Source organism: Argopecten irradians, chromosome 3 (genome assembly GCF_041381155.1).
Source record: "Argopecten irradians isolate NY chromosome 3, Ai_NY, whole genome shotgun sequence".
Taxonomy (NCBI): domain Eukaryota; kingdom Metazoa; phylum Mollusca; class Bivalvia; order Pectinida; family Pectinidae; genus Argopecten; species Argopecten irradians.
Window position 1 is genome coordinate 14734263 of NC_091136.1, and position 72089 is coordinate 14806351.

The 72089-nt window shown below is 33.1% G+C and overlaps 7 protein-coding genes across 8 annotated transcripts; 4 read left to right on the forward strand and 3 right to left on the reverse strand.

Moving 5' to 3' along the window:
* Positions 1-4045: 4045 nt before the first annotated feature.
* Positions 4046-6910, reverse strand: LOC138319931 (protein suppressor 2 of zeste-like). Its single transcript, XM_069263043.1, has 3 exons — positions 6751-6910; positions 4771-5628; positions 4046-4372 (listed from the first exon to the last, which is right to left on the reverse strand). Exons 1-3 carry the CDS (start codon positions 6803-6805, stop codon positions 4344-4346), a joined length of 942 nt encoding a protein of 313 aa, XP_069119144.1. The 5' UTR covers positions 6806-6910; the 3' UTR covers positions 4046-4343.
* A 2497-nt stretch (positions 6911-9407) lies between these two features.
* Positions 9408-14790, forward strand: LOC138319486 (serine-rich adhesin for platelets-like). The gene is made up of 2 exons (XM_069262641.1): positions 9408-11667; positions 12939-14790. Exons 1-2 carry the CDS (start codon positions 9408-9410, stop codon positions 12989-12991), a joined length of 2313 nt encoding a protein of 770 aa, XP_069118742.1. The 3' UTR covers positions 12992-14790.
* Positions 14791-15931: 1141 nt separating this feature from the next.
* LOC138317633 (uncharacterized) lies at positions 15932-20136 on the reverse strand. Its single transcript, XM_069259433.1, has 3 exons — positions 20011-20136; positions 17962-18360; positions 15932-16321 (listed from the first exon to the last, which is right to left on the reverse strand). Exons 1-3 carry the CDS (start codon positions 20057-20059, stop codon positions 16314-16316), a joined length of 456 nt encoding a protein of 151 aa, XP_069115534.1. The 5' UTR covers positions 20060-20136; the 3' UTR covers positions 15932-16313.
* Positions 20137-30393: 10257 nt separating this feature from the next.
* On the reverse strand, positions 30394-42622 carry LOC138317634 (uncharacterized). Of its 2 annotated transcripts, none has more exons than XM_069259435.1 (10): positions 42325-42622; positions 39372-39761; positions 38504-38695; positions 37764-37925; positions 37408-37479; positions 36593-36988; positions 36072-36263; positions 32845-33000; positions 31875-31916; positions 30394-31035 (listed from the first exon to the last, which is right to left on the reverse strand). In XM_069259435.1, exons 2-10 carry the CDS (start codon positions 39628-39630, stop codon positions 30941-30943), a joined length of 1566 nt encoding a protein of 521 aa, XP_069115536.1. In that variant the 5' UTR covers positions 39631-39761; positions 42325-42622; the 3' UTR covers positions 30394-30940. The 2 variants fall into 2 exon arrangements, with proteins under 2 accessions (XP_069115536.1, XP_069115535.1); XM_069259434.1 differs by lacking the exon at positions 42325-42622 and adding an exon at positions 40683-41955.
* Positions 42623-44044: 1422 nt separating this feature from the next.
* LOC138317635 (R-spondin-1-like) lies at positions 44045-48756 on the forward strand. Its single transcript, XM_069259436.1, has 5 exons — positions 44045-44179; positions 46891-47005; positions 47283-47385; positions 47748-47818; positions 48393-48756. Exons 1-5 carry the CDS (start codon positions 44177-44179, stop codon positions 48677-48679), a joined length of 579 nt encoding a protein of 192 aa, XP_069115537.1. The 5' UTR covers positions 44045-44176; the 3' UTR covers positions 48680-48756.
* Positions 48757-49140: 384 nt separating this feature from the next.
* Positions 49141-52353, forward strand: LOC138319932 (BTB/POZ domain-containing protein KCTD21-like). The gene is made up of 2 exons (XM_069263044.1): positions 49141-49358; positions 51694-52353. The coding sequence occupies exons 1-2, from the start codon at positions 49180-49182 to the stop codon at positions 51947-51949; spliced, it is 435 nt and encodes a 144-aa protein (XP_069119145.1). The 5' UTR covers positions 49141-49179; the 3' UTR covers positions 51950-52353.
* An 8616-nt stretch (positions 52354-60969) lies between these two features.
* Positions 60970-62183, forward strand: LOC138319487 (fucolectin-1-like). Its single transcript, XM_069262642.1, has 3 exons — positions 60970-60976; positions 61184-61432; positions 61957-62183. The coding sequence occupies exons 1-3, from the start codon at positions 60970-60972 to the stop codon at positions 62181-62183; spliced, it is 483 nt and encodes a 160-aa protein (XP_069118743.1).
* Positions 62184-72089: the final 9906 nt, after the last annotated feature.

A 72089-nucleotide genomic window follows, 5' to 3' on the forward strand; every position in this document is an offset into this window, starting at 1 on the left:
TTAGAAATATTATCACACTTGCATCATCACATGGACGTTGCAATACATCAATAGGTATAACGTCACTTTTTCGTTGTAAACGTGAATACATACAGTAGAAGAAGGACGAGTTAGGATGGTTAATGGATAAGTCCATTTCACTCTATATTTTGATTAATTGATATTTGCTTCATTTCGTCAAGGACGACTTTAACACAATGAGAAGTACAAAACATTAAGGCATTACATTTTTGTACATCTCGCAGTGTGTGCATGTATATTGAGAAACTCGGCGTTGACACCTATTCATAGCCTACATCTATCACTAAGCCATATTCACATATTAATATAAATCAAATCAGGATATATACAGTAATTAGAAAATATGATAATCGATCTACTTGATGTATTTATGCTAATCACTGACGTCATTAATAAATCAACAGCTTATTTCCGGGAAGTAGAGATCGCAATTTCCATAAATGAACCCCTTAGATTTATATAGTAGTTAATGAATGACGAAATGATTTCATGCTTACATTATCTTAGTTCTATGTTTACCTCAATCTTTCGAAACAAAGATATCAATACATAAACGCATACTATATTATAGAAATAGGCAGGATCATCTTTAATTGCCTTTAGCAAGCAATACTACGGGACATATGATTCAAAGATTGTCTTACTGCAAGTCATTTCCTGTCGCGTTTTCTTTTTTCATGCATTGATGCCATTTCATTTCATGATTAACTGTTTGCTTTATTACAAGTTGAAAAGGAGACACATTGTTAGATTCAATGCAAAATCATGATATTATCCAGTTGATGTGAATAAGAATTGTTAAAGGTAATAGGATGCTCTTTTTTTGTTTCTGAAATAGAACTAAACAAGATACTATATAAGAATTATATATTTACGTGATATAAAAATAACAAAGTCAATAATCAAGCATTACTGTTCACGTGCTCTAATGGGCCGTGAAAATGATCGCCATGTTGCAGTATCTGATAACTCTTAATCCAGACAGATTTTAGATAGTGATTCTGACGGTTGCCATATAATTTTTCAGAATGTGCTCATAATAGAATAATAGATCTATCTTATGAGTTAAATTTCAGATAACTGTTATTGTTTAAAAGTTAATATCAAATAAACATTTATATTTGTATCACCATCTGAAAAGTATTTTCAACATTCGTATTTCGTCACATTTCGATATTCCAGATGCAATGCTTAATTGATGTTTGCGCAGTGAGGATGCAAGCATTTTTTTAGCTCGGTCCAAGCAAAAATATTAAAATCATTTAACCTAAGACAAAAAATTGTTTCTATGTATCGCTTCCCCAAATTATCTTGTAATCTTGCAATTAACAAACAATGAATACGAATGCTTTGTCACATAGTGACAGCGGCAGCTTCTACCCTTTTGGGGTTATGCAAAAAAACATCGGATACAGGCATCATATCATAAACTGCTATGTCAGTTTCACATCACGAAATTAATCGGTAATATATGATGAGTTTACATACTTATTAGTTCTTCAAGCCGATGTTCAATCAGTGTTTTACTTTGTATCGTTCTAATATCAAATCTGGTTTACAGCTTTAACGACGGGATTGTGGTTTTTGTTACAGAGACATCTAAAAAACGGAATGTGATTTAAACAAGACGAAATGCAGTATCTGTTTTTTTATCTATGGTTAGTTAATAACAATCAGGATTATTTAAGGACACATCAGGTTGATTTGATGGAAGGAAGTCGAAGTACCCGAAAAAAACCGCTAGCCCGTGGTCGTCAGTTCCTATCATCCCCTCAACATGGGATTCGAACTCGCGACCCATAATCTGAATAATACTTAGATTTTATTACATGTGGTTTGGTACTTTGAAGATATTTCCGTTAGCCATCGATATTTCATTATACGTGGAACAATATTCAATGTAAATATCGAAATTTTAATAATAATAACGGAATTTCTTTTATTTTGTTATGACATTCAATTAGTTCTCTATTAGTGTATTGGCCACAGGCTCTTTTAATTAACCTTTTATATATCAAAAGTATAAGATATCTTAAGTGAATGTTAACGTTTGCATGTAATTGGTTTCCATAATTTTACCTATTAAAAAAACCAAATTCAATGTCCCCTCTTGAGAATGTGCTTGTTGAATTCGTTTATGAGATACATGATAAAAATAAATAATTTACCTACAGCGGACTGTTGCTATTAAGTATCGCTAATAAAGAAAAATCAAGTACCTTTATCATAAAACAGCATTCAAGCCTGTTACAGTGGATATTAGTTAACCATATAATCATCGCAATTGAAACATAATATATCAACCATGTAATTACTTTAAAACGTTGTACTTTGAAATACCAACGTTGAAATAAAACTATTCCATTATTAGTGTTTTAAAATCATTTTGCAGAAGTGATACTCATTGGAATGCCCGAATCAATCACGTTTGGTGTGTTACAAAATAAAAATAAATTTGTTGCGTACCATATAAGGTGTCTATCCAGTTCCATATCTTTGAATTTTTAATAACTGAAAACCGTCCAATGTATTGCTTACGTGTTTATTTTACATCAATCAATTTCAAAAGCAAATATTATCTTCAAAAGGTTACCTGTCAGGTGATAAGCACACTTTAAATATTTCTAATATTTTGTTCTAAACCAGCGTACCATTTAAAGTGGTATTTATCATTGATTATATATTTTAATAAATGTAAGTTTGAACACTTTAATTCATTTCGTTAATAGGTTTATGTCTGATACAGACAAGTTTATATACGATGATAAATACATCTTAATACATACAAATACTGCGTCAAAAGGTGGCATGTTTTCTGTTTGGCGTTTATATTCTCGGTTTATTAATTTTCGCCATGACTTATACCCGGTAGGTACATTGCTAGCATTATTGTTTTCATTTTTTCGACATGGTTGATTGGAATGCACTTTATAGAAACTTAATCCAGGTGTTATATAATAGGTAATATTCTTGTTCTGGCTATTTAGTCATTATACTTGAGCTCTTGTAACTATATATCTTTCGATAGAAGTAATAACGTGTAAAATTATCTCGATTTCCCTGTATTACCTCACAAGCTAATTTTTTTTAGAACTTTTTCGGTATTTACATCTCAATGAATAATTGGATATATTTTAGTGTTATTTAAGATTATGTTTCCTAAAATGCTAAGCTAATGGTTTAACAATTTAACATTTGTCATCGAGGCGTGATAAAATTGCCTATAAATTGACCTTTCATGACCTTCCTTTAACTGATAAACAGATGTATCAATATCATAGCAATAGCATATATCATATTGTATCCATCACTTATAATGGATTTTATAATAAATACGGTCCCCTCAGCGTTTTAAACGTTTTTAATGTCCTTTGAAAATCTACAGTTGCAACATGTTTCCAGACATGAGCTGCCATTTCTTGTACAGATGTGTGTTCCTTTGTCCTCCCTACATATCGTAATAACATAATGCATAACATTATATTGATATTTATTTATGTAACGATTCTAGGTCCTCTTTCTTTCTAGCTCATCCTGATTTCGGTTGGCACTACCTTCTAAAACTTTTCTTAGGGTTTGTCTTTGAGGTTACTTTAGTACGGCTATCGAGTCAGGAGTAGCAAAACTATACATCTAATCGGGGGAAATCAGATATATCATTTTTGCCGGCCATCTTCCAACTTCGAGACCATTTGTTTTGTGTCGTCAAAAGTGACACATGATCCTTTATACAATGTTCTTAAAAAGACTACTGTAAATGGTCATGTTTTAACGGAATTCTTATTTAAGCACTTTTCGCAAGAGCAATACCGCACTAAAATAATATTCTGCCAATTGAATTATCTGTATTTCTTTTACATGATTATCATGCTTATTGCAAGATTCCGTCAGATTTAACATCGTATTCGCCTTACATTTTGTTTTGTTCACATCATGCCACATGGTTGATTTTACTGTATGACGAAACAAAAACCACAAAAAAGCGTGTCATCCGTCAGGATCATATGATATCGAGAAAACATGATCTTTTTTTCAAACAACAGATTTATTTAAAAAAAAATACATGCATCATCTACATATGATAATTCAAAAATCACACGGACAGGTACAATGGAGATAAAGCGTAGTTCAGTTTCATTTATACAAAATAATATGTAATTCAGATTAATCTGACAAGCATATAAATTAGCGAAGATTAAGTATGAGTAGATTGTATATATGTCATGTAATATATACATCTTGAATAATGAATGTACATAGAAATGGTGAAGACAAATTGTCAATGTGGCACATATGTAAATTAAGTTGTCGTGGAATAATAATCAGAATCCAGGCCGGTCAAACATATTGTCTGCAATAGAAAACAAGAGGAATAATTAGCTCAATATTTCAATCTACGAATAAATGCATTGACACTGATACATATTCCCATTTATTCAATATTAAAATCCATTATGAATTGTTTCAAGAAATAATAAATGAAACAAAATACAGACGTTTACTGTTAAAAATAATTAGATATTTTTTCTTGTTTTCAAGAAAGTTAATTGTAATTCTATTGGGAAGCGATTCAAATGTATTAAAAGCACGCATTTAATTTCTAACAAATAAATCTTTGTTTAAATAATTTTATAATTTTTTATGTCTGTCGAACAAAACCATAGAAACTTTTTTTCAGAGATATTCATTTTGATGTTGTTCGCAGTTAAATGCATTATGATTTTCAAAAATAAAGACTTAATCACTCACCAAGAATTTCAGCATGGGCATGGCTAATAGCACAACAACGTCCATTGAAGCATTGTGTTTTGTGGGCGCATGTCATACTGTTAACACATGGTAGTCTTGCTTTCGAAGGTGTTTCGGAGCAAATGTCTTCTTGTAACATAAACTGTTGGAAAGCTGCCATTTGTTGTGGTGTGGACATGCCAGCCTGGCCAGGGTTAGGGAAGGGTAGTGCTGCCTTAGCTGGTCCAGATTGGATTTGATTGACTGGTGTTTGTCCCTTAACTGACTTTCCTTTAGAGGGCCCTGAGATATCCTTTTTCAATATGTCGGTATTTTCAGGCACAACCTTTAGATTGTTTCCCCCTGACATTGTACCCATCGACAGAGGTCCATCCTTCATTAAATCGGCCATGGAGAATTTATTATTTGATGATGAAATCATTGTATTGATGGCGTCAGGTGTTGGTGATGAAACGGTACCGCTACTTGTATCCATACCTTGTACCGAATTAGTGTTCTTTTTGGAGGAATCATTTTTGTTTTGTTTTGATGTTTTCCCTGAATTTGTGATTCCAAGATTTTGAAACGATGGTGACACTTCTTGAGTATTGGTTCCAGTTGGTACCGCACCTGCCCCTGACGAAGCACCTGCTTCAGGCGAGAGTGCTGGGAACATTCCAGGCGACATCATCCCCTGCAAGGACGGGAGGAAGTCTCTCAGGCCTATCTGGGCAGCTGGGAGCATCGAATTGCCGCCACTGCCGCCTCTTAATGACGCCATAAGCATTTGATGTTTCATAATCTTCCTTTTGAGGTCCAACATATCAGCCATAATATCTGCATTCATCCTCTGCTCCATCGGGGTTAAAGCCAAAGCACCTGTAATTAACATGATTTTATTAATTAGGATATGACAACTTAAAACTGAAATGCTAACAGTCTTAACTGTTTTGAACTATATATTATTTACAAATGTAAGTCTAATAAATAGAAAAAAAAGATTTACATGTCTGCTGTTTTCACTGATGTAGAACAAATGCAATGATGATCTCAATGATAAAGAGCAACACTAAGTATTTAGTATACAAACATATCATTATTTAAGCAAAGGAAGTACTTAGGGATATTTGTTGTTTTTTTCAGTCGTATTGATGTTTATTCTAAATATACATGTTCGCAATACTAGAAACTGCTGATTATTCGATTATTTGCAATTATCTCTCGACCATTAAGATTACTGAAGTGTGTATTTGTCTGTGGTGCTAAAGCACGTGCACTTATTTCAGGGTATTCCAAGTTTATCGCCTTTCGACCTCACATAATTGTGTCCATTCATTAAAGTACTTCGCTAAGACTTATCAGATAAATCACTCTGTAAATGCATGAATTCAAGACTGTACTAATATGTCAAAAATCAGCTTATTTAAGTCCTCGAATAATAATTGTGATTTATTAAGAGCATTTTGATAGCATAAAATAATTGAATTAGTTTGACAAAATTTTAGCTCATGATAGTACACGATTGATTCCGAGGAAATTATCGTGTTCCATGGAGAAGGTGTTCTTGACAGTTTAAAACCCAACTGATTTGTGACAAATTTGGTACAAAATATTCTTTTTGAATTTATATTGCGATGGAATTTAATTCAATTGACGAAATAGTATAATTATACTTCGCTAACAGTTGAAAACTGATTTTATTTGTGACACTTTTAGTACAAAAATTCTTTTTGAATCTATTTTGCGATATTGACGAAATAGTATAAATGTACTTCGCTATACAGTTGAAAATTGATCTGATTTGTGACACTTCTGGTGCAAAACATTATTTTTTAATTTATTTTGCGACAAAATGTATTCAAATTGACGAAAAAGTAAATAATACTTCGCTATACAGTTTAAAAATGAACAAATTTGTGACCATTTTGGTACGTAATATTTGTTCATATGTAATTCATTTGACGAAAAAGCATAATTATACTTCGTTATTCAGTTACTTACCTATTGTCCAAACAGCTAGGAGAGATAAACACAGAAGCAACGACGAGGTAGCCATTTTAGTTCTCTCTGTTCTTCCAACTACTTGGCAACAGTAATATGACGCAAGTTTTAACTCTCTTCCCTTAGAGCCAGCGACCACGAAAGGTAGACTAGTTATGGTTACCGTGAGTAAAGCCTTTTATAGTGTGTGAAATCCTAAAACACAATCTCATTTACAATTGAGATGTCGCTACCAGCTGTCAATGGTCGTTTAATATGATCTTATAAATATGTAAATGATATATCATATATTAACTTGCTAATTGCAATTAACTTAAAGGTTGTGTTTAACGTCTATGCTAGACTAACCGTGTATGGTCAATTACGTCATAAGTCAAAATTAAACATATTTAATTGATTGCTTGTCATGTGACATGGGACTGGGAAACACCAGCATGCATATGTGTGTTATGAAACAGGAAAAAGGCCAGGGATGATATGTGTTGACAATAAACAAGTATTGCAATCAATAAATGGGTTGCGTCAAATCAAAACCCAATAATCTTTAAAGTACATAAGTCGTGGTTTCACAATTTACCTTTAGCGGTGTATCTATTTGTGCTGTATTCAATTCTTGGCAGATTTATATTTAGCATTATAATTACTATTCTGAATTAAATATATAAAACATTACACTAACCAACATTTATTATACGTTCATTATACAGTCTACATATGTATTTGACAATTAAGTTCCAGCCTATTCGCTGTGGTGAAACGTGATACATAGAGACTTGTACGAGTTCATGAAGCATTTTCGCGCTATTATGAAATGATACAACAATGCGAATGTATTTATCTCTTTCTTCACGTATCAATAAAAAATCCCAATGTCTTATTATGAATGTCATCTAGGCAAACCTTCACCTCGTATATGTAATGCTATTTAGTTTTAAGGTTGGGAAACTAATCTTTAAAGAGTCCAGTATCAAAAGATTGTCTTTCAGGCAGTAATTTAATGCCGTATCGTTTAAATGCATTTCTGATTAATCTATATTGTTTAATAATCACAAATTAAATAAATAAGTTATAAATTAAACAATTCATTTATACATTCTTATTTCATTTATTATTTTATCCATCCATTCACGTATTTATTCATCCAGTGATGAAAATATGTAATTAATTGGCAAGAACAAAATTCATAACCTTCGTACCTTGCACACATGTCAAAGTGACAGACATGTACTGGTATTTAATTGGTCAACTAGATGCATATAATATCTTATCAAAGTGCTATATAAATTATTTTGCGGAACATGACTGACATGGAACATGATATTAATAGTGATTGTGTGTACAGATAGGGAAGAGGCGATAGCATATTGGTTAACGAGTTAAATGAACGGAAAGCAGCTTGATATGCCATGAAATAAATTTGAGATTAATAACATTCGCTTACACCTGTAATATGACCACGTGCTCGAGAAATTTACATATATATATATCACGCACACAATATTCTTTAAGCAAGAAAAAATCCCTTACAAGGGAAATAACGATCTCATTATAGAGTAAGCTAACCATACAGGTGGTATTTGGTCTCCCTGCTTTCTTATTTTTTTTACATTTCGTGGTCAGATCAAGATAAACAAAAGTCATGTCAATAACATGTAGTTTCCCGTTTGAGCGGGATGCTTTCTATCATCGCTGTCAATGTTTGACTGAGCGCTGAACCGAACAAAAACGCAAAGAAAACGCCGGGCTAGTTTCTGAACTAATCACATTTACATTTTATTGTTGAGAGGACAACTTACGACTTTCATCAAAAAACAAAAACCTATAGCTTTATATTGCTACCATTATACTACCTGAAACATATTAATCAACTTATTTTATTTCCGAATGGAGGTGAAGCCAGAATGGTTTTTGTTCTTCACAGTATGTATATCAGGTAAGCTTTGTGAATGTTTGCCAAATGGACATTTTCTGGTCAGTATGATTGGTGAAGAAATATTGTTTACTATTAATTAATTGTTAAATTCTTAAATATTGTTTTTTGTGTTTTTGAATAAATGAAAAAGAAGACTTTTCTAGTAGAAGGACATTGTTACATAGGTAGAAGGACTGTAGTTATTAATATGTTAATAACGCTAATGGTATGGCTGTTCGAACTAATGATGCAATACTCCAATCACATAATGTGCCAATACATTGAAGGTTCTGAAACGGAATTAAGCAAACAAATTAAACAAATTGTTGCATTGTTCTTTTAATGGCGTACATATATAACATTTTATAAGCTTTTATTTCATATTATATTTTAAGTGAAAAAGTCACAAAATTAAAAAAAAAAATTTAATCAACAAAAATTGATGATAAATTTATTTCCTATGATATAATGAAAGAAATCTTCTTTTTGAAAAAAAGACAAAGCAAAACTAAATATTGATTTAAACACCAAATGGGTGTACTCATAATTTTATGTAATCGCTTAATCCCATTGTTATCTTAATAATTTTCCTATCTTGCAGTGGATCTCAAATTTCATATTCAAGTTGCAAACTTGCTTTATAGAAAAAACACTTCGTGACACAGTAAAGCGTCATCTATAATGATTGGTTGTTATTTTCGACTTCATTTTTATGTTTTAAATAGCGATTCCAACTCCATCTTCAATGGCTGATAATGAGCGAAATAGCTTTCTCTCTGACAACTTACATGTGCGAAGAAGACTACTGAACGTTCAAGATGAATCGTCTAAAACACATTCTAACGATTTAACTCCTTCCAAGGGGTCCTTTACCTCACAAGACAACGGAGCTGCCATGGCTGAGGACAAGTCCACCTCAAAATCAAGAAAAGGTAAACCATCACAGCGATCATCGAAAGGAAGTTCTAAGACATCCACAGGAATGGCGGAGGAATTTGGATTAAGTGGTACTGCTGATGGCAAACAAGTAAACAATATACAAGGTACGCAATTAAACACTATACCAATGACAAATGGAAACACTAAAGCTAGAAGCTCCTCTCGAAAATCATCTAAGAGATCCAGACGAAGATCAAAAAAGAAATCGAGAAGAAGATCACGAAATAAGACAAATAAATCTAAAAAGAAAAATAAGAAAGCAAGTAATGATATCACTGATTCCACGCTTGATGGAACATCGGCAAAAAGTGTGCCAGCTGAGAATCCCAATGGAGGCATGAAGTTATCTTCAGATCGAGAGCTCAATATCCAGGACGCATTCAGAGTAGACCAAGGAACGATTGAACCTGCGGTATTAACACAACAGATTGAAAATGAAAAGTCTGAATTTATTCCTGCAAGCAATTCAGATAAAAAGAGCTTATCGGAAGTGTCAGAAATAACTCCTTTGAAAACACAAGACAACTACCCATTTCAGACAAATGAAATAACAACAACAGCTATCTCAAAGGATTCGACAATTAATTCAAATCTAGGTTTCGAATATCAACAAGCAGACCTTTCGATGAATCAACCCGCCATAGAACATACGGCGACTTTACCTTCAGAAATGAATTCAGAAGTTGACACAGTGATCGCGAAACGGAAATCGAAGGATCAAAGTGTTGCGTCGACGTCAGGGCTTTCCATGGAGACAACTCACATTGACAGTGAGCCATTCATTATACAGCATATATCATCAGCTTCTGGAACAGGGTTTAATAATGCAGCATTTCAAAAGTCTCCAGACACCGAAATGAAGTCACAATTTCCATTTCATGCAAACACAGTGATCAAAGATAACCTACAGGTAAATTTCAAACCATCAGAAATAAATAAAGCGGGGCATAATATCATAGAGACAGACAGCGATACGAATCCAAGGAACATACATACAGATAAATCTACACGGAGAAACGAACAGCCAACATTAGGTTTAATATCTGATGAACAAGCAATGTCAAACGGTGGGATAGCAAACAATCGAGACTTTATCGGCTTTGTTCCTGTAGATGTAGGAGAAAGCCAGCATGATATCACTGGAAGTACATTGAATAATGAACACAGACCCGTAAATGATAACCTAATGGAATCAACTTTGTCTAATAGCGAAGCAGGACACAGGGAAGGCCAAATGACTGTAACGTCTCTAGACCCCATTGCCGACACCACACAAATTCTCTCGAGAATACCAGCAGTCGAAGACAACGTGGATCCACCTACTTTAGAATCTTCATCACACTTAACTGGAGCTACATTGAAAAATGATCCTAGTGTCATAAACAATAGGACAGGAGATGTAGCAGAGCCTAACAGTAAAACTGTAATTACAGAAGGCCAAATTGCCGTAACGCCTCTAAAATCTGTCTCCATGGCACCGCACGATGGGTCTTCAATTCCGGTTGCCGAGGAAAGCATTAAAACTCCTACTTTAGTACCTACAACACCCAACGATGTGTCGAAATTGTTTAGGCGAGGTCCGATTGCCATTGCGTCATTTTTGGCTCAGATGCTTCCAGAAATATTGGGATCTGGCAATATCATTTTTCAAACAAGAGGACCAGGTAGGACTGTTTTCAGTACTGAAGGCTCATTTATCCCCCGCCGGGAAAGTCAGACTAATCCTCGTCAGAGAGTGCCAACTGTACCACAACAGGGCAGTTCTGTTTTTTCTCGGCCAGAAGGTTCATTTTTACCTCGCCAGGAAGGTGCGGTTATTCTTCGACAGACAGGTTCACTCATTCCCCGTCCTATGTTATCTCGGCTGCTTATTACATCACGGCCAAGGCCTCGTCTTATATTGGTGCATCCGAGGAATTTGAGTTTCTTCAGAAAACGCGCATTGTGCTCTGAGACACCTCGAAGGTTAAGGCAAGGATGTAAAAATAAAGAGGAATGCAGTTACCAAATGGAATGCTATTTAGGTAGATGTTGTGCCACAAGCGATCGGCATGCAGAAGTGTTAGGTAAGTAATCATCTCTGCACTATTTTAATAACAAAATTAAAATGACGCAGATTCTATTAGATTCATATAGATATGAAGCTTGAAAAATTATAAGCTGTTGTAGTTTATTAATGTAGAGTACTGTTTATTTAAGATATTGTCAGTTACCTTACTTTAATTTCATATTTATTTTGATCGGTTTAAAATCTAATGGCATATATCTGTTAAGCCATTTGCCTTTTATCCACCCCACATATGTTCGACCTCAGGAACGGCTGTGGAATATCAAAACACTCTTTCATATGAGGATATGAAGGGTAATGATATTCTACCCGATGGTCACAAAATGTTGTAAAACGAAGGCTTGTCGAGGGTTCAACAACATTTTGTGGTCCTGAGAGTAGAATATCCCTATTATTCATATCCACGGTCGAAAGTGTATTTTCTTCTCATATCCCGACGTTTCTTTGCAATTTCACAGCTATGGTTTTCCGCCATTTTGAAATAAATTCGAAAAAACCGCGACTGCAAGTCATTTTTCCGAACATGATAGTTTCAACGCAAATCGAGTTGTTAGTATCTTGTAGTACATCTGCCTTGTTTCTGAAAAAGAAAATAGTTAAAATTTTACCTTGCTGTGACGTCACGAGGCTTTTTTTGCATGAAAATACATTCAATACAGCCTCATGCGACATGATTGTGTTGCCCTAGCCCAACCAGTATTACATATGTATGTATGAGAAATAGTACTTCATTTACATTTAAGATCAACCATGCGCTTAAATCCAGGTTACATAAAGTTATCCATTAAGTTATGGAACTTTTTTCTCGATGTTAAGTCAATAAAATTCATATTTTCAATTTCCAAACTACAAATAAAGCATTTCATTACATACTTCACAGTATCTGCGGAAGGGCATTTCGAGTAACAAAACAAATAATCGTATCCAGACTTTTTTGATATTAATGCTTATAATGCAAATTTATAAAAGAGCTTGTAAAATCCGTTTTGTATTTGATTTCAATTGAATTTTCCTTTGATATTTGTATTACGAAGTGATGGCTTTGTCGAGGTAATATCTTGAATGGAATTATTTTTTCTCAAAATTACAGCGGTGAAAATGTTATTAACATCAGATATCATTGTCGACATACAGGAGTTAACTTAGTTTGACATTTATACCATAGGTGTACAAAAAAGTCGGTATAGTAGTAATCCCCGTAGTATGGATGTTGTCGTAAATCCTATAAAAACACAATGCGAATTTTCATCGGATTCTATTTCTTTTCAGAGAAGATTACTGAGCGAGAAAGAAGACGTCGCCGTTTGCGGATAGTGGGGTAATGGTAGTCACTGTGTATGACTGTATATGTATTTTAATTTCCAGCATTGATAAACAGAGAAACAGGCAACACTATATAAGACCTTTATGGAATGTGAAATGATGTTTACTAAGTCATTGCTTTGTGATGTGATTTTATCACATCATTTATAGCTTGACTGATTTTATCTTGCCCAAAGAACCTACTATTTCTATCAAAATGATCAGATTCACAAATGGATTTAAAGTGTATTTGGTGGTATATTACGTAACATTTCAAGTCTTACAAGAATGGCATGCTTCAATGACTTGTTATTTCGTTAACGTTGTTTTGGATGAGTGTTAATAGTTGGTATGTTGATGCTGATAATAAGCATTGTTATATTATTTGCATATTGAGATAACCATGGTAATCAAAGGCACGAGCAGGGACGTTAGTCATTAATTATCACCTTTCCTCAAGAATTATAGGCATTCTAGATACAAAATATCGTGAGTCAATTACATTTTGTTGTCGATTAGTCCTACTATCCGGTGATTGTGACGTCACGTCAGTGTATGCCATAATGACTTGAAGGTAGGACTAATATTTTACCAACATCGTTTTAATATATCGAAACCAACGTATGGTAGTTTATTGTGAAATCGACTATTAGGTCAAGAATAGAAAATATTGAAGTCGAACTATGAATGGCAATTTACAAAAGTTGGTGGATAATCTAAAGCATCAATAATGTTTTGTTTCCCGTTTACAAAAACGTAATGATACTTTTTTTATAAGCGATGATTATTCATTAGAAATTTGCTTTATATTCACAGATATTACATCTCATTAAAAATATAAGAACTCAAGGAATTGTTCTTTTTGTAACTTGTATGTAATGATGGTTATACCAACATTGGCCGACCCGGTTATGCTTGCAATAATATGATGTATGTATGTTTAACAAATACATATACATCCCTATGGATTACTTAGGACATTAATTGCATAATATATTCAAACATCTTCTTAACCTCGTCGTTGTGTTCCGTCCATTTGTTTCTTTGTGTACCGAATTGCTTGCAGAGATTAATTAGGCATTGATGTCACTATTTTTCAACTTCATCGGGATATGAAAGATATTTTGTTTGCAAACTGTGTGAATCCGCGTAACGGATTCTCACAAAAGTTTGCAACTAAAATTTATTTCATACCCCGATGAAGTTAGAATATTTAATGGTTATAATTAATTTTTCAGACTCCTTGATAACATGAAACACGTTCAAACTTACGATTCCATTGACTTTCCAATGGATTATTTTTTCTAAATCAATACACAACGTCGACATATCTTATGTGAAGTCATGATAAGTATCTGCCAATCAGAAAGATTTAGTATGATTTATTTCTATTGTAATATGAACTTATACCACCTAATGTCGTAGTTATGACAATGTATTTGCCTTAGTATGGTCTCTATTGTATTTCTATTCCATCATATAAGCAGTTAACTACAGGTTTAATATTACAAACCAATATAATTTAATCTGCTTTACGGTGTCGTAGAGTACATCATGTGATTAGCTTAGTCTATTTGAATTATGACGGATCTTGACTTTAAAGACCTCCGTTCGGCAACACTCGTAACTTCCATGATGGTCGGTTTAAGATGAAAGCACGTTAACAATAATCAGATTTCTACAACTACTTAACCAAGTTATTCATGTCATAGACATAGGAGGTCTCGATATAGTGTTTAATATCAATTGAATAGTTTTGATTAATTTACATAGCTATCATCAAATTAACTAAATATACGGATGATGATATCGATATCTGGGGCCGGTTTGAAACTGTTTCAGATAGTCATACAAATTGTGAAATTAAATAGTGAACTATTATATGCATTCTGTGTTTCTATTCCACATTACTTAAACGTTGTGTTGATAATACACATTACTCAGTCTGACCATTTGGCTCACGAGTCTCAATGTATGACGTTTCATCGCCTCGTCAGTATTGACCTTAACAGCGGTCAAGTAATCCATTTAACGACATACGTCCCCGCTGGCGTATCTACTTATATTCTTTCACACAGGTAAATTGCAGGTACATGTATAAACTGTAATGATAAATGCAAATGTTACGATTTTATTGCAAAAGCATGATCTCGTAATGCTTTGATCGTTCTCATAGATACCGTTCATAAAGATAAAACGAAATGTGTTGTCTGTTGGTTTAATAATACCGCAATGCAATGAGAGTGAATTTTAATCTTTGACAATTTCTTAAATATCCTTTTTAAAATCCTCTTAAAATAATTACCAATTACTTTCAAAACGTACGAAAAGTAATGTATTTGAATGTTCAGTATATTTAACGCAAACATGATAAAATACCGATTCAATAGCGATATTGTGATTTACAAATATTGGACCGAATAAATCATCAAAGAATTTACAAAAGGTGTAGGTAATATATTAGAAATAACAGCTGTGTATGGACAATTAATAAACTAAAGATGATATTGTATATCGTATTGTTGTGTTGTGTCGTCAACTTATGCAATGGACAGTTTTAGCCAGGCCATTACGGTATAGTTTGCTGTGTGCGAAATGATTACGTAACGGTAGAGTTAAAAATACCATCCGTTTTAATCCACATATAAATTGTTTGTTATAAAGAGCATATATCCCGGTGTATTACTAAGATAGTGAAGTGAATAACTGGATGCTCATTTGCATATGTAATATCACAGTGATGTTTGTGTGTCATATACATTATTTTGTATAATTACAGGCAAACATGACTAACTCCTAGTCAATTGTACATTCAAAAAATAGAATCGTTGAGTTAACAGCACTTAAAACATGAAAACTTATATTATGGCAAACATATTAATTCCAATTAGAAGAGTATTTGATATATACAAATTCGAGTCAGTTGTATTCTCCGGTAGACATAAAAGAACAATGCTGGATGTTTTTTGTTTTTTTTTAATAAAGATAGAATTTAATAATAGCAACTGTACAACATAAGCATACATACAGCGAAACAAATTAAATCGTACAATTTCTTCACCGAGGATGGTCTTTTCAACTTGAAAAACAACAGGATGAAACACTGGAAAAATCTTTCTTCGGGATTTACCTACGCGTTTTCCATGATTTTGATATTACTTCAGAGTTTATCTAAGGAATTATATCCATGTTTTTTTAATTCACTTGTAAACGTATTATCCAGCCGATGGAATCCATTTTGTATTATGCTTCGAGCCTCACGTGGTGTAGTGGGTTTTATGTGGTCAGTAATTGTAGGTCAATTGCTAGGTGTTCCTCTCACACATCCTATGTCACTGCAGATCATGCGTCTAAAATACAAGGACAATTATGTTAAGGAGACAATAATATATTTTTTTGTAAACAGCATTTCAGACTAGAATAAAGGAATAACCAGTAGAATTCAAATACAACACGTTCACATTTTGGACATGATTTACTTTGTTCTTATTTTTACTATAGCCGTTGCATCAAATGCTGTGTTTTAATAAAACATTTGACATATTTAGGCTGAAAATAGCTTTAATACGTTTTCCAGGTCGTCTGTAACTGAGAACCCTAATTTCAAACAGAATTTTCTGAAATAGACATCAAGTCAAATAATATGAAGATCGATGTCAGATCCGCAGAATTGAAGTTATTATCTACATATATTTTACAAGATGTTATTTTATTGATGTTAGATTGAAAAAAAATCAATGTTAACTACGTTCAATGTCCGTATTGTATACTATTTGTATTTTGCAAGTTGTTATAAAACTTTTTGTCTATATTGCATTAATAGTGCATTTTTATGACATGTTTTGTACATTTTGTTACGCTTCATCTTATATGCGATTCAGCTTTTGGACAATTTAAAATGCTCATCGTTGAGTTCTGTATTTTACATCATTAGTGAAGAATAACATGAAGACTATTTGTGTATAATACAGCGATTTTATGCCAAAAACTCTCCGCTCGTAAAGCACGAATTATTGTTGGAAGTAAATGTCACATTCTATTCTAATGAATACACGTGTTGAAACTTATTAAGCTAGATATATAGCAACACTGGTGTTGCTTTCTTTCAAAAGTGTAAATGACAAGTAAACAGGAATAAGTCCACTTACTTGAACAGTATGACCAAACATCATTCACACGTGGTAACACTTGTGCCGTTTGTTAAAGCTATTATATCCGAGAGCCATCCGATATTTATACACCATGTGCAAGATAGCAAGACATCAACGCTTTTACTGGTGACTTTTGGGTTTAAATTCCTGACGTTGTATTAACGGCGATTCAATTTACTAATTTATGTTTTTAAGCTTCCATTATGTTTGTAGTTAACGTTGTTTTATCGGCAATATCTATTTCTCCAATTGAAATATCTGGCTTATTTTGTGCGCGAATAGATGATGGTTAATATTATAAGCAACAAAAGCTTAAAGATGTTGCACCACTGACAAATGGCATTTTTTTCACTATCAAAAACAGAAAAAGACGATTTAGTATTTTTCTTCAGATACAAAAGTTAATTTCTTTACACCATTACCACCATTGAAAAGTTTGAGCTTCTAATTTTACTTTATTTCAAGAATATTAAAAATAATTAATTGCTTCCTCAAAAAAAATCTGTGGCACTATATCCTATATAGAACGAAGTACTGATTGTGTATGCACCAAAAGCAAAATAAATTATTTATAGTACTTTTATGTGTTAATTAGACATATATATGACGATTAAACACCATTTATTGTTTAAATGATGGATATCATTTCTGCCCTGTTGGCGTTAAAACATCTTTAAAATGTCACCTTATCCATTCATATGAATCTCAGCACGAAACTAAAGCACACTTACCTCATTTATGTTTTAGGCGTCATAATTGTTTTATATCACCATTCAAGAGTAATACTATCTATAATTTTATGTTAAAAAAACAAAAAAAACCCAGTGTAGTTAACTTACCAAGCATTACTGTGCAATGAAACGTTTTACAGCAACATGAGTGTCCCAAACAAGCTACATCATGTCCAGTTGCCATTCTATTACACTCATATGGATTACAGCTTCCTCTAGTCTTGTATCTGATACGGGATGGGGTTTCGCCACAGAGAGTCATTCGACTTAATGCGTGGAACATTGGATCCATTCCACCCGCTGTTGCGCCCATGGCAGGAGCAGCGGCAGGAGCAGCACCCATAGCTGGAGGAGCTGCCACACCGGCAGTGGGTGGGGGAGGTGCCATACCGCCACCAAAGTTCCCAAATAAGGATGAAAATGGGTCGGCTCCACCCATCCCTCCTCCTCCGCCCATTCCGCTCATCGCAAGCATACCCATAGGGGAATCCCCAAAGAGTAACCCATCTGTAGTAAATAAAAAACGTTAGATTAACAGATGTCTTTCAAGTAAGTTTTGTGCAATGATATTCCAATGTTTAGAAGGAATTCTTAAATTATGTATTCCAAATCATTATTCGGTAGTTAGAAAACCTTAACTATTGTTTTACTATTATGTTAAGCCATCTGCTTTTTACAACACTGACTGAACTGGTGCCGCAAGTTTAGTGTTAGAATCGATAGTTTTTTCCCTTTTTTCTCTATAATTTAATGGTTTTTATTCGATTACATTTTATGACGCCGAAGGTTAGTACATGAAGGGCACTATTTGAGTATTTGCAAAAAGTAGTATTGCTCATTTCTTCGCCTGCCTTCTGTCTGTAAGAAATAGCCTTCCTTTTATTCGAAACAAAGTAAATATTTTCAATTTTTTTTTTGCAAAATATATTTCGTTTACAAGTAGTACATGTTGATATGGAAAAGGAATTGACACAATTGTAGCCAATACACAATGATAAACTCTGTGGATGTCATATTTATGTATACAAGTACAAAAACTGTCGTTAAGTGGAATGACTGACGCGATATGGCCCTCAGACGTCAACACTATGACATATCTATGATATCTATATTTGGAACCTGCCACTTAGGGAGGCTATTTTTATAGAGATAAAAAGCCAATACGAGGAAATCTGGTTACCATGGTAATCATCACTTAAAAAATAGAAATGTAATGTTCAAGGAAGAGCGAGCGTAGTCGAAGATGAGAGATTTAATGGACAAATTGAATTATCTTATCTGAGATTATTTAGCCATAGAAACACATCAGCGTTTTGTCAATTGACAGCACTATCTACTGTACAAAATAGAAATTGCTTGTTACAGTGCAATATATATAACTTTTTAAATGACTGGTATTACGCTGCATGCTAAGGCATCAAAGCCACATAAGTTGTTAAATTGACGTTCAGGAACGACAGTAAATTGGTAAATGTCTTTATAACGCATTTGGTATAGAACCTTCTTGGATGAATATTAACAGGAAAATGTTATATCTTTTACGGCTGAAATCCTTCTTTGCGATATAAAACCATTCAAACTAACCTTGATATTTTCATGGGCTTAACTAGTAGTTTTAGTAGTTCACTTTTCCCGAATATTAAGGTGGAATTTGATCCGTTGTTAACAGTTTATAATTATCTTGATATCTTATGACTTAACACATTAATATTATGAACATCAATAAGTATAAAGAAGGATATAGCTCTAATGTGGTGCGCTGCGAACATTAGTCGAGACAATATGTTGTTAAATCATATTTTATCGTTCATAATGCGCATGAAAATTCCAAAATAATACGGAATATTTCATTGAATATTTATTTTGTCCTATCACTCTCAAAGCATAGATGTATTCTTGCCCTGATAAATATTTAATTTCATTGTCGTCGTCAAACATTTAATTAGGAGCCCCAAATAATAAATCCCCTGGATTGAATTTCCTGACGTCTAAAATTTAAGATAACATCCGAAATACATTTTAACTACTTCGTTGCCAATACTTCTTAAATTAATTCATGTTGTTGTTTATTTGAATGCAACGACTATTTGGTAAAAAGAAATCAACATTTTGAAATAAATTTAAATTCAATTGATATTATAAACGATCACAACTTACATCCGAGCGTCAGACAGCCGAAGAACACAAGTCCGGTTACCTTGTACATGGCTGAGAGCGGAGGGTCAGTGATGTGCCGAGGTCGGTCGGTCGAGGAGTGTGGATGGATGGCCGGACGTACTGCGACGGTTTAATACACATCGTGCACTATATATACGGGGATACTGCATGTCGGCAATGTCAACTGTGGGGTAATATGCTATACATTGTAGCGTCCGTAAGATAGATATTGTCCATTAGCCACATGCACCTGTGGATGGTAGGTGTTGGTTACATCTGTAATAGTCATTAAAACATCGCACCAAATACATAAAGGTCCATGCTAACAAACAGTTGCTGAGTAAAACAGTTGAAGTATTTCTATTATTTTATTATTTGGAGAAAAGACACATTCTTAATGATATTCGCGCTTGAATTACTTGAATGTAACATTTTTAATAGATAAGGTAATATATGTAGGGCATAATCATTTTCAAAGATGGAAAACAACTTTATGTTTGTTGATGTCATTAAACATAATTGAATTAAGCTTTATCAACACTGCAATGCGACCTTTGCCACATATTTTCTAACGTTTGATGTTGAGAAGTTTATGAACACCAATATTTGGAGAGAGTATGCCTAATGTCAGTAGTAAATAGCAATTACTCTTTATTCCAGAAATATACAAGTAGACTCATATTTTTGCTTTGGACATCTGGTTTTCATTTTGTATTCGGATACCATTTGTTCACCTAGTTTATTGAACACAATTACTCCTCAATGAATTAGAATAAATCCAGGAGATATGTATTTTTGTTGTAGAATCATTTGTTTTTCACGAACAATTTTCATTAAATCAGATCGATGGCAAAATGACCTTATCATTTCTGATGTTGAATAAACATGCAAATGATCTAATTATTATGAAAAGGAATCCAATTTAAGAATTACCATGACTGCGGCATAATGAGTACTGCATTCATTGCTACAAAATAATTTAAATGATTAAAGATGCTCAACCGCCGACAGAGCACAAATGATATTCTTCATTTGAACAATAATTGGTGTTTAATCGTCTATATGTATGTAAAATTAATACAAAAAAATAATATAGAATAATTTACCTCGCCTTTGGTGCATGCGCAATCAATACTTCATTCCATATAGGATATAGTGGCACGGAATTTTTTCGGGATGCAATTAATATTTTTTTTAATATTTTTAACTTGAAGTAAAATTAGAAGCTCAGACTTTCAATGGTGGTAATGGTCTAAATAAGTAACTTTTGTAACTGAAGAAAAATACAAATCGTCTTTTCCTGTTTTTAATAGTGAAAAAAACCTATTTGTCAGCGGTGGAGCATCTTTAACAGATGGAACTTTATATATATATGTATGTGTCTGGATTCATTTTAAAGTGTTTATTTACTTAAACGTAATTTAGTAGAAAACAAATCGACTTTAGAAAAGCGGAAACCCAGAGGCATCTAAGAAAAAAATATTACGTGGTTTGGAGTTTTTAAATTACCTCAATTGCTTAATTCTCCAGGCATGTTGACAGGACCAGTTATTCATACAGACCATGGACCCACATCGTGACAAATATAAAACATTTAGGCTTATTTTAGCTAAAAAAGGGTTTACTACATGCAAAGTTTATGTTTAAACAACAAACTACATCCGACAGACGCTGAACTGACAACAAATAAGCACAGTAAGTTTAAATGTCACCCATTTTTTTCTTACATTGACACGACCGCCCTGTTTGCAATGCTGACTGCATCCACACACTAGCAGAAAGTTCTTTTGAAGGCAATTCGTATGTATCCAACATGATATTTAGAATTATGTATGTTCTAACATCATACTTAAGGATTAACTAGAACAGATTTTTTATGTTATGGAGATATAACTCAAAAATCTAAGTGTTCTCTGAATAAACCGCTAAGCGGTTTATGATGAGAGTAAACTCAAATTTTTGTGTGATATCTCCATAACATAAAAACGTATTCAAATTAATCTTTATAATTCAATTATCTGAAGATAATCTCATCAATATTCAAAATTCATTTTGGGACTCTTTTGTCTATGAAATCATTACGTCGTCATCTTAGCCAATCAGAAGCAACGTTACAAACGGCGACGCCATTTCTTCCTTTATGGGCTGATGAAGTAAATTTTTAGGCCAATGAAAATGCTCGTAAAAAGCAAAATTGAATTATAATACTATAATCACAAAATGATATATCTAGGAGGAGGTAAGACTTATGCACATGTTTTGTCCCGTATATTTTATCCATATACACATATTGTATTGATTTTTGAAGCACGCTTTATTTACTTCATAAGCAAATGGACATTAGTCATTGTTTGTGTCTTACGCTGAGTGCTTAATTAAAAAAAGTGAGCGCTCTTATAATATTTCGCTTTACCATTTTTTATTGTTACTTAGAAATTAACTCAAAATGTATTCGTTACAATGCGTAACCTGAGATATCTCCATTAAAGATCATCAACACCAAGTCACATTAATCAGTTTATAAACAATGGGGTTTTTTCTGTACATTTTACTAAGTATTTCATTTTCGCTGTTGTTTTTACTTATCCTTATTTTAAATATAAACTCACTTGAACATTTTATGTAATGGCCAACGACCGTCATTAATGTTATGCTCATTAATGATGTTGTCACCATTTTTTTCAAACGGATGCTACATTGTCCTTCATATTAGAAAGATTGCGCCAGACACATGCATAGAATAGTGTACGATCATTTTGTATCCGCTGACTCGTCTCACGTGTCCTCGCACGAAAGTGCGATGTGTATCACCTGACCATTACAGGTGTTAAATGACAGTCCTTGATCGTACACTGTCCCCGACAAATATTACCGTCAGACAATAATAAATTACTATTTGTCGCTAAATGACCTGAAAGAAACAACAATTCGCCATTTGATGCTAAGTATTTATGGATGGCCATAAACACTGTTTTTATACAAGTCTTTGACTGTTATGTTAATATTCGAGATGGTATAATTGTTCAACCATCTTAACACTCTCTTGTATGTTCCTGATCAGATTGGTATGTTCCAATCGAGAATTGAATAATACAAATGTCTTTAATTTTACACCATTTTGGTTAACTAAGCCTCTTTGTAATACAGTAATGCAAGAAACCTATTGTGTTTTAAAGAAATTGATACGAGGAAAAACACAGAAAGGTACCAAGTGTTGGTTTAGTAGCACAAGGACAGTAAGTATATCTATGTTAGCCTGACCTTGATAAGAACCTACAGCTGATTTGCTGTTTTTAATTTACTGCATTCAGAGGCAGCGTAATAAAATTATTGATGATGCTGAAATGATCATTAATGACGTATTTATCGTATCAGAATATTGGTTGTTACACAATGATTATAACTGCTTTACATTTCTATTCAGCATTTGAATTGCCTATAAGAATCACAGATGTAAGCACGCGTTCATAAACATACATCGTATAGTTAGCCGAATATATCTCACGTGGCGTATACATAGAAAGCATGGTATCCATAGGCCTAGTGTATAACCAAACGGTAAGGTGCATGACTGGGACAAAATGATGGTCATTGGTGGGTTGCTTAACGTTTATACACAAAAAGGTCTTATCGCACTCTTCTTAATACTTAAGGTTGTACCTACCATTGGCTAGATAACCTTGTCGAAATGGGACGTATATGTATACATGTCTGATGCTATCATATAGAATATATCAATAACATTTACGTACAATAACGTCGGTGTAGAAGAGATAAAAAGGTATTATTACATATAGGTTCTCTATTTCTGACTATAGCTACTCTATAAATGATGATCACAGGAAACGTTTAGCTAGACGTTTTAATATTCATATTTAAATGTTTAATGTATTTGGCATTAATTCAACATAGTAAGGGTTTTTCTGTTTTGCTAAATTTCCAACATTGTTAAATGACTAGGAACCATATTTTAGTATAATCCAGACGACCACGTCCATCTGTTTTCCATGATAATACTGTTTTGTTGTTTCTCTGTTACGAGAAAAATAGATTTTAGATTTGGCGGGAACGGAACATCATGGTGGTTGTGAACTTTAGCAGTTTAATTTAATCATTTCCAGCCAAGATAGGTGTCAAATCTCTTCAATTAATTTCATTTGTATATTTAAACCAAGCATGCAATAATTTATTACCATTTTCAGGAAAAATGCAAACACAACGTACAATTCTTAGTTTTTATCTCTAAAGTTGTTCTTCCTTTTAGTTAATGCAAATTGAAGTTATAGAATTGGTTTGGAAATGCATTTTATTTTCATAGGTAGATAGGGTCCTGTTTTCTTATCTTAATCGGTCAATAATGATGTATCAGTATACAATAAAGGTGGGTCAAAAAAGTAATTCAAATTATGTGGACAAAAAACGTTATTTGTCAAAACTTCTTTGTCACATATATACCATTTGACGTAATTCGGATCCCTGAGATCCCGTGTCGTCTGGAAAATCCTGTTAATATTACTTCTTTGACCCTTATACAATAAAGGTACAATATTTAACCTATTATACACTAGCACAATTTATATGACGCCAATATCTTAAAAAAGGTTGATTTACCGTGGACATAAATGTCTCATATATGTCATAATCGAACACGTCAAAATGTTGACATCTCCTGTCCAAACTGTACAGATATATACGATTGTACATATCTTCTTACTTACTTCAAAACATTAATTAACATATACATACGTCACAACAACGCTTATGTTGTGTTGATGTTATGAATATAATTCTTAAAGAACAATACATCTCATTTGAATATGGGATATTTGTATCTTAATGACAGTATGTTTAATTTTAAACTTTATAAAACAGGTTTTCGGTTAAGAAATGTCGCTTTTTGCGTTTCACGCTCGAATGCCCTTCTATTTTATTTTTTATTTTTAATTTTTTTTTTCATTTTGTTTGTTTGTTTTATTGTATGATAACGTCATCACACTCAAAGTTATTATATACACATTTATGATGAACTTTATATATCTAATGAGGTAGAATAAAGCTATAACAGGTGTAACATATATTTATGAAATAACCTTTTAAATTGACCGTCACTTCCTTAGACAAAATGAATGATATCACAAAGTGCATAATTATGAAAACATTTATTTTAATTAACACGAACGTTTTTAAGATTGCGTTACGTTGTTTTCTTATTACATTTGATGGAAACCATTTTAGCAGTACAAAAATGTATTCTGTAAGCTCCTGATTTATTTTTACTTCAATAAGGGCGGATGTAAAAACCATGTAGATGCAAATTTTCGAATACATCATATAATTTTAATGAGATGCTTTGAGAGAATTTTGTACTAATTTAACATTAATATGATGTGGAACTTCATTTAGAAAAAGAGAGTTATGATTACACAGATGTCACCACTAGTCACTATTTTTTTTTAATTACGGCGAGTCTAATATGCTATGTTGACAGTGCCAGCATTTGGCTGGCACAGTATGTTTATAATCTCCCCGTTCCTGAAAAAGGCTTGTACGGACTGGTCTATAAACGTATGTGTTGATTGATTAATGAATTAATTAATCCAACTGTAAAGAAAAGATGAATCTTTAAATCATATCGATTATGTTGACATGTGGTAGAATTTTATACTGACAATCAAACACGCTATTTCTAAAGCATGACTTTAAAATCGATTTGCAATATCAAAGATGCGACAACGCTGATATAGTATAAATACTATTTATCATTGGATTATAGTTTATGGCCCATCGTGTATGAATATATATGTCTAATAAACATGAAAATGTATATGAAATAGATCGTTTTGCTTTTGTTATCTGCGTAACCAGTACCTCACTTCATATACGTGTAGGGCGTAGCATCATGTTTTTTTTTTTTTTTTGTTTTGTTTTGTTTTGTTTTGTTTTTTTTTTTTTTTTGGGGGGGGGGGGGCGGATGGGGGGGGTGCGATTGATTATTTTAAATACTTTTATCTTAAAGTAATATGGGAACCTCAAACGTCTTCAATTATGCTTTTAAAGGCCCACTACCTTTCCGAAACGGCTTTTAATTTTTAAAATGGGAAAGTAATACGAGATCGATATTTTTGTATAGTCTCTTAAGTAATTAACTTACGTTGATACTACATGTTTCATCATATTCTGAACAATTTGATTAAAATAAATAAAATGCTAATTTTCATAACACGGGTCGGCTTATGTTCCCGCCGTCGTCCTAAATACCGCGCGGTAGTTGACTATCACTGCGCCAGACGGCAAAACAGCGAAATAACTCCCCACTGTTATCAAACATTACGCAGGAAATCTTGCATATGTTTGGTGTGGTAACCTCATCTTAGGCCATTGGTATATATTTTCTGATGTTATAAATGTTTTTAAGAAACCTTTATGTTTTCCTCCGCAAAGGTAGTGGGTCTTTAAGGCTCCCAGATGACCAATTGGAACAAAATTAGATATGTGTATAAAGGTCGCCTTTCTATCATTTTGTCTGTCTTTGTTTAAGTCTTTAAAGGTTTGACTGAATAACGATATTACGCTAAATATACATGGAATGATATAAATCATAATCAAAATTAGTCCGTTATACACGAGGTTTGAAACGTATGTTCATTGCCTATTTTCGACTATCTTATTAAACTATCTAGAGGATGCTACAAATAGAAAAGCTATATGAACGTAGAAACTTTTGAGCCTATAGACGAATTCATATATTTATGTCTTCCATCTGTGTTAAATGAATTATCAAATCTAGTCTAAGTCATGATTGCGTGCCCGACTTAATACATAGATGTAAAATAATTTTGGGATATAATTATGTTTTAAAAACTTGTTAAGGAAGGCGAAACTAGATTCAGGAAATGATTTTCTTTTAATTTTATTTACTGATTCAGACCGACGTCTACAGCTGATAACAGACTAAAAGACTAGTGGATGGATAGCAGATTCATAACCCACAGTCCGCCAAAGTACCACAACGATCCAGTGGTGGTATGGATGTAAAGTAATATGTCACGAACATTAACCGCACCCTGCCACAGTACCACAACAATTCAGTGATAAGGGTGGGTGTACAGTAATATGTCACGAACATTAACCGCACCTTGCCACAGTACCACAACAATTCAGTGGTAAGGGTGGGTGTACAGTAATATGTCACGAACATTAGCCACACTTCGCCACAGTACCACAACGATTCAGTGGTGGACTGGATGTACAGTGATATGTCACGAACATTGGCCACTCAGCTACCAGCAAGCGTAGTTATAACAGAATATTCTCGGTCGCTGGTGGTAAGTTGTGTATTACCGCAAACATAAATTACTCTGATATTTTAAAGTAAATGGTAAGTATAGAAATGTGAGACGTCTATTAATACCAGGATGTAGAAGCAGAAGTCAATATCTTGTATTGTCACTATATAATGCGATGAATTTGGAGGTGATCTTCTTTCTGCATAGATATATAATAAAGTATCTTCACACGGGTCGACGCAAATGATGTTATACATATAAAAGTCATTATAAAAGAAGTTATTTAATTCAGTCTGATGAAATTAAGTAAGCTTTATTATCTAAATTGAAATTGCAAATTGCAGTGCATTATGTTTTAACAACCTTACCACATCGAACGCGCCTTTTTCAAATAATTTATTATGCAATTCAAATGAAGTATGACGAATGAAATTTTATTTTTATTGCTATTTAATATTGTTTTAATTTCCTTATGCACATTTGATTTGTCATGTTTTCTGCCGTGTTGTCGTATATAGCATCCTCACCATACTAGCGGTAGATCTACGAATGTTGAGAAGTTCTGAAATAACGTTATGACATGTTGTGTAAAATATATATCCAGAAAATTGAACATTTTTATAATATATAGTCGTGGATATTGTCAATTTCAGTTACCAAATAAGACACCCATGTGTGTGACAACACAATGATAGAATTGTTTTACCGTATAATGCGAAACCCCCCCCAAACCAATTATGATCTTAACACACAGTATTCGTAAGGTTACTGATAAAAGAAACTAAGAAAGTATTTATCAATTCTTTTGTTTAAAACTCATAATATCCTCTAATGAGTTACTAATCAAAATCAAATAAAATTATCATTGACTCAAGGATAATACAACTATATTTTAATATAATCGTTTACAACCGCTGATATTATGATTAACATGATATGTAAACATATATAACAAACAGCCCAACTATGACAGTATACATTGCCTATTTCCTATTTATATGTCAAGTCTGTTGTTGTCAATGTCATTATTAGTATGGACACAATATATAACAGAGTGTAACTGTGCTACTTCCATTAACACCGACGTATTGTATAGGGCGTGTGATGGCATTTCTATGTTCGCGATAATGTAAACTTATGTACCTTTTTAAGATATTTTATAAGCTTACTGAAGCATTTTACAACTATACAGCCCTGAGAAAATATATCTAACCTCCTCACACTTTACACCACATTTATTAATATACAAAAATGAACATTTGAAATATTCATACATTTTGGTTAGTTATTATTGATATTCACAAAAACGTACACATGTCTGTTAGTGTTAGTTTGAAAAATAAAAGTAAATATTATTCTCGATTTGAATGCGTTAGTTACGTCGTTACTAGAAAGGTAACCCAGACTATCAATATTACGGGACGTCAAATATGTCATGCCGTCTTCAATTTCTGTTGTCACTTTACTGTTTTCTAACGTCACATCACTGCATCGGTATTTATATCGTGACCTAATTAGTTTTAATTACGACACAATCAATGAAAATAAGTCGGTGCGATATTACATAAGTGACATATGCATAGATATTGCAAAAGCCGACTTACTGAGTGATGTAATTAAAGACGAACGCTTCCAATATAATATATCTGTATTTGTATAATACTATAAGACTCTCATATAAGGATATTCTACCTGAGGGTCACAAAATGTAGTAAAACCCGAAGCTTGCCAAAGGATTTGCAGCATTTTATGATCCCGAGTAATTTCCTTTCATACTTCGAAGTTTTATTGCAATTTTACAACTATAGTATTCCGCCATTTTGAAATAAATTCGAAGAAATCCACGACTGAATGTCAATTGTTCATACATGAAAAATTACGTGATATTTTCAACAAAAATTCCGTTGATTTTATAGTAAAACAAGTCAAATTTGTGAATTTTTTTTTGCTGTTGCCGTGACTTCACGAGGCTTTATTGCATGGGTAGCCATGCAATACAGCCTCATGCGGCACGAGTGTTTTGCCCTAGACCAGCCAGTATTACATCCGTAGGTATGAAAGAAAAAGTTATCTGCCCTTGCCGATAGATGTTGATTATATCATGTACTTGCGTCATACTCTTCAGGAAAATTGAGCCCACAAAAATAACGTCACAATGATACCTTACCGAAAGGGAGCAAACTCTGTACTATGCAAATACGGAATACACTGCAGTGGAAGCGGAAGATGACCCAGCGATTATAAATTAAGAAGTTGCATTTTAAGTTTCCTGGGATACACAGGGATCCGGATTAAACATTAATTTTGACAAGGTTTTCTGTATATTTATGCAAGCGAGTTGTTATCAGACATGTCTTTTCTAAAGTAATTTTGATATCTGTTGACTTCCAGTTCGAATTTGAGATTGAAAATATAACCAGATTGAAGTCAGTTTATAGGGCGATGATACCTTAGTCCATTTTTGAACGTAGCATTCAGCAATCTAGGCATCAAATCCTTGTTTTTTCTCGATTTTTGTAGTGATGGTAACCTTAACCTGGTGTAACATAATATATCTTTCATATAGAAATTGGCTGATACTAAACATCTGTATAGAAATTGGCTGATACTAAACATCTGTATAGAAATTGGCTGATACTAAACATCTGTATAGAAATTGGCTGATACTAAACATCTGTATAGAAATTGGCTGATACTAAACATCTGTATAGAAATTGGCTGATACTAAACATCTGTATAGAAATTGGCTGATACTAAACATCTGTATAGAAATTGGCTGATACTAAACATCTGTATAGAAATTGGCTGATACTAAACATCTGTATAGAAATTGGCTGATACTAAACATCTGTATAGAAACTGGCTGATACTAAACATCTGTATAGAAATTGGCTGATACTAAAATCTGTATAGAAATGTGAAGAATCACTTGAGCGACACGCATGACATGATTTTTTAGTGCGTCATCACATTTAAACTCTCATTGTAGGAAAACAGAAAAAAATAATTACAAGGAAAATAGCATCAAAGTTGTATTTATTAGAATAAATATGTACATATGAAATAGAAGATTAATTTACAGAAAGAAAATGTAAAGTTACAAAGTGCTCTAAAATGATAGTTTCTCGGTAAATGAAAGTTCCAGTATTCACATACATAAGTCAAATTCACAATAACGCATAAACAACTTGAAAAAAATTGTTTGGTTGAAACAAAGATCACTTTTTTAATCAAAATGCACAAAATAGCAAAATACACAATTTACTGCATTAGCAGGCAAAACGTTATATATATAGCAAGCCATGGGAATAAAACAAGGCAGCACAATCTATTGCATGTTTTCCGATCTATTATTTCCAGCATATAAAACAAAATTTTAATAATCAAAATTTTAATATAGTAAACATATAACCATGATCTATTTCGAGTGTTGTTCTATTGATAAAAGTAATCTTTCGGTAAAATTTAATCGGATAAATCATATCTTTATTTCATAAATACGATGTTATTATCTAAGAGATAGAGATTGTTAATGTTTTAGGATTGGTGATTTTGAAGTAAACATTTTAAATATCGGATTTATTATTAAAAAAGAAAGAAACTGATGTATAAACAGTTTTAATATCAAGACAGAAAAAATTCGTTCAAGAAAAAACTCTCCTGGTAAAGAGAGATACCAATATCAATAAACCAAAACACATACAGTGAGAACCTTCACCATGTTGGGCAACGTTGATTTCTGAAATGAAATTAAATAATAAAAAAGGTCATTTTCTTAAAACCTCCGACAACATATAATCAGAAAATGCTGTATGAAAAAAACCCATATCGAATAACATGTCTATCGTATAGTGTATATATTGTTTATATTTACATTCTGAATGTTTCGTCACTATATGAATCAACCAACTGACGAAAACAAACATTTGCCTATGAAAACACTATGAATACACTATGAATACAACGATTCTCGTGCATCGATCAGCTGATTTCAAACATCACGCCAGTTTCATATCAATCAAAAATAGTCCCACACAATATTTTAATGTATAATCTTTAATGTGTTGTTTCTTGATATAGAATCAACTAAGGTTTACTGTAATAAGTCAATCTAATCTTATTTTAACTATATTTCTTGTTTATCGATTGTCATTTGCAAAAAAAAGTCGACCGGAAGGCGGAAGCTTGAAAACGCGACGTTGTGGAATGACGTACATGGGTGTCATAATTTTAAATATAATATAATAACCTTTCAACATATTTATTCTCATAAGTTATTCTAATGTAAATATATGGATTGAATGTATTTTTCTTAACGCGCTCCACGGGATATGTAGATAGCTTCTGCTATTCATAGCCGCTATGAAATTAGAAAAATACATTCAATCCCTATATCGTAACAATGATGACAAGGTAAGTCTGACAATAAGTCATCAACTGATATAATAATACATAGTATACACATTTTATGCATATACAGATATTTGTTTCACGCTAAGCAACATTGTAAATTATTCAATCATTAGTCCTTAATGTTCATCTTTCCTCGAAGAATAATTTTGATAATTTTTTTCTTACCTGTTTCTGTATGTTTCTGTTTCTGACGTTTCAATATCGGACCTAAATTGCATAATTTAAATTGTAAATTAATGCATGGTCGTAAAGTACTGAATTTCAAATAACTTGTGCTTTTTGTGAAATGATTTTTTATAAATAGCATGTTTTCCTTTTTTAGATTTTGACAATGCATATTTCCTAGAACAAAAGGTTACTACGTAATTTAGTTGAGCATTTTTGGTAAAACAAACCACATCAAATACTATAAATAATTTCGTTGATGCTATATTGATATAAGATCAAAAGAATCGCTTCCAATATGTATATTTATATAATCGAAAGACAAAAACACAGATTTAAGAGTGACGCACTTTAATATTTCTATTTCATTTTTGTCCTTTTTATACAGTATATTTATCATTTCATTAAAATTAATCATCATTTTATCAAACGAAATTCAATGATGTTCTTATTTATGAAGCCTACGGCTAAAGGGAGACAACCTCTAGCAATCTCTGCGTTTGTTAATATTATTGCTGCCTGTTATATACATTGAAATTTGCAAGCAATATCATCATATCATTTCTACATAAAAAATCGAAGTCCTGATCATTTTTATTCTTTATTCCTTCTGTCCCAATCTGGATGTTGTTTCATATTGCAGATGCTCCCCCGCCGAAAGCTTATAAGCTTTGCATATCATTTGTACAACAACTGTTGATTAATCGTGTTTTTATGTGTTTAATTAACACAAAATACTTATAAAACTATTTATTTCTGCTTTTGGTGCATGACGAATATTGGAAAATAATCATTTGAAACCATTAAAGTATGATAAATACAAATAATTCGGCATGAGTTTCGAACAAAGGCTACAAGAGGTTAAAGTAAGTCTTATGCACCAATCACCCTTAACATTAAAGGATACAAGTGTTTAAATCACCCGAAAAAATGTTTTGACCGGCAAACGACACATTAAGATAATACCTACCATTTGAACCACCGTCTACGATCACGGTGATGCTATCCGCGAAAGCTCCAATTTTACATTCGAACGTCACATCTGTTTCAAACGCTGTCGTGAGGAATGTCAGAGTTGATTGGCCGGTGAAACGACAAAGATGGTCGACTGGTAAGTCCAAAGTTTCTAAAAAAATAATGGTATATCATACTGTGAGTCGATATCAGTGTCGTTGAGCTTTTATTTATCTCACATCTTTGTAGCATTGTTACAATCCACATGACAGAAATCAAAGTGCGCTGAACTTGTACCATATTAAACTTTACTTTGAAATATTTTTTTTCAAAGTGGGTTATAACAAACTTAAATCGGACATCTCTAGTGTCAGCGATACTGTTGAACACTATCGTAATGATGTCATTTGCGTTAGTTTACAGGCCAATTACACAATGCCAATACAAACTAGATTTGATCGCGATCAAAACACGGGATTTCCACCCAAGTAATGATATAAGTAATGTTATCGAACAGGCGATTGTTTTAATACTCTTTCCCTTCGTTTTTTAAAGTCGAATGAATGCATAACGATCGAACGAACAAAAGAAAAATGAACAATGAACGAACGAAATAAAGAACAAACGGACGAATGAAATGATTATTATACATTGTATTCAGCTGCACGTTGATATCCATGATTATAGTGAAATGTACTTCCTTACACATGCACATGTGGACAATAAAAGTAGCGCAGAGTTAAACCAAAAATAGATTTGTGAAAATCTCCCTATTTGGGCATAAGATTTCATAACCAGGTAACTGTTTCAGAGCTTACTGATTGGGTATATTCATGGTGCGTCAGTTTAAAATTTTAAGGTTTGATGAGTGGGTTAGACAAGACATGTAGATTGAAAAACTGTAAAGAAATTTTGAACTTTTTTTAGTCAGTTTCTGACAGAGAATCTCGAGATTGCAACTTATTTAGCTTCAATAAGTATTGTATATAAATATCGTGTCTAATAGGTTCTAAACCCCGGGGCCTGTAATTTACACGCAGCGTTGCTCCCTTATACATTTGTATAGTCTATAGGATCCATTTATTCTCATGACGGTCAGAACGAAGGTAACCAGTAAGATAATGTATACAACTCTTTGTTGTAGACTTTAAGAGCCTTCCATCTATTAAGAGATTTGATTCTGCTATATCAGAATATATGAACTGTATATACGTTTCTGGCTTTATCTGAATATTGAGAAGATTTTAATAAAATCTGAATTCTGATCTTCTATACAAAGGTATTCCGAAAAAAACTATCTTCTAGTACTTGAAGCCTTTTACCAAACTGCAGGTGTGCCAATGACGTAAGGTTTGGTGGGGCAACTCGTTCTACATGTCTTACTTCTTCACAACACAAAACACATCTGTTTGCTTCCAAGTCCACGTTCATTCTCCTTTTCCTTAATAGCGATGTTGGACAAAGGGGAATAACTCACACAATGAGAGCTAGAATTATCTCCCCTTTGGCCACACAATGTATATAAACACAAACTACATAAACAACATCCAACACACAAAATAAAATTGGGCTTACACAATTTTTACCATGGGTGTTTAAGATAAGAAAGAGATTGGATGCGGAATAAACAGGAAAGGTAACAGCTAGAAAAAAGTATTTTGTTTTAAATGGAACTTTACGATGTTGCTGCCTCCCCACAGCAATACATGGTGCAGTATCCGAACCCGGTGTGTCACGATGATGTGTGAAATGTGAGTGACAAAAAATGAAACTTTTGATAAATAACGTTGTTATCGTATGATCGCATTACCTACTCATGTTTCTAGGGATCTTGGTTATTAAGAAGTAGTTTACAGATTTTAGCTTATTTGACCCTAGTGACCTTGAATGAAGACCAAGGTCATTCACCTGAACAAACTGATTAGCCCTTCATCCCAGCATGCCACTAGCCCAATATCAGGTCTCTAGGCCTCTTGGTTATTAAGAAGAATTCGTTTAAAGAATTTAAGCTTTTTGACCCCTGTCAAGGTCAATGAAAAACATAAGTTCTGTAGACATCTGTCCATGCTATGTCTATGAAAAAATTCAAGCATGTATGTTATGTATTAAAGGCGCTGAAATCTTGTTCATTTTTTGCGGGAAAACGCCAAAATCGCCATTTTCAAAGGGCTATATGATTTTGGTTATTAAGAAGTAGTTTACAGATTTTAGCTTATTTGACCCTAGTGACCTTGAATGAAGGCCAAGGTCATTCACTTGAACAAACTGATTAGCCCTTCATCACAGCATGCCACTAGCCCAATATCAGGTCTCTAGGCCTCTTGGTTATTAAGAAGAATTCGTTTAAAGAATTTAAGCTTTTTGACCCCTGTCAAGGTCAATGAAAAACATAAGTTCTGTAGACATCTGTCCATGCTATGTCTATGAAAAAATTCAAGCATGTATGTTATGTATTAAAGGCGCTGAAATCTTGTTCATTTTTTGCGGGAAAACGCCAAAATCGCCATATTCAAAGGGCTATATCTCCGCCATTTTGGATCGCATGACCTTGAAGCTTTTCATTATATATTTCTGAGAGCATGACCTTTCATATCCAACTTTCGAATTTTCTGTGTTGAATTTCACTTTTGACCTTTGTATGACCTCGTAGTGAACTCTTGACCTTGACAAAATCTCTGATAACATGTAATGAGAAAAACACGCGATATGTCAGGATCTACCTAAATAATTAAACAGGGACGACGAAGAGCGTACGGTAATGAAGTTAAGGACTTTAAACTTCAAAAAAAGGTTTTTTTACGTCTGTGACCTTGATATCGTTTCATGATTTCATATATGACGTGTCCAAAGTTGAGCGTCATACCTTATTCCGTTTGTGAGATATCCTGCTAACAAGATTTGTGGTAATAAGAAAAAAAAAGAAAAATATTAAGAAAACACAGAACAATAACAATAGGGATTTCCATCCGTAAATGGAAGTTCCTAATAATGAGACATTATCAGAATGATATGTATACACGAATGGCAGTTGATCGTGGTCAGATATTTTTTTTAAGTGACTGATATTTCATTCAACTTGCACACCACAAACAAAGCGCAACCTGGGACCCCGTTCAGATGTCTGTATCTGTATCGGTGTAAACAAGATAAGATGATACTACATCTGAACGCATTTATTGAATAAAGGATAAAATAAAATATAAATTTTTCAATAATGACAATTGCTAAAATGATAGTACTAACCCGATGTAGTCCCGGTAGTAGTGTACATGTAGGCTCCAGCCATCATATTGTATCTGTACCACTCTATGGGAGCGTGTGGTTTACCTACAGGGCCGGAACATGTCAATGTAAGGTTGGTACCGGGGGCAGTATGGAACTCTTTTGTTGGGTACCTATCACCAGCTATGGTAATCTGAGGTTCACCTGCATATGCTGTATGGAAATACGTGAGAGTAAAATCGAGAGCAAAACAGATATTACTGAACTTAAATATTATAAATAAAATGTTCTAAACCATATTCCGTTATTACACGATAAAGAGTTATCTTCTCTTGATAGAAGATGACTCCATAATAAAAAAATGAGTTTGTCTCGTATACACATAACGTCATACTCACTTACTACCCGCAAGGGCAGATGACCCAATAACACGCAAATGGGGAATACCTTGTTGCCAAAAGAGTAAATATAAAAAAGTAACGAAAACCATGACTCAATCTCTATAACATAAGGAAATGCTGTCAAAATAAGTCATTGCTTACTGTATATGGACAATTCCTCTCGAACTGTTTGTACATTGATATCATTTCCATTGTATACACCCAATAGAGCGCATGTGTAAATCCCTTCATCGTCGCATTCCATCTCGTGCAGGATGACTTGTAGAAAGATTTCGTCCATGGGATATCGCTGGTACGTCACTGTACTTTTCATTTCTAACTTTTTACGATCGATCCCAGCCCCCCACTCAGGCACCGTTCCATTTGTACTTCTAAGTGTCAGGTAAGGGCGTTTATATGACACAGGTCCCTCTCTTAGGAGTTGGATGTATCCAAATTGTGTGAGGTTTTCGGCTAAACTTCCAATGGAACATCTTATAGTTACGTCGAAGTGTCCTTGGTACTGAACTTTTGAAGGGTTGATAGTCAGAACCAATCCTGAGAGAAATAACACGTCTTAACTTTTAAGTGAAATCATAAAACGTGAATTAAAATTTAAATAAATAACAAGATCGTGTATAGGAATTAATATGTCGGGGCTAAAAATTCGAGTACAATCATGTATTCTGAAAGCTTATAATTACTCTTTAACGACTGTATACGTTTTTACCAAAAATGAATGACGTCAAAATACAAATCTTAATGGTATCACACATGAGTTTTGTGAAGCTTGATTTCAGGTTTTCATTACGAAACATTGGACAAAATGCTGTCCTGTAAGTGAAGTAATTCTACAATCTGCACAAAGAGCGCTCAACAAATGGCTTTTTTCTTGCAGAATATAATTTGGTTTGCTTCCTATAAAATGTATAACATTTGTTGCATATTAGTAGAATATTTATAATGTGAATACTAACCTTCTTGCTTCTCACTGTTCGAGGTTTCATTAGTTTCAATAGTACCATTTTCAAAACCAAAAATTTGATTGACTGTAAAGAAGAAAACGCTTGTCAAATTGATAAAAACATATATTTAACGTGGTCCTCCTTCATCTTTATTCTCACATTTGAAAGGACCTTTTCCGTAGAACAGAAATCAATTTTCAATTTTCATCACAAATGACTCACATAGTAATTATAAACATATAACATTGACAATAAGATTAAACACTTAAAACAAAATAACAAAACATGTTCTGATTTTGTTTATCGCTTGTGAGAAAGTATTTGCTGAAGACCCTGTAGTTACCACATCTGATTTAAGTATAACTTACAACTTTTCCTTGCTTTATATGCAGTTACCACAGCCAGGGTGTCATGCAAGGGACCAATCCCACATCTGAATGTCACCTCTGTTTCCTCCTCTGTTGCAGTAAACGTTAGAAAGCTGGTCCCGTTGTAAGCACATGCGTTTCTTTTTTCAACCATCAATGTTTCTTTATGATATAAAGAAGTAGTTGAATTAATTAAATATATCTGGTTGTTTCTATATTGCTAATATGTCATACAACAATACTATTTCATGCATACGGATTTTCATTTCCCGTCACTCTCAATCCACTCGAAAAAAAAGATATTTAGCCTTTTATGTATCGAGATGATTACATGTATATTCTTGTCGCAAATCGTTGCATATCAATGGAAATAAATTGTACTTTAAGATGTACTTCAATTGCTTTCTGACATCACTATATCAGAACATACAGAATACAACATGATTATCTAAATTGCCCGATTCTTTTAAATCATATACATCATTGTTATGTAAAAAAAACATAAAATAACATTAACTTAGATTTTGGCCAGTGAAACATCACTTTTATAATAATTTAAGGAATATGTTTTAATATTAAGGAGATGTAGCACAGAAATCAGATTGCATACTGAGAGTACAATACATAACAAAGCTACTTCAACTTATTATAATTCAATTTAATTCAAAGGAATTTCAAATTTCTCAGAGAATACTCGTTCCAATGAAGGTTGAGTTATGCCTATCTTAGATAACCCCTACCTTGGTCTACACCATCCTCCAGCTGGGTAAATGCGCCTACTCTGCTGTTGTATTCGTACCAGACGATAGGGACATGGGGCTTTCCTACCATACCATTACACATGAGGTTCACCTCACTGCCGGGCTCTACAATTAGTCTCTCCCCAGGGACTTTCTCATTGAAGTATGTTATAGATGGTTGTTGTCCGAAAGCTTCAAAGTTAAAAAAAAGCAAAATTTGTATATTGTATTACCATCTTATTTTCATATCATATTATAAATTATAACATGTTTTTTTACGGGAGATTTACAATTTGAAACCAATAGTTTTATTTGAAAAACTGCTTAACTTGAAATAAATAACCATCTAGGTTTACAATTCATTGGCTTTGGCTTTGGTATATTGATAGTTTGTGTAATTCATCCATAAAGATTTAGATATCAACATGTTCATTTGTATCGATTAGTCGCACAGTTACCTTTACAAGACATCATGTATCCATCTTGTGCATATTATTTGAATTGAAAATAGACAGAAGATACATACTAACACTAAAAGTATACAAAAACAAAAGGGCATAAATGTAAATTTGACTGATCAAGTTAGCATTTTAATAACTAATATCACAAACATAAAGGTCGCGTTGAATCAAATAGCAAATTGAGATTAAATGAGTGGTACAGAACTGTTAAGACTATCTTACATTGACGAATATACAATCAACTACTGTTTCAAGAATAAGGTCATATGGCTATGCTGAAGATGCAATTCCCCATTATGCCTATTACGAACCACTGTATTATATTTTTCTTTCTAAACGTACGCTGAATTGATAAATAAGACATCAGGATGTATTTCAATTATTCAGAATCTACTATAAATGCTTACAATAGATGATGAGTTCATCCCGAATGTGTTCCTTCACAAGGCTTCCATTTTTATCATTTCCAAATACTTCGCACGAATAGATGCCGCCATCGTCACATTTTATCTCGTGCAAAGTAACTTTCAAATACGTCTCCTCCATTGGTTCTGTCGAATATCTAACAGATGATTTTCCGTCCATCTCTTCATCATCAACCCAAGAACTCCATTCTGGGAGGGTACCATCAATCACCCGCAGTGATAGTAACGGTTTCTTTCTCATCAATAACGTTTCTTTTGATATTTGCACCCATCCTACGGTCTCAATGTCAGTTTCCCCGAGACCACAAAGAATGGTGACGTCATGCTTCCCAATGTACTGCACTTTTTTAGGCTCAATAGTTAGGAAAACACCTTGCATATGTTAAAAATACAACAATTAAAGTAACATAATTGTTACTGAAAATTTTAATGATATTTGAGACCTGAACCAAATTACTTAATTTTCCTCATGCATGTATCTACATACAGTCAAAACATGTCGCTAGTAATGGTAAATACATAGAGAAATATGGAACAATCTGTATGTAACGTTACGTAATTTCAAAATAAAATTTGATTGAAACACTATGAAATGTAAACTACCTGTTCTGTTTTTGCATATTACAGAGTTATGTGCCCTTGCAGGTAGGTATTGATTAAGACGTCATGTGTTTGCGATACGTTTTAGAGAGAAATGCGTGAATTGCGACCACAAATTTAAATGATGACGTCACAATGGATACCTACCCACAAGAGAGTTAACTCTGAAATAGGCAAAGAATAAAATTGACAGATCTTCAACAAAATACATTTTAATATATCATTACTATACTTTATAATTTTGTATTATTAAATTTGCATTGCAATCATTTGCCATTTCATAACATCGAAAAGAGCACATCGCAGTAAAGGGGAACTTTTCAATGCGTCATATGTCAAAATTCTAATACGAGAAATTATTTAGGGCATAGCATGAACTATTTGCCTTGTAACTTTACTCTAAAATATTTCACCACGGCCACCAAAATAATAAAAAAAAAAAATATGACGTGAAAGTCAAGTTTTACTTTCAGTATCACACTAAATAAATAGCATATTAACGGTATATTTATCTAACTAAAATGTTAAAGTATTAAATCATGAGCCACGATCCTTAGTGAAATCGGTATTTCTGTTAACCTACGCTAGGTTCAAATATCAGTCTCGTACGAGTCAAAATAGTGAGATTTGATAGTGCAACTAAGTTAAGTAATTACTAAATTGTATCTACCTAAACATGTTTAACATATTTACCTGCAGCTTGTGCTAAAATACCAGTGATGAAAATGAACACCAAAGGTCTGTCCATGGTGAAATAGTTCAAAACGGGACTATATTGAACCTCCGCATGGTCAGACTGTTTGTTTTATAAACTAAATATCCCCATTTTATAAACACGTGGATAAGACGGAGGTATTCACGGGTACATTGTGGGGAATCACCGTTCTTATCTCAAGACACTGACGGTAATGTTACAATGATTACTGGTGGATTTATGTGTTATGTGCCAAGTTCTGAGAGGAGACCCTTCCCATATTTACAATTTGTGTCCATTCCGATGCATTTTTACTTCCTCATAGATAGATTTAACTGCTGAGTTAGTTGGAAAAAATAGTAAGTTACTCGAAGTAAACGTTTATATGTTATCTTACTTAGAACTAGTGCCTTCCGAAAAACAGCATATATAATTAAATACTAAGCGTTTTGGGATCATTTAACTGAGAGAGCATATTGAGATATATCTATAAGTACATGTACGCATATTTTCAAAACCTTAAATGTATCTCATTATTTCAAGAAATCATCAAAGAAAATTCAATTTAGAAAAAGAGACCATTGTGTTTCGATAAACTTCATATTCGCCCTTCCTTCATAAACAAATGTATCCAGTATTATACTACAGGTCCAACATTATTTAGCGATTGTAAAATTATTTTAACACTCTTCTGGTGTATCAAATGTAAATCACCATTGTATTTCTTTGAGATTGTACCGTCAGGCTCAATGTAACGCCATTAACGATATGCCTGTTACAGTCAGAATACATTAATATTACAATTGACAAAAAGGTATAATCAGATACATCATGTGAAAAAGTGGTCCATTCCGCAACATTAAGTATGAAACTAAACGTTGACATAGTTTTTTGTAGTCTTTATTGACAAGTTTGACTGCCTTCTACGGTTGTTATCGGAAAACATTCTTATTTTTACTAAGTAAAATTATATTATATTCCTTTTTTGTTATCTCGCGTATGTCCGACTACATCAATGGGTAGGTTTGCTTTACAGTAAAAGCTACCAGGATGAACATCGCTATTTCACATCAAGGTTACCTTTAACACAAGTGTATATAAGGTGCCTACCGTATACATGTCGGTTCTACATCGTTTAATCACTAGGTTATAAATGTGACCGAAGTCACGTCTGGAGTTAGGGCCAGACATTTTAGGCATTCTATACAGGTATATGGCTGGTGAATCAACCAGGTATCTAAAGTTTGGTATTTTGCATGTAAGAAACTGCTTCCATTAAATCAATTTATCTTTAACGGAACAGTAGCGTTATTTGTAAGAAACCTGGATACTGATATGATTGACAAACATTCTTTATTCAACAATACTTTCTTTAATTTTATTTTATTCAAAACTTTTGGAAATACACCGACTTATCCAAACCATATATAAAACGTACACATATATAGAATAATAATAGATATGTTGCGTTTATATAGTTCAACGACTTATTTTCTGTTTCGCTATCTGAACATCCCTTTAAATGTGTTTGCATTTCAGTGATCATTTTAGCATTTTCATTAATTACAATATATTTTCGTGTTCTTCTTTTTGTTTTTAATTAGTCAGTTCTCATACCACGCAAGCGTTATTTCTAAATACCTGTATACGCCAGTCGACTTCAGGATGTGTAAGATCCTCCTTAGATCGAACATTTCCGAGTTGTCTTTTGAAACAACGACAACTTATGTCTGATTTTGGAAGATAAATCCCTTTTTATCAGAGCCCCTCGTTATACAGAACAGCTGAAATACCTCACATAAGTTTGTAAAGATAATTGCAATTAACAATAATTTCGAAATAAAAACTGACACCGTTAGTCTAAAAAACGAAAATGAAATAAGCCAAATAGATGTCATTCTATACAATAATAAAAATGTCTTCACATGTCCCTCACCTAGAAATTCTGCCCTATATTGCACTAGTACTATCTGTAGACATGTCCAGGTGTCAGTTCTCACCTAGCCCACCACGATTTGCCGTAACTCACCACTGTTGAATAGCACGACGCAACCCTTACACAGTTTCGATCTATAGTACAAATAAGCTGGCGTATTTTATATAAATAAACAAATAAATAAACAACAATCGCCTGATGGGTCCATTTATTGACCCCTATCTCATTGTCTTACGTCCACGATTTGAGCACACAACTGATCTCGATAAGCATTATAGCTGTATAGTCGATAATGTTTACTATATGTCTACTAAAGCCTTTGATCCTTGATGTTAAATTAATCTATGCTTAATACCCGTATATCATTTTTTTCAAATATATTCTTGAAATGTACGCAACCTCGATAGTGGTTTTTTTTCTTAATTTTTTTCTAGTATTCTATATTTTGTATCATATTCATGCACAGAAATACATTAGTACATTAACCTTATCTTTTCTGATTTTTATATAAATTCAGAAGGAATTCAAACCATGTTTTGCTAATTATTTCAATTATTACTTGTTATGATAGAATGATACGTGCTCTAATTTTAAGTATTTAAAACGTTGATGTAAATACTATAGTATGGATTAGGATGCATTATATAATGAACGTTATAATGCAAGTCCTAAACAGCAAAACATGATTATACCAAACCCATTTTAATCATCAAAATCACTTCGTTGTAGCATAGATCTTTATATAGATAGGTATACTATAAGAACATTTACGGTGTATGAAATGACTACGGCATAACCCTCAATTCGTTGAAAGTAGCGTGCTTGTTATGGATTTGTTTTCCTGTATATAAGTACATGATGGCAAAAACATGAACTGCTTAATATAAATTATTGAATCGCAAGATCCGGTAATAACCGAATGTATATACTACGATATATTTACGAAGTGATTATACTTTGTACCGACAAAAGATTTTTTTTTTCTTGTTTTTTTTTTTTTTTTAGAAGCCAGTATATGTATTTAGAGGTAAAAATACTACAGCTACATCTGCCTAAGCGATTGCTTCTGTATAAAGACCACCTGCTTAATAAGGTCAGCTTTACATGGTTCCTAACAACCAATTTCAGCTTAATTCAACCTATGTATAAAGATCATCTGGTTATAAAGATCATTTTTGCTGTTTCATTGAGGATCTTTATTTTCGAAGGATTTGGACTCAAAACTCGGTACAATTTCTCCTCTCATATGTCATAAATAAGATGTAAAAACTATCATTGTTCATCATTAAAAATGATGAAAATATTGAAAGCGTGAAGTAATATAAAAGTATACATTACTCACAATGGAATAGAGATTCGTCTTGCGATACGAGGTTTAAACGTTTTTAACGAGACGTATTATTAAAAATCTGTGTGGTTATAAAAAGGATTGCTGCTTGGCCTTTGGACAGATATCAGTGTTGGTGTGCCCACGATACGTCATAGTTGTCTGTTTATGATCCCAATATAAACCCAAGTTGTCAAGATAAGATTAGTTTTAACCAGCATTGTTTCACAATGGTAGGTATTATATATTTATTTCTGTTTGCCAAATGTATAAAAACCAAAAGGTGCTCTGAGTAACAATATTAGTGAAGGTATATAAACAGGAAAAAGTGTTATTTTGCATTTCGAAACATCAACCCGGAAGATGGTATTTATTCCATTGTCTCTATGGTAGATATATACGTATTTTTTTCTGTTTGCCAAATGTATCAAATTCAAAAAAATATTCTGAGTATCAATATTATTGAAGGCATATAAAGAGGATAAAGGTCTATTTTTTTGCATTTCGAAACATTAACCCGGAAGATTGTATCAATTCCATTGTCTCTATGCACATCATTTTCATGTAGTATTTTTGGAATATCATTAGGACATAGCATTGATTGTTCGTGTTTGCATCGATTGGTATATCTGTCATCAAATTAAATATACCTAAATCTTATTTTTGGTTTAGCTGTCAGTTGATCTATCGATATATAACATATGACGTTACAATGAAAGATTTTCTGAACAAAACACATGAAAGATACCCGTAATTGGCTTCAAACGAGATGCTGTTATATTGTGACCATATCCAAGTTACACAAAACAGACTATTGAGAAATTTGTTAAAATTGAATAATGACAACTGTATAATCGTTTAAATATCAAGAAAAGTCATGTTAATGTCAATGAATGTTTATATTATTTTTAGATAGCTCATTGATAAAATAAACAGTAATTTACTTTCTTAACTATATATGATACCTTTATATAGGACGTAGACTTAAGTAGCAAAGCGATCGCTACTTCCAAATGCAGGCATTTACAACCATTGTCTGGTATTCTATGTGTACTATTATCGATGATAAGGACAGACTTTTACTATATACAATCACAAGGTGGCGTCCTTAAACGAGTTCTCAGCCTTTTTTTATACGATGTGTACTTTGGTGGGAAGTATAGTAATCATTATACAATCAGTAATTTTAGTCGTTTTATTGATGTGGAGCTTTGGCGATAGAACTAACGACATTTCAAAATAGGTCGGTATCTTAGTAGAATCGGCAAATCCTGTTTTGAAAATGTTTGGATAAATTTTATCTTCGACGTGTATTTTGTTTGAAATAATTCATTAACTACCTGTACATGTAACACACTGCAAACTTCCGTTTTACGTTGCTCTATTTAAACGACTGTTATCCACCTGCAAATACTGCACTGTGACAAATGATTTGGTTAACTAAAATCTTTGGAATGTGCAACACATATATAATGAATCAGAAACCCCGTAGATAGAATAACGTTCTCAAACCACGCCAACAGTATCAATTCTAGGTATCTAGACAATAGAGTGTTGATTGCGCCATCATTTGATCTGGCATTTCTTCAGAGCAATTTTTTAACTACGGGGCACAGGTACGATTATAGATTACTCATAGATTACGAAGCGAGAGTAACAAAAGAATGTATCTCGAGGGAAAAAAGGAATGTCAATGACATTTTACTTGGTACTATAGGTATCCAAAGTGTGATTTATTGCCATTTTAATCCTGAGTCAGGTTTGTGTCTATGGAAAGAAACCATGCAACAAATGGCACGAATGACATTATTTTGTAAGCGGACCATCAAATCTACTCCCTTTCATTCTTCATTTCAAATCTCCGGATTATTTAACTCATACGGAATCATTATACGTCGTTGGTAATATCCAAAGCATATTTATAGTTATTTAATCAAGTTTGCTCTAGCAATTCGATTATGACATTGTATGAGGTCGATGATCCAGGAAAAACTTTCATTAGGATATCAAACCAGGTGGGAGGGGTATTGATGGAGGTCAAGGTTAATACACTTTCTTAGCGTGTTACATTCACGTACATATAGTTGTAATACCAGAAAACATTATTTCCGCAAGTAACACACGCAGACTCAACGGATATATAGTAAATAAGGTATCACTATGTCGCTTTCATGCATTTCAATACCTAGAGTCAGGTCAATTATCTAGAATAAACATTTTGATATTTTAAAAATTTGGTGCACATATGGATGATATTTAATGTACAATTGTCATTTTGTCGAATTATCTATGCTGTAATTTGTTTTTTGTGTTTACTATATATATTGGGTACATTAACGTAGTAAAATTTGAACGGGAAAGTCAAGTATAAACATTCGAATCAACAGCACAATGTATGCGATGACTTGTGTTTAGTAATTAGATAACATTTCAGTATAAACACAAGTGACGAAGGGAAACAATCTAACATGTATGACTCGTAGTCGAACTAACGATCGATGTTCAGCGAATCATTCGAGTCACTAAACATCTGCGTAACATCCATGTCCTCTAAAAAGGATGTTTCAATGGCGAGCCAACGGCCGGACTGATAACTCGAGATACTTACAGTGAAGAGTCGTCAGTTACATGATTGCGTTCCAAAGTATTAAAATCTTATAATCGATTACCTTTTATTGGCTGCTATCATGCCATACAGACCACTTCTTCGCCATTTAAATCTTGATTTGGCCCAGTGGTGTATGTCGCAGGTATATTTGGCTAGGCGATTGGGTGACTGGATAGGGTAATGGTAATAACATTATCATCCTTCGGCACTTGTCACTTTGTCCATAGGGTTATTATAAATATTTGTTAATGTAGATCAAATATCGCTAAATTTGTACTTACACATATACCGGTCATATTTCATATAATGTCCTCTATGATTTGACTATTGATCCAGGCTTGTAGTGTGCTTTTCCTCGCTATCTTTGTGGTGACCCTTTTCCAAGCGGCATCAGGCTTTTTGGTCGGTAACGACACCTCCGTAATTACTGAAACACAAGCAGGATACGGTTGTAAGTACATCTTAATTGTTTCAAGTGATATGTCAGATTCCGTTTCCATTTTCGTATTAAGTGTATTATGATATAAACTCGAATTTTCTCAGATATATTACATTAATTCTGCACACTGAATAAAATTACTTATTTACCAAGATATTTCTTATTAAAAGAAATTCGTATCCTGTATAAATATGCTTGTAAGTAGATAAGAGTTTCTGAGAGAAACTTTATGACATTGTACTAAAACTGTTAAAGTAATATTACTTTTTAAAATTATTTCTTTCATCAGCCTGCCCGGAACATTGTAAGATAACTCCTTGTGCAAGCCAGGTCGGTTGTTCTCTCTGTGACAACGGATATTGTCTTCATTATCAAAAGAATGGTACATCAACGTAAGTATAGTGTAATCTAGCGAGCGCGTAAAATGGAATAAGGAGACAACTATGATTAGAGTAGATTTAGGAAAATACAATAATGGATACAAAGTGTAAACAAAAAAAAACATTCAAAATCAAACATGATTCTACTGGAAAAATTATAATATTTTATAGCAATAAAATCATTTTGAAATAACTTTGCAATATTGGCAAATTTGCTGAAATTCTAAATTTAAGGTGAAATGTAGCTTAGCATTGCCTGAAAATGTGATAGTTCTAACTTCATGACATCCTTGTGTTGATATTTGACTAGAACAAAAAAACGGTATTTATTGCAGTTCATTGTATGTTAACCTTACGCATGATTTCTGTTTCAGTCTAGGTGTGTGCTTGTCGTCTTGTCCGTCCGGATACTACTGCCAACAAATACGGTTCTCAATTTGTAAAGGTATGATGCGCTATATATATATATATATATAAGAAATAAAAACAATAACGACTGACTAGTGAGCGCTTTCGCCCCATTCAAGGGAGCTCTTCAGACTGTATATAACGTTTATTTTAACAGTTGATAAATGTAGACCAGTACATGTCAGTATAAAATAAATATGGGTATTTATATCTAAGTATAACATTGTAGTCACTCAGATAGAGGCTTGTTGAGTGTTTACAGCAAAACTTGTACATAATGTTGGAGATATCCCTTCATGTGACATATCCTATATCTATAGATTCCCGATTACCGTCTTTACTTCCAAAAGACTAAAATAATGATAATTCAGTTGTTTTGATTCATGTCATTGCGGTAGAAATGTTATTATGCATCAAAATTGATGACTTACGACAATAATCTATACCGCAGTAATGCCGATATCACGTATTTATCTAACGCGAGTAAGACAGAGTTATCTTTTCCTCTTATTCTCCTGTCTCACCCAACAGGGGAGGGCAGTGTATATGATTTCGTTCTATGATTTAGACTAGCAGTGATTTGTATACTACTCGTTCTGAAATTTTTACAGCTTGCAAGGATACAAATTGTGACACGTGCAACTTTCTCGGAAAATGTACCAACTGTAAATCCGGGTTCTCTCTTATGACCACTGATGGAACATGTCATGCCGCGGCTACAGCAGTTTCCATGACAACTGAAGATCCAACTACAACAGAAGTTATGACGTCTGCCGCCATGACGTCAGCGGTGTCGTCATCTACAGACATGACGTCCGCTTCAAACACAGATATGACAACAACGGGAGCTGAAACAAAGACAACGATGCCAGCAGGTCCTGCACCAGTTGTTGGTTAAATTCCCTTGCTATTACGAACAGAGATATGTTTTTAAATGAATTTTGATGAATAAATCGTTTTACAATGTAATAAAAACATCATCGTGTTTTTATATGTCACTTAGTGCTCTACTTTATTATATCATCATAAAATTAAAATATATGGCTTAATACGGAACTCCCTGATTAACATGCTTCACACTCATTTTATTTCTTTGTTTTTCTGTCGAATTATTGTGATTTCGTTTTATCAAAATTTCATTTCGTTTTATCGAAACAGCATTTCGTTTTATCTGCATCACATTCATTTTTAAGTTCCATGTGTAATTTATGTGAAGTAACACCATTTGTGTAATGGATATCTTTGTCAAATAACGTTTATAATTGAGTAACCCTTCAAATATAGGGGAGACAACCCAACATATCTTCCACTCACTTGACAAAGAGATGATAAAACAAAACAGCTGTCACCTACTCTAGGTGATATATTGATACTGATGATCGATAATCTCCAATCTCCATGGCGGAGCGGGACCGAATCATCAAGTTAAATGTAGGGGGCGCCCTGTATACTACGTCCAAGTCCGTGATGACCAGTGTCCGAGGAGGGTTCCTGGACAGAGTGGCTGTAGGGGAGATCAACTCCATGCGGGACCACAGGGGAACCATATTCATTGACAGGGACGGCCACGTATTCAGGTTTGTGTGTGTGGCTGATCGTTAAATTTTGTTCGCTATGTTGGTCAATCAGTTTGTTCTTTGTTCAAAATGTCACTTTGGTAACATGCGACTAATTTTGCCCTGGTTTCAGTTTCATGAACATGCCTGATCTTTCAGGAATCCCTTAACTTAAAATCCCCAATAGGAAAGCATTGCAGAATTTAAGGTAAACACTTAAGTTAGGGAGTTTTCCTTAAAATCTGTAATGCTTTCCTATTGGGAATTTTAATATAAGTGATTCCTTAAAGTTAAGACATTTTCGTGAAACTTGACCCAGCTTTTCAAACTGAGAAACATTTTCTCCTCACAATATTTATTCATCAGGATAATCTATGAGTACATGGGTTATAATTCCCTATTAATTATCGATAAAGATATCATACCTGTTTAAAAGATAAATCATATTGTTACATACGACTATATACAGTATCTAAAATTATTGTGTATATTTTTCATGGAAGCATTAGTTTAAGAATGGAGAATACAAGAATAGAAAATGAAAATCCCTTTTAATTAAAGTTATTGTATCTGTAAATTCTGTTCAAATATATGCTTCGATTCTTTTTGGATATACTTATTCGCAATTTATTGGCATAAAAACAATTAAATCATTGTGTGCATGTTTCCTGCATATCAGGCAGTTTTTATTTTTATTGATTGCATGAAACAATCTTAATATTGATGGTGATGAAGCCAAGAAAATAAGAGGTAAAATGAAATATTACTGAAGTGACAAATGATTGTAATGTAATTATACTGAAATAGATTCAACGAAATTGAATAAAAACTCTTTGGAATTTGGACGAAAGAGGTAACAAAAATCAATGTATATTTCTCTATTATCGTAAATTCAGCAACGTCCCTTCTTTTACAGTCTAACAACTGCAGCAGTTGTTCACTGATGTATACACCGACACAGTGTTTCATATCTTAACATATTACAGGTAAACACATTATAACGAACATAAGCCATACAGGACCAGCTGCTTCCCTCTCAAAACATGGCGCAGAAGTATATTGTTATAAATCGATGAAAATGTAGGATTGTTCAATATTATCATCTCTCGATATGTCCTTGTCTATCCGGCCATTTAAAAAAAAAATCTTCTTTAGTCATTTTTGCCTGAACATTATTTTCCACCAACTCCCTAAATTCCTTATTAAAGATGCTCCACCGCCGATGAATGTTTTTTGTCTCTATCAAAAGCAGAAGCAGACGATTTCGCTTACAAAAGTTACTTACTTTACATCATTACCACCATTGAAAAGTTGGGGCTTCTAATTTTCCGTCAAGATAAAAAGATTAAAATTTATTAATTGCGTCCCGAAATGAATCTGTGGCACTATATCCTAAATAACTGAATGCGCTCGCACCATAAAGCAAAATGGATTGTTTTATATTGTACGAATAAACACCAATTAATGTTCAAATAATGGCGGTAGAAAATCTTTGATTAACTATAAAAGACTATAGCACATTTTGATTTTATTACTATTTCCTAGAACTGATAAAGAACTCTGTAATTTGTAATTAGTTTGATAAGCCTTTGATAGAATTCTCTAACATATACTTATTCTTTCATGTTTTCTATGTCTTTGCTCAAGTTATCAAGACATCTGCTGATTATTGCTATTTGTCGTAGTCAAGGATAAAAACCAAAGACGTTTTCTTGACACAATGATTATGATATTGGCTAGACTATTGAAATGTCTGGCATGCTTATACGAAAAAGTTCTATTAGAAAATACTGTTAATGTACTTACGTTTGCTCAGATTTAGATATAAATATATATCAATAAGTGTAATCCGGTGATTTAATGGAACTTGTTTACCACATTTAACGCAGTATAAGCGCTTCATATACAGCAAAAAGTCCGCTAAAAAGTGCCCTTCAGTATGTTCGGTCAAAAGTATTATTTTTGTGATTGGTATTGTTTCTTTTATTTGTTCCCGTGAACTAGTTATGTATTGCACAATTAAATTGTCTTTTTTTTTTGAATTTCAAAATAAAGTGGCAAAAAGATATTAAAATGTCAATATGCTAAGACATCGACCTATTCTAGTCTTCTCGTGTTGCTGGCGGTAAAAACAAACAAATGAATATGAAACATTATATACGGTAGGGTATATGAAGGTAAGGGGAGGTAACTCCCTTATGACAGAATAAATTATTATTCAGATAGAAAAAGAAAATGAAACATTTATATACACGTTAGGGTTTATGAAGGTAAGGAATGGTAACTTCATGAAGAAAGAAATCATTTTAGTTATTGTCAACGTTGTGATTCATGCCATGTTTGTGTGTATTTTTAGATACGTGCTGAACTACCTACGGACCTGTAAGCTGACGGTACCCCAGGGTTACAAGGAACTCTACCTTCTGAGGGAGGAAGCGGATTTTTATGGACTCCCAGGTCTCATCACAGAGATCGATAATATTCTGAGGTCGCGGAAACGAAGGAACAAACCACGCCTTTCAAAACAAAAGAGCAAGAGTATGGATTTGATTTGCGACGAAAACGGGACAGTTATTTTTGAAGACGACTCTTCTGATTTCTTCTATGATTAATAGATATTTATTCTTCAAACATCTAATTATTAATAATTGCGATTAATACATCGTCAGTCGTTACTTTTTTAATGTTATGCATTAATGTTTAGAAATTTTATTTTTGTTTGCATCCCGAATTCACACTACACTGGTAACAGAGAAGAGTGTTGCAAATAATTTGTATGGGGTAATATATGGAGCATCGTATTTGTTTGTTTACTGTAACACAGGATATGTTTGTGCTTTCGATATTTTGAACTCCTGTTACACATTTTCGTGGGTTAGCCTTATCTAGCACCTAGAACATGAATCCATGTTTATGTTCATAATATATTTATTCATGAATATATTACAACAGAGAACTGTTACGTATTGCAAAAATCTCTTGTTATACAGTAAAATAAAATGCCAATACAATTATATTGTTTACAGTTGTTGGTGGTCTATTGTTTGATACAGTGACATTAATGGGATAGTTATTTAGCTTTTCGTCAGTAACAGGAACTTTCGATGTCGTATTGCCTCGTTTATATTGTATTTATTTTTTCAATATATGAGGGGTTGAGTGTTCTGTTGGTAATCACAGGGAATTGAAAATAAAGTCTGGCATAATGGTTCAGTATTTAAGATTTAAAACCCCACTATCTTTCCGAAACATAAATTAGATTTTTTTTCCAAACAAAAAAAGCGTAAGATGGCCTTAGAAAGGGAGGGTTACAACACCAATCAAATGCAAGGCTTCCTCCGCAATCTGTCATAACATTGAATATCCATTTCCCCTTTTTACAACCTGGCATAGTGATAGTCAACTAACGCGCGGTATATATGAGGACGGCGGGGAAAATAAGACGAAAACATAATATCAGATTTAGTTTAATTTAATTCTTTAGAAGATAATGAAAAGTAAAGTATTAACGGTAAGCTAATAACTTTTGCGACTCTATAAAGTTATGAATATCTTTTTACATTCTAACCTTAAAACGTTAAAAGCCGTTGGTTAATAAACATGCAATTCTGACAATGGTAATTTTTTATTTTGTTATTCATTGTGTTTCTTTTTAAATTAGGACACATAACAATATAGATGCAATTTATCTGTCAGAATCGCGCGACCGTAAAACAGCATAGTTTCCTCGAATCTTCAATTGACTGTTACGTAATTATGTGCTATTTGTCTTCATTCATGCGTTTTATCATGTCTGTAATATAGATCAGGTAGAGCAGGTTTTTTTTTTATTTTTTTATACGACTGGGTTATCACATGGCAATTCTTACTAATTAATTGATTAAGCTATATAAGATCGGTGAACTATTATTTTGTTTAGTGAAGCAACATCAACTGTAAATGACATGATGCTGGAAACAGAATGCTATTTTAAGCAGCGTAGCTACTCATCACATTTATCAATGGGGTCAGACTATACAGGCATAATGTCTTGAGGTAAATTCAAGGCAATATCAGGTCTATTTCAGTTTAATTTCAGATGATTTTTTCAGGTCAAATTTACCTGATAAGTTAAAAAAACCGTGACCTGATATTGACCTGAAATTCAGATGAAATTTACCTGGATTTGACCTGAATTTCACTGAAGAATTTCCCAGGTCAACTTCAGGTGAAATTGACCTGAAATTCATATGCAGATTTTGACCTGAATTCTTCAGTTTTTCAGGTCAATTTCAGGTCAAGATATTTTCAGGTCAAATTCACCATTTGACATACTGCCTGTGTAGTCCATTCCATATCTAATTAAATATGCTAACACTACTTCACAACAAACAAACTGAGACAGGTGAAAACAAACAAGCCACAGAATCAGATGGTTACAACTGGGGAAATACCGATAAATAAACAAAATAAACAACAAATAAAATCTTTCTGAGTGAATTCATCAACAGAGTAAAACTGACTTACACCGCTTTATAATCTTACTTTAAATATAGAATCCGGTATCCATGACTGACCCCAAAACCCATGGGTGAATGGCCAATGCTAATAAGCCAATAGATACATTTTTCTGGTCTGCATCATATGGTTGGATTGAACCCTTTAATTGAATACTGGATTCAATAACAATAAACTTTTGAAACCTGAAAAATATCTTCTATATACATACAGTTTTTGGCAACTGAACATCATTGAAAAAAACACCTTAACTACAAATTTTCACGTTCAAATTTTATATCTAATAATATGTTTTTACAGTTATATATCATAAGCAACACTTTTTGTCTGATGTATTTTGCTATGTACTGGTTGTAAGTTAGGGAAAGAATATAGGCTATGCCTGTTGTTCAATCCCTTTTTAAATATTTTTTAAAATAAAGTTTGTTGAAATTGAAAAAATGAATAAACAGTTAAAGATCAGTCATGTGACTGAACACTACTAACCCTGTCCCTTCTCATAAGGGCTGCATAAGCCTTCAGGATAACAGGTGAAAGCTACCTGGAGTAGAATTCTTGTTGAGTGAACCTGTTTAAACTTCGGTATATAATTATATAAAAGTTAAAGATCTTATTTCCAAAAAGAGACACTGATGTAGCCTTGCTTTTTTAATTTGAGTAATATATTAGATATTTGTAAAGCAATATGCACCTATGTAATTATAGCACTCAAAGAAACTGCTATTGATGAAATGAGACACACATAGATTTTTATGTAAGACATCAAATAACTTATTTCTTTCCGATTAATCTCAAAATACAATACTCACAACTGAGACAGCAAAAAAATCTATATCAATCGTCGTGATATCTTCAATATGACACGGCGCGATGTGTTCAGTAAATTTTCAATTTCAACAATATTTTATTGATATTATGTACATCAATAGGATCGGACATCAGGCTACGCCTATTTAAGTCCTCTCCAGATCTTATTTTAAAGTATAAACATGAATTCATTCTGCAATTAATTTATACATATATTTAAATATACAAATAAATTAAATTAATTACAGTATAGTGATAATAATATTAATAAGTACTAATTAAAGGGGGATAACTCCAATTTTATTTTTGATGAAGAAAATGTTTCAGAACAAGTTTAGTTATTTGGATTTCATATTCCTAGTGATTGTAGTTTTTGGATAGGGATAAGAATCATGCTCATTTATTTACAGACTAACATACATACACACCTTGAGATATTAGGCCAAAAAGTCCCCGTGCATTATGCACAATGACCCATCCCTTTGTAATATATGTATGAAAGTCTGACAACAAATGAGCATTTTGTCTTCAGTTGAATATGAAAAAAATTGGTATGAGATTGAATGAAATTTTTTAAACAATTGGAGTTAACCCAACATTTATGGTTCTAATATGTACAGTTTGATTATTCAATTAGATAATTATTATAGTATAAAAGATTCTCAATATTCGATAAGCAGTATTCAGTATCCATCCAGCCAGGATAGTTAGAGTAAATTAGAAATAAATATTAACATATACAATAGTTTAGATGTTTAATTGCACTGCTAGATAGTATTTTGACTATCAAGTAATTAGATATGGGTACTTGTTACTTGTTTTTGTTTGCTTATATATGCAGAGGGCTATGATACATGTATATAAAATATGTTTATCAGTAATCAAATTTTTTAGTATGGCATATATATTCAATCACGCATTGTAAAATATCTTTGTTAATATCATTATTGCAAAATTTACATCCATTTAATAGTGTTTCAATGTTTAAATGATTATGATTATCTGGTAAACCTAAGTTATTTATTCCCTGTATAAGAACTGCTCTCCTGTGTCATATGAAGTGACTACAGTCAAAGTAAAAAGTGATGTGATCTTTTCATTGGTTTAATAACAGGAAAGGCTGGAGATTATCTTAGTTGATAATGGATAAAGATCAGAGTTTAAAATTAATTGCTTGGTTTCGTTGCTGGCACAGTATACTTATTTATATTTTACCGGTCGCCATGATATTTAAAAAATTGGAAACTTCGGTGTAGGAATATCATTTACAATTTTAATATTTTTTTTTTTTTAAATACTGAATTATGAAATATGAGTTCTTTATCGGTTTGATTAAATTCTCTTAGCATTGAGGGAATAAAGATGTTGCGAGTATAATCAGCATTCTACAAGTGGGGGGGATTAAAGGCGATTATTTCTTAATGTGTAGGAGTATTATTATTATCATTAAAGAATGATCAATCAAATTAGTAAGATATCTAGGGGGATTCATTATTACAATTTTAAAACTTCAATATTGCATTTATGTTGTTTTAGTCTGATGCAAGTAATCAAGTCAACTTCAGCATATATGTTTATTTATGAGGACGTTACTCTTCTCAGGCACTGTTTATAATTCTTTGTTGCTTCTATCTGTTACAGATTCTAATAAGTCTTTATCTTGGTTTGTACAATGTATCAAAAATGACATCACCCATATTATAAAACAGGTCTTATAGAAGGAATGTATATAAATTTTTAAAAGGCTCCATTTTATCTAAATTATGTTTTTGTACTCTTAAAATTTTTAGTCTTTTTAGAAGGCCCTGAGTAATAAATATTATTAAATATGCTTGGACCATTTACCATCACTAGCTGAAAGTTACACCCCAAATGTTTATGAAATAGAACAGAGTTTACAATATCATCTGCAAAAAGAATATCAGGGTTGAATATATGTCTTTTTCTTGAGAAAAGTACAGTTTCTGTTTTTGAAGGATTAAAATTAATGTCCCATTTCTTTGCCCAATTATTAATATTACTTAGATCATTGGTTAGATTATCTGCAATTTCTACATGGTTATCAGTTATTATTTCATAAAGTGAAGTATCATCAGCAAAGAGTTTAATTTTACTATTTACACATTCAGTTATGTCATTAATATATAATAAGAATAGGAATGGCCCTAAGACAGAACCTTGTGGTACACCGGCATTGACATTTTTAAAAGAAGATAGGAAACCCTCAGTAGATACTCTTTGTTTTCGATCAGAAAGATAATTTCGAAACCATTGTAACACTCTTCCTTTAATACCATAAGACTCTAATTTGAATAATAATCCTTCATGCCAGACTCTGTCGAAAGCTTTGCTAATATCGCAGAATATAAATTTTATTTCATTGTTTTTATCCAAATTATGCACTATCGTATTATAAATATCTAGTAACTGGTTAACTGTAGAGTTCTTTAGGCAAAAATCCTGATTGGTGCTTTGATATAATATCACACTCTTTCATATAGTTAAACATATATTTAAAAATTACTTTTTCTATTATTTTACTAAAGCATGGTGTTACAGATATTGGTCTATAATTTGAAGCATTACTCTCAAGCCCTTTTCCTTTATAAATTGCATTGATATCAGCTGTTTTCCAAGATAATGGAATAACTCCAGTTTCTAGTATTCAGTAAAATTATCTAGTTCATTGATCTGCACTTAGTTTTTAAATTGCTCAATGAAATCCCTTTTTAACGGTTTAGTGTGTCATTTCAATTTATAAATGCATGTATTGAAAACCGATTTCACAAAATTAATCAATTTGTATGATGATGGATTGACAATCCACAGATACACTGGTCGTGAGACAGATAGGACAATGCAGTGGTCAATAGCTAGTAGATATTTGTTTTGTAATCCGATACAATTTTGCGCAGGCCGTTCAACAAGGATATATCGATAGGCTGTGTCGCTATATCTATTGATTTAAGCTGTTGATATAATGTAAATAATAAATTCTGCTTTAATTAATGATCTACTGATCATAAACAATCTAAAACAATCTTTTTAATAATAATAATGTAAATTTAATTGCGCATTTAAAGAGCTCCATATTTCCCACAAGTATACCAAGATTAATATGAAATATTTGATATCCATATCACTCACACTAGATGACGTGAACTGTTCCACGAACATCCAGTGAAATGTAAGCGTCATGGTATCTCTACCGGAATAATAAATATGTCGTGCTAACCAATGATACTAACCTCTATACGCAATATGTTCCAGTTATTTTATTCATCTTTATACAAAGCTTGAGTTTGACATTTTTTATTTATTTTAATTAGTTTTAATAATTTGATAATAATTCCTCGTCGCTACTGATGTCCACATTTTAATTAAATTGAACACAAAATCTTGTGAAACACCTTTAATTTAGACATTTACAATTTGTTTTCAAAATCTTCTCCGTACAATGCTCAATAAAGTAAGTCCAATATCTTAATTTCAATATTATTCTAAGGGTCTGTGAATACTCATTAATATCCAAAGTAAATGCAACTCTCATGCGATTTATTGGCCAAGCATATATGATTTTAAGGATGTATTCTTCTGAGGTTTCATTCCCATTGAAGTCTCGTTTCGACATAGATTAAAGAAGTCGTGCGTTTGTCAAATATAATTCATCAATATCTTTAGCAAGTTGCCAGTTGCAAATTTTGTCAAAAATTACATTTCTATTTTAAGAAGAATTTTTCTATACGGGGATTTTAAGAAATGGCCCATACGGCGGCCATTTTGAAACTGTGTCTTTTTTCGCTTTGAGTAGAACCACAGTTTTACCATTTTTTACTGAAATTGTTTTTACTTAAATCATCACTACGCCAGTATTTTTAGCTGTATCGAGCTAAATTTTGCTGTATATCTTTACTCGTTTGTGGTTATTAAAATATTGAGCATTAATATCTGAAATGAAACACTTTTGTCACTTTGTTTTTACATTTAATTGTTTTTCACTAAAATACTGAACAATAAAAAATATTCAAATTGGGCAAAAAAGTAAGCACAAAGACCCCCCCCCCCCCCATTTTTCTGCCTGATTTAGAAAGAACAACCATTGCCCTGTTGATATGTTAAATATTAACAAAAGTTTAAAACCAGAACTTTTCTATAAAGGGTTAAATTTTGCAAAAATGGCTGAAAATGGTGGAGTTTGTAATTCAAATTAATTTTGTCAACTAGGTATCTTTAAGTGACAATAGCTCAAAACGAGCACACGGACATATGTTTTTTCTTCCATTTTCTTTTATGCCATGAACTCCTCTTTCTAAAAAACTATATGAGAAAAAAAGTTTAATTCAAGAAAATTTTTGACTTCTCAGAGGAGTACATCCTTAAATCCTACAATATACCCATTTTTTCGTCCTTGATAAAGTCTATAATGCAATTCTACTTATTCCACATTTTACTCTCATTTATCATCAGCATATTCACGAAGCATGGAAAAGAAACGTAAAATTAATGCAATTGCTCGCAGTGTTTATTTTCAGTCTGGATATTGTGAAATTGTGAAATGACGAATGAATAATCCGTTCTTACAAGGGCGCACTAATTATTCTCAGTGAAATGACTGGGCATTTTTTCGTACTGAATAAGATAATTACACGATAAATGGGAATTAAATTATTTCTTACATAAAGGTTTTGCCCCTTTGATATGCTTCTGTATAACATTGAATGTTCTTGAGTATGCGTTGTTGAGAAAGCTTAGTGATATGTCCAATGCAATGTTTTATTGTGTTTCTATCTTTGGAAATTTGAGGTAACTACTATTGGGCTGATATAGGAAACAAAGGCGTTTTATCGACGTTGGAGTCTTTGGACAAGACGAAAGCGCTTTTCTGAGATGTGTTACTTTAGATTGCTTTATGGACACACAATGCGAATCTGTCTTGTTTGACAATGGACAATGACTTGGATACATCCACAAACTTCATTACTATAAAGAGTGCAGATTATTGATTCAACAAAATATCCAGTTACAGCTAGATATCTTGACAGTTGACTGTTTCATATTAAATTGCTAAATACATTTCAGACCGAGGTCTTAGAATCAATCAGTTCCTTATCTGTAGCTTTCAAGTTCATCAAATTATATTTTCATGGTTCATTGATTGGCTGGCAGACATTTGCTTTAGAATGGCAGCATTACTCAATAACTTGTAGAGTGATTTATTTGTTTTCAAATCCGATTTAATATTGTTCAGGACGTTCCATCATGCTCTAGCGACATACTGTGTCGCTAGATCTTTTGATGGGCGCGTTGAATTAAATTCAAAGAGGAATTATCAATGTATTATTTAGGCGTCTTCCATATTGATTAAAGACTCTGTGCTTCGACGAGAAGTAATTAACACGCTTTACAACAGTGTTTGTATCAAAAATATAGAACGCGTCGTGCGTTCAAATAGTCTCATATTCCGCTTGAAGGATCGAGAGATATGCAACACTAAACGACGAAAATATCTGCGTTAAACCATATGGAAACCTATCAGCTTCCATTTATTTTATTCCTTTTTATACAACGATCCAACAATACAGGTGAGTTAATGGCTCAGTTTGACATTTCTATTTACATGACTGATATTCATTTGTCGTCACAGATGTCCACATCTTTTCAGAATTAAATCAACAACAAAACTTTTCTTTCTCAAAATCAGATTTTCTCTTGTAATGGAAGTTGTCGATATCAGTATAATGTTGGTGCCACTCTAATTGTCATTTACTGCGATCAAAGTGATTTTTTTTCTAAGCTCAGCACCATGATTTTTATCCCTGATTACTGATAAAAGTGTTAAATCATTCATACTTTCTCCGCAGATAGGGGATGTAATTATCTAAAGAAATATAAGAACCCACACATGTGTGACGCCAACATTCGAATGATATCACCTACAGCCATTTCTGTTTTAAATATGGCGTATTATAGTTAATTAATAACCATTTTGTCATTGAAAAGCTTCAGTCACATCACGTGTACACACACGTTGGAACAAAAGCAACACATGCAATAAAAATTGATATGCCCAAAGCAATATTTCATTTTGTTTCTTTCATAAGAAATCCGAGGAGACTTCTATCGGGCGGATGAAAGATACAGTGACGTTCTGCCGACGTCAGATATACTTTGGACCAGAACATATTACTTACGGAGATGTGTTTTTGATTGCTTTATGGACACACACTGTGAATCTGTCTTTTACGGCAACGGGCAATGCCATGGATACATCCGTAAACTTCACGACCTAATAGATCAGATAGCCGCAAAAGGGATGAAATATTATGAAATGGCGGGTAATTTCTCTAAGCATTTCACTTTGAATTATATCAGATGCGATATGTAAAAAACAATACAATGTGAAGAAAATATATATATATATATTGTTTTTTTAACCAACTTTTTGTGACTGTGTGACCCAGTTAATATCATCTCAGCCCATTCGCAATATTTGTGTTTTATTGTATATAATTTACCTTTCGCAATCACGTATAAATTTACAGGACCTGTTGGTAACCTAGCGGCTGGCAAACCAGCAATTCAGTCATCGACACTATTCAACGCGGGGTTCGAAGCAGCGTTAGCTGTAGACGGCCGACGTTATCCCATGCAGAATGCTGCTCCTTCCCTTCGCTCTTGCTCTCATACTCTGTCAGACGGAACTGGAGACGATGCACCATTTTGGGAAGTGAATTTGAACGCAACGTATAAAATCACATCTGTTTCATTTCTCGGCCGACAGGAATGTTGTGGTGAGTACCATATCAATTCAATTTATTTGCGGTAGGGTGAATATAGTTTAAAAAGTGCAACACCGTCGACGAAAGGTCATTTTATCTCACGAAGAGGAGTAAATGAATCGGTTATTGTCTTCAGAAATTCCCATCGCTATTTAATGTCTCCATTGAAAAGATATTTGAGCTTCTTATGTTATCAATTGCGTCCCAAAAGTAAACTCACGATGGTCCTTTGCCCTATATAGAATGAGTTACTGTTACTGATTGCACATGCAACAGAAGCAAAACAATATTTTTATACTATTTGTTGTGTGAATGAGACATTTATTTTCAAACGATGTATATGGTTAATACACTGTAGGCAGTGAATCATCTTTAATCATAGATAGGTTCGTTGCGGAATATTGAAAATTTATATTTTGTAACTCTAATTCATCAAACGTGAACCGGTATCGGATTTCGTAGATATGATACTTTTATATAGGTTATTTTTATAATGTTTTTTAAACATAATGCAGCAATCCATGCATATCTTACAGGGGAACGTAACTCTGGACTGAATATAACAGTAGCAGAATCATCAGCAGGCCCCTACACCCTGTGTTACTACTATCCACTCGGTCCTGGCTTTGTTAACGAAATGAAGACTTTCCACTGTACGCAGCCATTGACCGGACGTCTTGTCAGGATCTCACGTGCAGTGGATGTCCTTAACCCTTGTGAAATTGAGGTGTATGGATACCCGCTTAATACAATACAACAGTAAATAACCAGTCGTTCCATTCTTAACTATTCATAAGATTAGTTTACAACGCAGTCTATGTGAGAACAAAGGTCCTTTGTTATTCTGTGTATTTTTCATTGTGTATGAATTCAAATGGCAAACAAGAATATTTACTTTTCGAAATACATATAATCGATGTTAGAAATTAACCTACACACATCAAAAAGAACTATAATTAAGAGATCCAGGTTTAAAAGAACCAAAGTTATTGATTTATATAATTTATTCAGTAAATATAAAGCGGCAGTCTGTGTAAAGTACTTTATGTAATTGCCATTTGTAGAGCTAAAAACGCACATTGGTAATGAAAAGTAATAAAAACACAGAAGGAATATTGACTCGATGTTTCCAAAATGGAAAACTACTACATGTATGCATCGACCCTTACGTGACCTTGTATCAGCAATGGAAAAGAGGGAAGTCAGAGCATATCTAAATATATATACTATTTGTATGCGCAGAAAGATACCATATGATATACTTAACAAATGAATAAAATTCTATACACATTTAGATAATGAATAAACAATAATCTTAATAATAATATTACAGACAGTGATCAACGTATTATGTTCTCATCTCGGCGACAACTAGATCAACGATCTCTAACACCACCACCTTGTGTAATATATAACAACAAACCGACGCTCTTAACACAAAGGTGCGCAACGAGAGGAAAATATGGATACATTTTACCTAAAATAATAAAATCAACCTTTTCCAGGTTATATGTCTATATGAAAATGCATTGTAAATTCAAACTAGAGAAGTAGACATCTTTGTTTCTGATTTTCCGTGGTAATATTTGCATTCCTACAATCTATCTTGCTGCGTAGTATAATAGCGTTGAGCATAACAAACAACGGATGTGTGCCTTTGCATAACACTAAAGTCTAGACAGTCTACTGTCAAATCACAGACGGCTGGGCAAATCGATTGAATCAGGAATCTCAACAAGGTAGATTTGTAGAAGCATAAATTATAAAGGAACTAATAAGTGATTTGATATTCTTACCAACATTGGTTTTAAAAAGGTTATCGCTAATCATATATACTTCCGAATCTAAAGCATTATTTCTCAGAATAATAGCTTTGCTACGAATGTTGCGCCAATATTCTACACCTTGCTTGTTAGTTTTTTATGGATATAAAGCGAAAATTGGGTGAGCGGATGATCATGCTTTTATGTAAACAGTAGGCGTTGGTCCTGTGTCTATTACCGAATGAAAAATTGCACCAACCTTCCGTGCTCCAAAACTACTGTATTGTAAAAGTAACATAGTTTGCCAAGAGCGTTTACAGATATAATAGTTAATGCGGTTAGTATTGAAACGTCCGTAATTCCAATCAGTTTGCGTGATATTCCGTACTCCCTCCACACTCCTTAACAATATAGGCAAACCACACATGAGGACAACTTTGTAAGCATTTGACCAATATACATTAGGCCAAAAAATAATATGTATGTTAAGAGTTACCAGACCGACCCTAATTATTTTACCCCCGACCCTATTTTTTTCCACTTTTCTACGAAAAAATATTAAGAAGTCGGGATTTTGATCACAGACGCCTGTTCCGGCAATCATTTTAGAGTGAAAAACACTAAAAAAACGAAAGAAAAAAACCGACCGACCCTATTTTTTTGCCAATGTAACCCTAAACAAATGAAAAAAATTGGCCTATTTTTATATTATTTGATTCCATTTTTATTATTATTATTTTATTTTATCTTATACTATACCATAAAATATTCTTTAGATTTTTAGATTTACTCATTTAATCTGAATGATCATGGTGATAAAACTTCAAAATATACAACAGATCCAATCGATTAGCAACATAACGTTAGTGCTCTCTAAGTCTATACGAGTAGTCCCCCTCCCCTACCTGGGGTGAATCGATCATTCCTAGCAATCAATGTAACAATTTAGTGTAGAACCTTTTCCTCAACCCCATCGAGCTACCAAGTACTCAAAATCGTCAGGTACTCTCTGCTACCGAACAACTCACTGTTACAGAGCACTAACAGAGTAATCACTAATATTCCCAATATTTCATGCAATCGATATCATTCAACGAGCAATTTCACAAGCCTCAGTTTACGACTTAGTCTCCAGAGTAACTAACGCGGGAGAAAGCCTTGTTCAGGCATGTAACAATTCCTGGTATAATAATTGAAAATATGATATTTCTTTGTATATAGATGGTGTAACCACATTATGCAATTAAAGACTTGATGCTGAAAATATTTGTGTTTTGTTGTACCGTAGTGAAAAGATCGGTTTCGATATTTTCACTAGAAACTTTAAACATAGAGATTGACAACTTCGCCATTGTATGTGCTTAGGTTTTTTAGATAAACTCTTAAATAATTAAATACAGGAGAATAACTTTGATATGTTTTAGAAGTTAAGTAATTTTCAGATGGTTTGAGTACGTTTTTAGAGAAAAACCTCAATACTTTAACTTAAAATTAATAAAACAATATGCATTTTTCCGTTATGAAAGTTTGATTTTCGAAAAACCTAGTAAAGTTGTTGATTTTCATGCTTTCAAAAATCTTATTAGTTAGGATATATATGAACCGAATGAAATACTTGTAACTGGTTTTTCACTATATCTAAATATAGACTTAGAAATTATGTAATCAATAACACCCAAGTTACTATGTTGATTTTGATACAAGACGAATGACACTGACGAATGAACTGAAAGCTCAGTCACGTAAAGGTGACAACTTTTATCAGATATGTTCACTCATAGGTCATAGTGTCCCAACCCCACTCGATCATATATCACTGTTATTCATCCCTAAACAATATTTAATAAATCTCATCTGTAACGCTTGCAATGAAATAAGCTTCCTAAACGCCAGTGAGAACGTGCCGTAGGATATTGTTATATAAGAGACGTCTTGTCTGTTTTTTATATTTATGTATGCTTGTTTATCTGTTTTCCACAAACCCCCCCCCCAAAAAAAAAACAACAAAAAAAAAAAACAAAACAAAAAAACCTCTCAATAATCCCATGAAACGATCAATCTGAAGCTGTACAGGAATGATAGACACTATGTGTTTGTGTAGATGTGTGATGAATATTTGTTTTTATTTAAACATAATACATTTATATGAACATAATGGATGAAACAGTTCCTAAATATTTCTGACACATCATATGTATTAATGAATACTTATCGTTTCCATAGGTAAACATTGGTATTATGTTTAATTGCTATGTGGAGCTTTGTTAAAATGGCAAATACAACGGTTATAGTTTCAACATGTCAATTGAGTGCCATTGTTACGGAATAAACGGGTGATTATAGTAAATTAATCTGTTTGCGAATCATGGGAAACACTTTGTTTCAGAAAAATGTAGATTGGTAAGAAATAAAGGCATATCATTTAGTCATCAACCGTTTATTGAAACTAAGAAAAGATAAAATGTTTTGTAGTAGTAAAATACGTATGAATAATCTGATAAAAATGAAAAAAAAAGAACATGAATTATTGACACATTCCCTGTGTGAGAAATGTAATCTGCTGATGATGGTTAGGTATATTCATCTTAAACATTGTGCACTAAATAAAGTTATGAAAATATTTATTTACAAAACTGCTATTTTCCGTTAAATTGTTTTTATATAAGGAAATTGTATTTCTACATGTACATGTGTACAAGAAATGTTCCTTTATACATTATACAGAAGTATACAGAAAAGGTATATGGCAACAAGAGAACAAATACAAAATATCTAATCACTTTTACTGCCACTTATCTGTGTTGTCTGAATCACGAGTATAAAATTCCTTAACTGTTGTTTCGAATTCAACATCAACACAGCAATCATTTTCCAACTAAAATGTTCTCCTGGAATTGTCTTTACATGTTCATGGATTTAACATCAAAGAGATTTCTTGTGTGATGTTAATTTCCTTAGACGTCTTAGCACAGGAGTGTGAACGTTATTAGAATATTGACAAGACGCCAGAAAGTGTTTCCCATAGATGTTTTGAGTATATATAATTTCCATTGTGTTCAGACTAGCCACCGAAATATCTCACATTATAAACGTGTATTGTAGGTACAAAATTTCTTCATTCCCAAGATAGACACAATTCGTTCCAGAATCAATAGATTGTTTGGTATATTCATAGAAATAATAATTCCCCTGGTGAAAAATGAACTTTTTTTTCACAAATCCCACGACATCATGATAATCCTTGATATTGGGTGTTGCATGATTCAGCTTTCAGTAGTGAAATCCATACACCTCAATTCACAAATGGTAAGAACCAGTTTCTCAACGTGAAAATCCTCACGAGACGTCCGGTTAATTGTGGTGTACAGTAGAAAGTCTTCATCTCGTTAAGGAAGCCAGGCCAGGATAGTAGTAACATAGGATGTAGCGACCTAGTGATGATTCGGCGACAGTGATACGTAATCCAGAGTTACGATCCGCCTACAACATAAACCAATTTTAACATAATTTTATTTATTTTACATCGATTACGCAACAATTTATACAACTTATGCAAATCGCTCTCGATGGCCCGGATGTAAGCGCACGAGAGATATCGGTATGTACAATTATGTACAAGTTCTGATGACTTTGTTGTAAACAAATTTTAAGATCACAAAACTGCATTCATATATTAACAAAAACTAGTCAGGCAAAATTATTAAAAATATCATAAACGCTTCTTTTAGCTACAATTATCTAGTTTAAAGAATACTATACAATAAAACTTACATAAACATGATAATACTCACGGCAGCAATCATCTCGAGCAAGAAACGCTACAGCGGTGATTCGATATCGAGATAATAAATCTACTTCCCAAAAAGGTTTACTGTCACCTTTCTCCGCTGTATGAGTTCATGTAGGTAGATTGGTGAGGAAATACTTAAAGCTATTACGCAACGAATCCACGGCATTCTCTGGAGAAAAGCCTTCCATTGTGGAGGACTCCAAGACAGGTTTGTCAGCAGCTAAATTGCCCATTGGTCCTGTATAAATTATGGGGCGAATGTTAAACATTACTACAATGTAACTGATACAAATTCAAAAAGATGAAAATGTGTGTTGCCACTATTAGAGAAACTTTTTTGTTTTATTTCTATTTGTGAATTACATTCTATTATTTTCTGTCCTTCCTTTAAGGACTGTCTTACTCATTTTATACGTGTCTGCATAACCAAGAAGGTTCATACACATTGACACTGTAAGGAAACTGCTTAAAATAAATAGAAACTTGTAAAATACAGACATTATTGAACGATAACGGATCATTACGGAAACTTTATAATTTCTATATATCTAACTGTTAAATTAGTCATGTAACCGAAAGATAAAGAAGGTTTTTATGACTTTGTTGAATGCGCATAGCAGAATAAAACGTAACAGTAATATGATGTCAGAACTCATTAGAGAGGACGATTTTAAAGAACCCAGCTCACCTGTCATTTCATAGTATTTCATTCAATAACTTCACGCTTTGGGATGTTGTCGATAAGCCTGTAGCCGTAACCATGACATTTCTCGCCGTCGTTAAGGAAAGATATGCAATTCGCGTCTATGTAGCAGTCTAATGCACAACGAACGTGCGTACCCAATCTTGTCCATAGAATGTTAGACACGGGTAATACGTCGCTGTATCTTTTATCCTCAGTGAAGTACTCCTCGCAAACAACTATATAAAAATGCAACTTAAATAAAACATAGCCTGTTTTGTTTCGTAAGCAAAATATTTGACTCATAAACCAAACACTCCCAATTAACCATAAAGACATATGTTAAATATACAAGCATAGCAGGTTACTGAAAAACTGTTAAAACCTTGTAACAGCGTGGAACAAAATACCCGGTATTATTCGATTACAAAATATGTTAGACATATGTTTGTGCTATGCTTAACAATTTCAAACGCAATAGCCTCATAACAAAAGCATATCGAATTAAATGTATTTCTTACCTGTACAATAACACGTAAAGCTTAAAAATACTATGCTTAAAATGATTTCTATATGCATCCTCTGAGCAGCAGCTTCACTACCGCATTTCACTCGACTGTTTGAATTCCCATCTATATATTTATTTTCTATCTCATTGTAATATCTGTTCTTCTCCACCGAACAAAGCCTTTGATTTTAAGTCATACATTAATTATACGTTACACGTAGTTACACATGTGGAATGCGTCTATCAAGTGTAAATACTTGATTGATCTCGTCAACTAGACTGCAATTCAAAATAAAAAGAACCATTACAGTCGCCAATGCGACATTTCATAAGTCTTACATCTCGAATATATTGACTTATGAAATAATTTATCTGGTAATCAATGTAAGTATTTCTAAGTTCAAATTGATACAAATGAAACACTGCAACTAAACTTTATAAGTGTATCTTTCAAATGTGACATATGTAGCACGATAGCATTTATTATTGTATTGATGTTGTAGTATCCTGACAGGTATTGCATATGTTTTAATATCAGCAGAAACAAAAAAAAATGTTATGATAATGTTGTAAAAAGGAAACAAATCAAAATCGCCAGTATATTCCATATGCAATTATTTAAATTGGAAACTAAATGGTAAGTAACAATCAGGAAGGGGAAATTCAAGAAATCAGCTTTGTCTGTTAAAATTGATATCATTATAATGATACTATCACATAAGATTGTCATACCAAAAGTGACCTGCTGTGAGAATTGTTAATTTGAGCCAGAAAGATTTTGTCAACTGAAACGATGGTAGCTAGTGAACGGCGTAGTTTATTATGCCGAGTAAAAAAATCAGAACACTAACATTGTTCACACTTAAATAATTGTAACCCCTCTTTAAAAACAGTGATCGTGTACGGCTTCAAGTTGTGATTGCGTTTGTAACACAGTACCAGGTGGCTAGAGATTAGTTTCTCTCGAGTGATCCCACCATGCAAGTTAATTGCTAAACATTAAACAGTTTGTCCCATGTTTTTGTAATTGGAAACGGCTTTTGAAATACCTTTTTATGGCAGATTTATGAAAGAGAAATAAGCATTTTCGGCGATCGCATTGTCCACAAAAGCTTATTTTGAGTTATACGAACATTTTATGTATGATTTTCGTCATTCGGACCAAAATTTTCTTCGTATTATCCGAGTTTTTCGAGTTTTCCGAAATCGAATTTTTCCAGTTTTTAAAACAAAGATAAAGAGGGGATTCGGCCGGGACCGACAAAGTACTTCGTATTAAGCCAGGTTGTCGAATTATCCGAGTTCGTATCTACCAATTTCCACTGTATATATAAAACATACTAAAGTTAATTATAAATAATAACCGTATGTATTGCTGTATAAGATAAACTATATATTAGCTTGCATTTATGCGTACTCCACATAAAATTCAACACAATTTCTCAATGATATCTCATATAAGATGATGGTTTATTTAAATTAAACCATGCTAAATATAAAAATGACATTGAAGCCATTAAAAGAATACATACAAAACAATGGAATGGTCATGACATCATAATAATTAGAACTCCATATATAATCAACACATACATTGTAACTGGAGAGTCAAAAATGACCACTCCAATAAACACTGTTACAATAACTGTTCTCTTTTCAAATAGAAAACAATAAAGAAAGAAGAAAAAAAAAAAAAACATTATTAATTCTTTTTCAGATTCGTCAGAATTACACCACACAATAAAAATGCTGACAATCTTGTATTGTTAAAAGAGTATTTATGCACCGCCTCACAAAAGGGGACATTTCTGGTACTGAACCGCATGGCACTAATCAGTACCCGCGCTAATACTGTGTTATTATTTTTTTTTCTTTTTGCTGCGCTAAAATAGGTACAAGAAACCGTAAATCTTGTCCAAGTCAAAATGAAAAAAAGCAACAAAAAATAATAATAACACAACAATAAAAATAAAATGAACACAATAATAAAAGGGAATCAATCAAATAAGGTAAATAATATACCGCCAAACGCTAGACCTGTGGTATTTACGAGTTGTCTCCCTTCTCAAGGAATGATTCCAATCTCATACAGTGCTTGGCCGGCAAATCGATTGTACCATGAGAGAGTGGAACAATTTAAATACAGGTTGTCTCCCTTATCACTATTGTTTCCCTAGAATGTGGTAGGCATCTCTGTGAGACTTCAGTCTCGTTTTGAGCTATATTAGTGTTTACAAATATTTGTAATAGGGTGTCATTTGAAAATTTTGTCAAAAACATTACATTGATTTCATTGTTCTGAAGTAAAATGGACAGACTTTGTCATTTTCATTCACACATGAACCAAAAGTCTTTATAGTCTAAATGAAGCTGTAGACGATGAATAACATAATCACAAGTTCTTCATTTTGCCGTCCAAGATCATTGGATACCCATAAACTTCAACCTCGCACGCGTTGATGACGGGTTCCTCACGTGAGATCCTCACGAGACGTCCGGTTAGTGGCTTTGTGCAGTAGAAAGTCTTCATCTCGTTAACATATCCAGGGCCGGGAGGATAGTAATAACACTGGTTTTAAGGGCCTGCTGATGATTCTGCTACTGTAATATTCAGTCCGGCGTTACGAGAACCTAAACAACAAAACACCTTTAAACTACGCGAGTTCTTACATCATTTGTTGGTTCATCTAAAACATCAAATCAATCTGTTCTCAGATTCCACACTAAAAAGGAAGTATTCGTGGGAACTTCAGGATTGCTTTCAAATTAAAATAACAATTTGAAACTAACGGAAGTTTAGAGAAAAATACTATATTCTAAAAATACTCACCGCAACATTCGATTCGACCGAGAAAAGCTACGGCGGTGATAACATGGAGGGATAGTATATCAACTTGCCAGAATGGAGTGGGATCGTCATTGTCTGTATGAGAACACGATCGTAAGGCAGCGCCAGCATTTTGAAAAGGATAGCGTCGATTGTCAACAGCATATGATGCCTTAAAGAGAACGCCACCAAGTATTGAAGATTGCGTGGTTGGTCTTCCTGCTGCCAAATTACCAACAGGACCTTTGTAAAATAAGAAAAAAAGTATAAATAAGAAACAAGCACGTGGCAGAATGTAATAATGACGATGTTGTGATCTAAATTTTCCATTCATATGGCGTTCTTCATTTCTTTTAATCCGACATAAAGGCATTTTTCCTCCAATTTCACATTTCGATGATTCAATTTTTGTTGTAAAGAACATTTCCGTTGGCTCAAAAATTTACTTCATCAGCCAATAAAGAACAAAATTGTGTCGTTTTTCTAACGTCACCACTTTTGTAACATCGCTTCGAAATGATTATGATTAAGCCATATGATTTCATAAACATTGATACATTTGGTAAATTCGCGGTTTATTTCGAGTGCGTCACGGTTGATTTGGAGTGCTTCGCGGCTTATTTAGAGTACACTAATCCTAACAACAGAAGGTTTAATTTGAATAACGTGTGATTCTAAATAATATATGAATATGACACGTTATGAGGTGTGTTCCTACAGTGAGTTAAAGCGGCAAAACTTATTTATTTTTGTTAAGAGTCACAAACTTAAAATCCATATTCAATAACGTAGTTGCATGATATTTCACAAAAAATCATGGAGTTTTCAGTTTGTAAATTGTATGCAAAAAAGGAGTAAATCAAGTTAAGCTGTTGATATTGTCCCTATTTTAATGTGGCGTAAAATGCCTCAATAGTTTTATTATATGTTGTACCTGCATTCTCATAATACTTCATCCCATGAGCATCTATCGTGTGAATGCCGTAATGGAGTTTTGTCTTGTAACCATGGCATTGTTGATTGTCGTAAAAGACCGATTCACACTCTGTATCCATGAGACAGTCAAGTAGACATGCCGGGAGGTGATTTGATCCGGACC

What these genes read in the sequence shown, in the direction of transcription:
- LOC138319931 (XM_069263043.1), bottom strand. Translation starts at nt 6,805, where the DNA reads ATGGCTACCTCGTCGTTGCTTCTGTGTTTATCTCTCCTAGCTGTTTGG. An exon ending in CCTAGCTGTTTGGACAATAG is followed by an intron (nt 5,629 to 6,750) that starts GTAAGTAACTGA and finishes TGTTAATTACAG; the next exon opens with GTGCTTTGGCTTTAACCCCG. An exon ending in TGCCCATGCTGAAATTCTTG is followed by an intron (nt 4,373 to 4,770) that starts GTGAGTGATTAA and finishes TTTCTATTGCAG; the next exon opens with ACAATATGTTTGACCGGCCT.
- LOC138319486 (XM_069262641.1), top strand. Translation starts at nt 9,408, where the DNA reads ATGGCTGATAATGAGCGAAATAGCTTTCTCTCTGACAACTTACATGTG. An exon ending in TCGGCATGCAGAAGTGTTAG is followed by an intron (nt 11,668 to 12,938) that starts GTAAGTAATCAT and finishes ATTTCTTTTCAG; the next exon opens with AGAAGATTACTGAGCGAGAA.
- LOC138317633 (XM_069259433.1), bottom strand. Translation starts at nt 20,059, where the DNA reads ATGTACAAGGTAACCGGACTTGTGTTCTTCGGCTGTCTGACGCTCGGA. An exon ending in CGGCTGTCTGACGCTCGGAT is followed by an intron (nt 18,361 to 20,010) that starts GTAAGTTGTGAT and finishes TATTTACTACAG; the next exon opens with ATGGGTTACTCTTTGGGGAT.
- LOC138317634 (XM_069259434.1), bottom strand. Translation starts at nt 40,737, where the DNA reads ATGGACAGACCTTTGGTGTTCATTTTCATCACTGGTATTTTAGCACAA. An exon ending in GGATGAACTCATCATCTATT is followed by an intron (nt 38,696 to 39,371) that starts GTAAGCATTTAT and finishes TTAACTTTGAAG; the next exon opens with CTTTCGGACAACAACCATCT. An exon ending in ATATAAAGCAAGGAAAAGTT is followed by an intron (nt 37,480 to 37,763) that starts GTAAGTTATACT and finishes TCTTCTTTACAG; the next exon opens with TCAATCAAATTTTTGGTTTT.
- LOC138317635 (XM_069259436.1), top strand. An exon ending in AACACAAGCAGGATACGGTT is followed by an intron (nt 47,006 to 47,282) that starts GTAAGTACATCT and finishes TTCTTTCATCAG; the next exon opens with CCTGCCCGGAACATTGTAAG. An exon ending in ACGGTTCTCAATTTGTAAAG is followed by an intron (nt 47,819 to 48,392) that starts GTATGATGCGCT and finishes AAATTTTTACAG; the next exon opens with CTTGCAAGGATACAAATTGT.
- LOC138319932 (XM_069263044.1), top strand. Translation starts at nt 49,180, where the DNA reads ATGGCGGAGCGGGACCGAATCATCAAGTTAAATGTAGGGGGCGCCCTG. An exon ending in AGGGACGGCCACGTATTCAG is followed by an intron (nt 49,359 to 51,693) that starts GTTTGTGTGTGT and finishes GTGTATTTTTAG; the next exon opens with ATACGTGCTGAACTACCTAC.
- LOC138319487 (XM_069262642.1), top strand. An exon ending in CGGCCGACAGGAATGTTGTG is followed by an intron (nt 61,433 to 61,956) that starts GTGAGTACCATA and finishes CATATCTTACAG; the next exon opens with GGGAACGTAACTCTGGACTG.